General features: G+C 38.3%; 2 protein-coding genes across 3 annotated transcripts; one reads left to right on the top strand and one right to left on the bottom strand.

Annotated features, from left to right (window-relative positions):
* Positions 1-42,196: 42,196 nt before the first annotated feature.
* Positions 42,197-47,252, top strand: LOC131991360 (ALK and LTK ligand 2-like). Its single transcript, XM_059356747.1, has 6 exons — positions 42,197-42,469; positions 43,035-43,426; positions 44,058-44,111; positions 44,339-44,419; positions 44,511-44,585; positions 46,422-47,252. The coding sequence occupies exons 2-5, from the start codon at positions 43,120-43,122 to the stop codon at positions 44,573-44,575; spliced, it is 507 nt and encodes a 168-aa protein (XP_059212730.1). The 5' UTR covers positions 42,197-42,469; positions 43,035-43,119; the 3' UTR covers positions 44,576-44,585; positions 46,422-47,252.
* A 3,046-nt stretch (positions 47,253-50,298) lies between these two features.
* acp1 (acid phosphatase 1) lies at positions 50,299-64,661 on the bottom strand. Of its 2 annotated transcripts, none has more exons than XM_059356523.1 (6): positions 64,579-64,661; positions 63,386-63,459; positions 62,484-62,597; positions 57,352-57,413; positions 56,368-56,473; positions 50,299-50,618 (listed from the first exon to the last, which is right to left on the bottom strand). In XM_059356523.1, exons 1-6 carry the CDS (start codon positions 64,619-64,621, stop codon positions 50,541-50,543), a joined length of 477 nt encoding a protein of 158 aa, XP_059212506.1. In that variant the 5' UTR covers positions 64,622-64,661; the 3' UTR covers positions 50,299-50,540. The 2 variants fall into 2 exon arrangements, with proteins under 2 accessions (XP_059212506.1, XP_059212507.1); XM_059356524.1 differs by lacking the exon at positions 62,484-62,597 and adding an exon at positions 62,303-62,416 and having other exon boundaries at positions 64,579-64,659.
* Positions 64,662-68,104: the final 3,443 nt, after the last annotated feature.

The following is a 68,104-nucleotide window of genomic DNA, read 5'->3' as shown; positions in this document are numbered from 1 at the left end:
CTGTTTTAATTCAAATATCTACATGACTACACCACTGGCTGCTAGTTACAGTAGCCAACTTTATTTCTATTTCTTACCTAAACCATTCCCAGAGATCTTGTGACATGGCATTAAAAAACGTGGTTCATGGCTAAAAAACAGTTGTAGTATTAGTTTTTTTTCCAAATTGGATCGATAAATTGATCTACCCCATACACTGTCACTGTAAATAAAGATGGACAGCCTGACAGCTTTGATGGATGTTCAAGTGTTGATTTTTCTGATAAGTTTGGTTCTAGTTAGTTATTCGATGCTATTAAACAGGAGATGTAGCGTCATGAGTAACGGCCCACATTAATCTGATTGGGTCGGGGAGGTGCATAAGCAGGTCCTCAATACCGCTGCTCCACACTTTGTTACTAATGTGCAGACTCTGGCTCCAAATGATGTCACCAGAGCAAGATGGCAGCAGCCATGTGTGATATTTTGGCTTCACTGCTGTACAGTGGGTGAAAGTGGAGATGCATCATGCATCTTTACATATAGTGTATGAAACGGATGAAAAACTGCAAATCAGGCATTTGTGCAGTGCCAGTCATTGCCTAATATTGCTTTCTGGAAAGTTATGCATGACATCATAAGCAAAGAAGCTATTGGGACAACATTACAAGTTTATTACCAATAAATATTTTTGGATAAAACGAAGTGTTATAAATCATTTCCCTGTTTACACCAAATTTATCAACCAGAGTTCACCATCTTTTACGTGAGGGCTTGATGGTCTTGACAAAAGAGTTTGGTCCAACAGATCAATGCAGAACTGTAAATCTGAACCAGCCCTCTCCAAAAACAGGCCCCAACAGCAGAGGTGCTGAGGAGGGAAACTTGAGCGGGCCAAAAAAACACCAGAGGTGTTGAGGTGATGGAGATGGAGTGACAAAGAGCTGAAGAAAGCGGATGTTTAAAAAAAAAAAATCAATGTGGGAGAACATCTCTCCTCTGATAATGTAACCTCATGATCAATTTAACATGTAAGTTTAGATATTGAGTTCATAGAGCAAGAAAGTGTATTTGACACAAGTTTATCAAACAGGCAAATTGTTGTTTAGTTAAAAATCTTTCCAATGAGATTCTGCCAAGTGTGTTAGACTCCCAACATCATGTCATAAATCCATGGGTGGACACAAAGACCCTTACATAAACACATAAAAATATCTGAGGTCATTAACTGTACGGTATTTATCAAAGCAAAATCAAAGGCAGACATGCAGTTCTTCCAAGTCCTAAAGAGGGATTAAAGCAGAGTGCATAAAAATGGAGCCATTGCTGGAGGATCTGCTGAATGAAATAAGCTTATTAATTTCCATTCTCACACACATATCCGTCTGTCTGGACAACGTGTACACTCTAGGGACAGTGTCTCCATGGTCACTTATGCCAATTTGGTGCTTCTATCTGAAATGCATGAATCATAGCCCATTATTTTGATGAATTTTCGGACTTTGTCAATCGGACTGAGGTGTCTAATTTCCTCTGTGCGGCTTAGTTTGTCCTCTCAGACAGAAAGAGAAGACAGGTTGATTCCATCTCTTGCAAACGCCTTCCCTGTTAACTTTCAAATCCCGAGAGACATATTCCTCATGCATTGAGTGTTCTGCACACTTTCAATTTAATGACCCCTCGCTTCCTATTCATGCTATGACTCATCAGCCCTTATTGCAGAGAGCGGAGGTGGGTGTTGGCGGTTGGTGGTGTCGTCCCTGCATATCACAACATAAACACGCTGTAATGCAAATCGTCACCATGTGGCCCAATGGGAGGGCACAGTAGCACTGTGGGTGGCAAGTCATGTAGACCCTGAGGTGATGTGAACATGTAGTCTTGACTGTGAGAGCTACATGTAGCAGCCCCCATCCCTTCTTTGCATACATTTCAATTAGCAATGCTGACAAATGCTAACTGACAGGTTTGTTATTTTATTATTACATTTACTTGCTGATCTGTTTCCCGGAGTAAGCCCTTTGTTGGTTAAATCTATTTTCAAAATAAAACTAAACATTAAAAAAAACAATTCACCCAGACAGCATGGAGGACACTGCTGCAGAACAACATACTGTAGCCAAACATGGTTCCAAACATGTGCACGAGTATTCCTGTTATGTCATGCACATGGAAACATCAAAGCCCAGGATACTGATGCATGTGGACAAATAAATTCTGATTTCTGAATATTCTATGATGGTAAAGAACATAATGCCAGAGATGGAGAGAACTGAAGTAACAACCGCACACAGATGATCAGAAACGTGGATACTGTTATTAACCACTAGGGATTTGTATTGTATTATATTGTATGCAAAACATTATTCCCAATACGATTAAAACCATGATGGACTCAAAAATGGGTTACTACAGTAGTGCACATGTACTAGTTCATATGCACTCAATATGTATCAGTTAACTCTGAGTGGCGGTCAGTCATCCATAACCCCTTTTGCCTCACTTGTTGTTGTTGTGTTAATACATCTGGGCATAAATGTTGGCAAGGATGGCAAGTTTATTTTCCCCCTCAAAATTTAACCTCAGCTTGTATAATAAGTCTATAATAAACTGTGTAGCCAAAATGCAAACACTCAGACCCTGAAGGACAAAAATGTCTATTCAAATTGTAGTGGCATTATGTAAATAAATTCACATTTAAAAATGGTTCAAATTCTGAAAATTACTAAATATTTGCTTATGACATGTGATGACAGCGAAAAACATTAATATATAATATTTAATAGCAATTTTAGGAAGGGGACATCTTTGTCCTTTCAGGTAAGAAGTAATAGTATTTTTAAACTTTTTTTTTTTTAATCTTTGAGAGGTAACAGACCAGAAATTTAAATGCATCAAATTGAATGTTGCTGCTAATCCATGACAAATCCCAGACTGAAAAAAAAGCTTCCTCAAGGATGTAGTGTACAGATTATAATTTAATGTGTTTTTTCCCCCATTACAGTGGCATTATGTAAAAAAGAAAAACACCAGGGATTTAAAATTGAAAGGTTGAAAATCTGAAAATGAGTGGATATTTGGTAGTGATGGTGGGGGTTAGTTAAAAACTGTAGTGAAAGAGGAAAACTATGGTTTATATAAATTTATGGGGAGTTTTTTTACGCTGAGATTTGTGTCCATTAGTATTGAGAGTAACTTTTTTTAAAGGGAGGGAGAGGGTAACCTCTTGACCAGGAGAGAAATGTTTTGAATTGGTCAACTGAAAGCAATTTGAAAAGAATTGGGAATCCTCATTTAAATCAATCAGTTTCTCTTGGCAAGAGTTAGCTGAGAAGATTAACATGACTCCCAGGTGCATTACATATTAAGGCGGATACTGCAGATCATTGGCTTAGTTTAGCAGCTGCTTAGAGACATACACATAGTGATATTTCCGTTTGGATTTTCATGTAGATAAAGTAGATTTAGGCTGTATGCCAACTTTTGATACCGACTTTGTTGAATAAGATGTTGGGTTTTAGAGCGGGATTTAATGTTATGGTGGTAATGACATAAGATTAGTGAAAAAGAACACTAGTGTTTGACTAGGCATATTGTTTTCTTCTGTGAGTGTGTCTGAGTCCACCACTCTCCAAATGTTGGCCTTCAATTCTTCAATTACCAATAAATTACAATGATCCGGTTACACAAGCCAAAGAGCACAAGCTCTCACTAACATATTGGACGCTGTGAGGGATTAAAAGAAGTACTTTGGTTGACTGGATGTGATGGATAACATCTGGCTAAAGATGGAAGGAGAAGAAAGAGAGGGTGGTGCGGAAGATGATGGTGATGATGGCGCTGGGGAACCATGATGTTTCGGGGTTCCTGTTAAAATGTTAATTTTGTTCCAAATCTCTTTGTTGGTTTTTGCACAGAAATTAATAACACACACAGCTGGCAATAGTGTTAACAGTGTTCTGTGGTTATTTATGGCAAAACCCCATTCCAATTTAAACTCCCACCATCAACAGTTCTTCGTCTCTTCCCCCTTTCTGAGGTCTGCCTTTTTCCCAGCCCTCCTACACATTGCATTCACACAAAAAAGTAAAGTTAAAAGTAGACCTATTTTTTCATGTAAACTTGTTTGCCTTTGGCATATCACGGACACACCTGCCTGTCTGAAGCCAATGTGAAAGTGTGTGACCCTGCACTCGCATTTAGAGTAAAACAGACGTTAATGCAGAGTATGTCTTAGGGAGTGCAACCTTGTAATTGACGAATCGCTTCCACAGTAACTTGTGTACAATTTTCACGCTTCTTTTTGTCTTAGAACTTTGACCCTCTAACATTGCATTTTTAGTTCGAAGGTAATTGCAACATTTTGGTTGCCCAAAAATGTCTTGTTCAACATTCATTTTTACTTGAAGACACTTTACAGAGTCAGCTGTTCATTTTTTGGCAAGTACATTTTGTTTTAAGCATGTTTTTTGCTAGCCAAAATTAGCATCCCAGTTAATATCACAGTTAATGTGGATTGTACATTGCTAACCAAGCCAGCTAGCTCAGGCTAGTGTACGCTGGTAACTTAGCAAACTCCTTCCCAACTCCTCCCTCTTGTCCAAACATGTGCTGTGTTCCAATACCCATACTTCCATGAGTACACTTAAACGCAGTACACAATCCGCACTTACTAAGTACGCAGATTTCAGCAGGTGAGTGTTGTTCCAAATCTGATACTCCGTGGTGCACTTACCGGAAATGACGCTCGCGACAGCCGCCACGGCTCGTCACCCGCGAAAAACTTCCGGCTTTGAACGGCGAAAAAATTATCCTTTGTGTTGCTGAATCTTTTTTGACCATTATGAGTGCAACATCCGGGTCCTTTAGGTACACTTCTTTTCGCCGCGATCGGAATCGGAACACCCTGCGTACTCAAACTAAGTATAGTAAGTACGGGAAGTATGGGTATTGGAACACAGCAATGGTCACTTCTGGCTCCTCAAAACCAAGATGGCGACAGCCAAAATGCCAAACTAATAGGGCACCACAGGAATGAGTTCTTAAACCCGAAATATGTTAGCATTTTAGCACCATGGGGTTAACACAAGCTGAAGAGATGTTCACATTTTGTCGTACGAAAAAAAATGTGTTACTAAATACCCCAACTTGTGAATGTTTAAGTTTTTACGTGTTCCTAAAAAGGCGGTTGCTAACAAGTGGCTTAAGGAGACTACAGTGTTTACCAGGGACATTAAACATCATCACACCAGACACGGACGGGTACTACCTCACTAGTCCTCCTCACAGCCTCTAGTTGTGTTTTTGCTCTTGCAAACCTTGTAAATTGTAAATTATGTTAATAAACAATTTATTAGGCTACGTATTTCCTAGCTTCTTAAAACTGCTGGTTAGCTTCAGATCGTCTGAAGCATAACGGTGGTGACATTTAAGTCATGTGACCGTGGTGTAGTTAGCTATAGCATAATGTTAGGTGTTTTCTTTCACCGGCTGCATTAATGCTTCAAATGTCATAAAAATGGAGTTCATTTATGAAGATTATCCTGCCGATAGCATCAGAAACGTGTGTTTGCCACAGAGCTTATTTTCTGCAATGATCCAAAATCCAAAGCAAAAAACCCACGGGCGAATTCTCAATAGACCACATGGCGATGTTATATATGATTATGTGATCTGGTTTGTCCTACATAAATACGTCATTTCGTTTCATCTCTATAATTGCCTGGACACATTTGTTGGTATCCCTTAATAATATATATATATATATATATATATATATTAAAAAATGGATGATATCTATTAAATACAGTTAAGTTCTATAATAACATTTACCATTTACCATTTATAATTAGTTATATATCATTTACTATACTTGCTCTCTGCTTACTATGACAATTGATAGATAACATTCAAATTGTATATATTTTGATGCTGTAACTATTTCTTATATGTCACCTTGAAAATGCAACTTTCCTAGCCCCTGGAAGCTAAAAAGGCAATACTGCTTTGAAAATGATAAACTGCATTCTTTTAAATTTTAATTGTTGAAACAGACAAATTAACTAAACATGTGCACCACACTAAACATACACCATAGAAAGCAAAGGGGAGAATTGTCTGTCAACGAGAGTAAACAAGCATAGTAAAGTTGAAAGGACATCTGTAAGCAGCTTAACGCTCCTGTGACAACAGCTGCAAATATTATTATGAAGTTTAAAGTTCATGGAACTGGAGCCAAATTCTTTGGGCTGGGCAATGACATGAAAATCAACCCAAGATGAATAGACAGATAGCGTGAATAGTAGAAAAAAAACAAGGACAAGGTCAGGCTTGGTCAGTTTGATTGCTTACTTAGAAACTGCAACTTAGAAAGAAGGTTAACTCAATCGAAGAAGACCCAGGAGAATGTACACACTACAATTTAGTAAAAAATTAATATTGACAGGCCGCAGCCCTTCCAGGAAAATGTCCTTAGGACAGAGTACAAACTGAAGCTTTTTGGAAAGCAACATAAAACATTTTCGCACAGACAAATAAAATTAAGCTTTTATGGAAAACACCACCACCCCTACAGAGAAACATGGAGCCTGTTGTGTTGAGAGGCCTTCAGTCAGGCAGGGCACAATGGCATCTCATGACTATCAAGGCAACCTGGAGCAAAAACTGTGACATGCTTAGTGGCATTTTAAAATAAACTTCCTTGTTCACAGGTAACAGGTTTAGGCAATAGGACTTCTTGGTTAAGTTTATGCAACATTAGTACTTGGTCAACACCTTGAAGGGCATTAAACATCTTATACCATGGTCACTTGTCAAAGAGAAAAAAAGCAAAGCTATGGATTTATATTTTCATGCATTTTGCAATCAAAACAAAGTTTTTCACATGCCACAACTTCGTTTTCCTTGGCAAGGCCTGAAACTATAATTCCCAGAAGGTTCTTAAGATATTAAAGCAAGCTGTATGAGAGAAGTGGAACAAACCACCAACCATTGTCGTCCATCTGGACTCACTATAGGATTATTCGCCTGGTGCCTTAATAGTGTTCAATAAAATAAGTTCACTGATGTTACAGGCCAGTAGTATTAGCAGAAAATTGTCAATGGCAGGTCTCCTTTAGACTTGGGAAGTTGATGGATTATTCCCCTGACATGTGCTCTTTAGTTACACTGTGAAACAAAAATGACCAATGAATATTGGAATATAACACAAGGTCAACAGAAACTGAGGTAGTGCCACCATTTTTTCTATCACATTAGCATTTCCCAACAGAGAGGGAGGACCATCCAGTCTAAAGGAATCGACAGTTTTTTAATAATGGGTGGAAAGTTTGAGGAAAGAGCTCCGTAAATTATTGTATTATGAAAATTTCTTGGTGGTCCACCATGGTGAAAGCAATCATGTCAGCAGGATTTGAGATGACTCTACTATGGTAGTCACCAGAGAGAATATTGTGAATTAGTTTTAATATCAAGTAAAATCTATTGTGAATAAGTGAGGTGGACATGCGAGAGAAAAAGCAGACTCTAATGGAAGGGAGTTTAACTCTCTGTGGGTCTATCAATCCCAGCTTGTCTGTGAAATTTTAAAATGCTGGCTGGATTGGATATGGTAGCTTGCTTAGTGGATCACCAGTTGAGGTCTGTGCTCTGAACTTGATTAAAGACACTGCAAATACTGATATGGTGATTGTTAAGATTAGGTCAGGAGGAAAAGAATTCATCATCGTCCCAAGTTGGAGCACATATCAAGGCCATGACAGGAAGAACAAGAAGACCTTAACTTAATTGCATGTCTTTGTTCCGTGCCTTCGTTGCTGAGAAACTTCTCCTACTACCGTAAACATGTTTTAGACGGATGAATCATCATAATTATCGTCATCACATGTCCAGAATCCACATGGCCTCATCAGGAGGCAAACTCTCCCATCCCTAAGCTCCACAAATCTGTTCTCCATGCTCACCTCTGGTGAAATTTGCAGATGAACTCCATCCAATAATGTCATGTCGGGTATAGATGTCAAATACTCTTCCTTTTCACCAGATCGATGGTCTGTGCTCTTATATTGTGCAAAAATTCATTTGTGAATGAGAAACAGATGCAGGGATGGTGAATCAAAGCTGGCAAGCTGCTACGTTTTTTCCCTCACAGATGTGTGGATATTCCAACAGCTCAAGTCAGTGAAATACTGATATTATTCAATTTGTCAGTGTAACAGGATTAGTATCATCACGGCCATGACCATGTGTCCAGTTCCTCTGTCCCTGTGAGGGTGTCTGTCTGTAGCTGTATCCCAATGTCAAGGAAGGATGCTCAAATGGCTGGATTTGAAGGACACTACGTCATCGACATCCGCCGAAGGACTGTCCCAATGTCGAGGATGCTCCGGAGGACAGAGTCCTTCTTCTGCCCAAATTCCGAGGATGCATGTGTGTATCCTCCGTGCGCTCCGACTACCCATAAAGCATTGCGCACACCGGTCTACCGGGAGATTTAAAAATGGCGAGCGTAGAAACAGTGACGTCGGCGGCGCAATATGCATTTAAATATATAAGTATTTTCAGTTTACACTGAATGTTGTCACATAACTTACAAAACGTGTGTTTAAAGTCAAGCAAAACATATAGATAAACAAATGCCAGAATATTTAGCTAAAGATAATAAACGTCATCTTGATACGTTGCCGGTTAAGTTAATTAATGCCGTCTCAGTCGCTAAAGTTATTGTTAATTAATTTATATGCGTCCGATGATGTACTATGTGCAACTATGCCATTCAGAAAGTTATACATTTCTTTATTGTGTTTACAGGGACCGAAAGTCCGCTGTTATCCGTTATTGTTATTTAACTGTTATTGTACTGTACTGTAAAATAAAAAGAACACAGAACATATTTCCATGATGAATTATGCTCCGCTGCTTTTATGAAACTAAGTAGTGGCCAAGTTCAGCCAGGATCAGTTTTATATTCAGGTTTAATCCACTTTGTGGCTTTGACTTGCTAAATCGTGGAGATTCAACCTTAAAGCATCTTCTTCCATTTTTACAAATATGTGTCAGAGTGCTGATGCCAAAGTCACATCCATGTCGTGAACTGATTTTGAAATTGCGGCGCTGAATTTATTTATTTATCTATTTATTTCTTTTTATTAAACTGATAAGAACAGATACTACACTTGAGCCAAAAGGCTGAGAGCGGCGCTGAATTTAAGCAGGACGTCCAATTACGCAATGACGTACAGCTGCACACTCCGAAGGCTGTCCCATTTATGCGTTACACCAGTGAAAGGAAGGACTCTGGCCTCGCCTCCGGAGGACCCGACTCCGAAGGAAGGATCCTACCAAGGAAGGATCCTTGACTTTGGGATACAGCCTGTGTGTCCTCCCTCTCAGTATCCTGGCTCCTTGATTTCTGTTCATTTAAAACACCTGCTCGAAATTGCCCACCTGCAATCCATCTACTCTGCAGGAAATCAACCCCAGCTCTTCATCCACTCACTGCCAGATTGCAGTATCAATTGATCCTAAATTATTTTTACAGACACTGATCCGTTCCAAACAACTCGGGAGTCGAAAAAATTTCCGAACCCCCCAATAGAAAAATTACAATAGAATGCCATTTAAAGTCAGAGTTTCTACTTGTGAACTCAATGCAGGGCATTTTAAATGGTAAATCGTCAACTTAAAGGCAATGTTCTGCAGGAGTTTCAAATGTATAATGGCGTCTGGTAATGTTTTTCCTTAATTTCTTCCTTTGTACACGTTTATGCCAGGAGGCTGCACTGCTAATAGTCCAATTGTGTGTAGACCAATTATTTGTAAACAAACATTGACAATGTGCAGACATTCCAGTTGCAAAAAAATGGACCTCCTGCCAGTAACAACACTGTGATCCTTTATCCTTTATTCTACCTCCTTTATTTTACTGTTGAAATAGTGTCTTGATAATATTAAAAATTGTCACTCTGGGATAGGCAAATATAAGAATGTATAGATAAATGTATAAAATAATGTGATGTTTATGTATAAAATACTTTTATTAGCATCTTTTTTGGTTTTGGCAGCCCAACACACAACACAACATGTGATTAAAGTTTTCTGGTGTATTATTTATTTATGGTGTTTCTGATTCCTTCTGCAACCAACGTGTGCGCAATTATGTGTGGAGCTAGAGTGACTTGCTCTGGTAAGGGGTCTATACACTTGGCCAAAAAAATGTCATCCACGTTTTTCTGTTAGCGTTTGCTAACTTTTGGACTGGGCAATTCCGAAACAAACTTTGACTGGAACGCAGCATAAAGAAAGATTTTTCCATGTTACATTCATCAATTCTTTTGGAAATAGTGTCACTCTGTAATCAAAAATGATTTACACATATTCTTCCTAAAATCAGGTAGCCTAGCATGCATTTATGGTCCAGAGTATTATAAATCAGTTGGCCATGACATTGACTTGAATATGAAATGTGGTAAAATTCCTGCAAACCACAACCTTATAACATGTTATGTTTTTAAGCTTGGTCTTGACTTGGTCTGTTCAACACTGCTGATATAAGCTAAAACTTAGTATTTTCACATATTCTTCATTATGTCCCAGTGTCAGACTTAAATGCAGTTCTTGAAGGTAACTTTTAAATCTGCTGCATCGTTTAGCAGCTGTAAAATGTGCAGCTGTAACGTGAGGAATAAACGTCAGACAGTGGAAGCACTTGTGGCAAGATAAGTATTTTAATTCAGGATTTCACACATTCTATGCCAGCATTCCACTACTGCCCTCTCAGCAGCAACGGTGTTGGGTTTTGCTGAAATCTTTTTCATATTCTTCATAGAAGTGGACAGAACGGTAGTTGGAGTGTTAAATGACAGTCCCTTTTTAAGAAAAAGGCACACGGAGCATTAAGAAGAAAGCTTGGGTTAATAGAAACTTCATAGACTTCATTGGGCCAGCTCACACAAAGAAACCCAGCTGCACCCCCCTGGCTAACCCAGTCAATAAAATGTTTCCCATCCATTACAGTGTCTGTATCTTATATTTGAATTCCCCTGCTGATCGTGACAAATTCTGCTTTCAATTCTGTTTTTATTCAGTGCATCCTGGTTTAATAGAATAAGAGAGAACTTATCAGTGAGAATAGAGCAGCTGGCAGAAGAAAGGGTTTATTCAGGGTAGATCACAACATAAGCAAGGATCAAACAGAAGTGAACTGAAAACCAGGATTTAAATACAAACCAAACTAACAAGGAGATGCAGGTGGAGAAGAGACTCTCAGGTGAGGGGAATGAGGTGATGAGATGAGCTGATTGGCAGGGTGAATCTCAGGCAGCAGGGAGGGACTAATGGCACAGATACGGAGCAGGTGTGCAGATGGCCAAAAGGAGGGAAAGCAGACAAAGACAGGAAATAAAGAAAGAAATAATGTACAGAGAAAATAAAACAGGAAACACTAAATGGGATCCAACAACAAGAGAACAAAAGCCTCAAGATAAGTGAAACACAGACTTACAAACATGTGGCTTCAGAGAAGAACCATGACAGAACTAGCCAAATATGCCACAAACCCTTTTTTATGTAATCTATAATTTGGCTACTTTGTGATGTAGTTGTTAGCACTCTTGCCTCACAGCAAGAGGGTTCGACTCTGGCCTGCTGCTCCTCTGTGTGGTTTGCATGTTCTCCCGTGTCAGCGTGCGTTCTCACCGGGTTCTCCGGCTTCCTCCCAAAGTCCAAAAACATGCACTTAGGTTTAATTGGTGACTCTAAATTGCCCGTAGGAGTGAATGAGTGCTTGATTGTCTGTCTCTATGTGTCTGCCCTGTAATAATCTGGTAACCTGTCCAGGGTGTACCCCGCCTCTCGCCCAATGTCAGCTGGGATCGGCTCCAACCCCCGCGACCTGAGTGCAAATAAGCGGTTAAGGATAATGAATGATATATAAGTGCTTCACAAAATACATGAGAAAAAAAAGTCAAAACTGACAATGAAACGGAATCGAAAGTTACAAATCATGCACCAATAAAAAAAGTATTTCTTCTATAAATATGTTGGAAGCAATGCTTTATAAACAGGTTATGTAATGGCAAGACTATTCTCCTTAAGCAGAGAATTACAGGGACGAGGGGCCCTGCCGGCAAGAAGCCACGACACCCTTAGTCACCAGCCCTGACCTTGGCTCGGGACAATTAGCAAGAGGAGGCTGGAATATCTCAGGTCACCACTCGGAGCACAGGGAGTCAAAAGGTCAGTAATATAACTGGGGGCCAGACCATATGGGGCCTTTATAAGTTAATAAAAGGATCTAAAAATCAATCTGGAATCAATGTCCATATTGATTCTGCTTATCAGTCCGTTCTTTATTGATTCCTTTTTTCAGATTCAAGCAGCGCTGTTGTCATCGTTCTCCATGAAATGACGACACACTTTGGACCACTTCTTGCTCTCCGCCATGACTCCTTTTTATACTGCACGTTTCCAGCAGTGTATAAACATGAGGTTGACAACATCGTCTTGCAATATGCAACTGTCAGAAAAAAAAATCATGCTGGCTTTGGAAAAAGGAGTTGAAGAGCTTGGAGGCATATGATTCCAGTGGTCTGGACAATTTGGAACCAGTTCTCAATCCCTCAATTTCCATCCCTGCGGCTTTGTTATATTTACTTTAAATTCAGAGACACTGCAACTTTTATCTTAAATAAAAAATAAAAAAATCTCTGTTTTGAATTCTTTGAATCTGAGTTAAGCACAAGAACACTATGTGTTATTTGCAGTAACACATTACATTTTGAACCCAGCAGGATAATTGTAACATTAATGACACAGCAAGGACGGGCTAAAATCAGCAATTGCACTCAAGACCATGATGAAAAAAAATCATACTGCAGCAAACTTACTATGGAACACTTACATCAGTGCCTCCATCTGGTCATCACACCTTTTGTGCCAACATTTACAGTCACATAGCCAAGCTGTCCCCCATTAATACAGAAATATGATTTGCGTATATTAGCTTGACTTTAAATCCAACCTTCATGGGCCCCTGACAAAGGGAGAATTCATCATGTCAAACTCAAAGGCTTGTATGCTAAAACCCCTGATCACTATGATATCATAGCGTTCTCTGTGTGCAGCTGTGATAAAGTAATAAAAGTGGCTTTTCAATCATAACAGGACCTCTGAAGGGACAAAAATTAAAGGGTCTAAAAAACAAGCAGGAATGTCATCACACTAACACCAAACACCAATAAATCATTCATCACATAGTTTATAGTGTCTCGATGAAATGAGGGGAACAAATGTGTGACATTCTACACACATTTTAAATAGAAAACACTTACTTTTTAAAAAGTTTTTATTATGTAATATTCAGTGTTGACAGGGTTGTATTCCACAACAGATTAAAGAATGCATGCCCTGAAATGTCATGTATGTATGTACAGTAGTGTTCAATATAATAGCAGTCCAATGTGACTAGCCAGATTAATCCAGGTTTTTAGTATACTTTTTATTGCTACATGGCAAACAAGGTACCAGTAGGTGCAGTAGATTCTCACCAACAAGACCCAGCATTCATGATATGCACGCTCTTAAGGCTGTGCAATTGGGCAGTTAGTTGAAGGGGGTGTGTTAAAAAATATAGCTGTGTCTGCCATTGACTTTACAAACACAAAACTATTTTGTGCAAACTTTATATTTTCTAGGATTTAGCAATCCTGTAAATCACTAAACTAATATTTAGTTGTATGACCACAGTTTCTTATAACTGCTTCACATCTGTGTGGCATGGAGTCAACCAACTTGTGGCACCTTTCAGCTGTTATTCCACTCCAAGATTCTCTAACAACATTCCACAATTCATTTACATTTCTTGGTTTTGCTTCAGAAACAGCATTTTTGATGTCACCCCACAAGTTCTCAGTTGGATTAAGGTCCACTCCATAACATCAATGTTGTTGGTTTGGAACCAAGATTTTGTGTTTGGGGTCATTGTCTTGTTTAAACACCCATTTCAAGGGCATGTCCTCTTCAGCATAAGGCAACATGACCTCTTCAAGTATTCTGACATGCAAACTGATCCATGATCCCTGGTATGTGATAAATAGGCCCAACACCATAGTAGGAGAAACATGCCCATATCATGATGCTTCACTGTCCTCACTGTGTACTGTGGCTTGAATTCAGAGTTTGGGGCTCGTCTCACAAACTGTCTGCGGCCCTTGGACCCAAAAAGAAGAATTTTACTCTCATCAGTCCACAAAATGTTCCTCCGTTTCTCTTTAGGCCAGTTGATGTGTTCTTTGGCAAACTGTAACCTCTTCTGCACATGTCTTTTTTTAACAGAGGGACTTTGCGGGGGATTCTTGTAAATAGATTAGCTTCACACAGACGTCTTCTAACTGTCACTGCACTTCCAGGTAACTCCAGACTGTCTTTGATCATCCTGGAGCTGATCATTGGCTGAGCCTTTGCCATTCTGCTTATTCTTCCATCCATTTTGATGGTTGTCTTCCGTTTTCTGCCACATGTCTCTGGTTTTGCTCTCCATTTTAAAGCATTGAAGATCATTTTAGCTGAACAGCCTATAATTGTTTGCACCTCTTTATAAGTTTTCCCCTCCAATCAACTTTTTAATCAAAGTACGCTGTTCTTCTGAACAATGTCTTGAACGACCCATTTTCCTCAGGCTTTCAAAGAGAAATGCATGTTCAATAAGTGCTGGCTTCATCCTTAAATAGGGGCCAACCTGATTCACACCTGTTTTTTCACAAAATTGATGACCTCACTGATTGAATGCCACACTGCTAAACTGCTAAAAAAAATTTAACACACCCCTTTAAACTAATTGTCCAATTGCACAGCCTTAAGAGCGTGCATATCACGAATGCTGGGTCTTGTTGGTTTTCTGTGAATCTACTGCACCTACTGGTACATTGTTTACCATGTAGCAATAAAAAATATACTAAAAACCTGAATTAATCTGGTTAGTCACAATGGACTGCTATTATATTAAACACTACTGTATATATATATGTATATATATATATATATATATATGTGTGTGTGTGTGTGTGTATACTGCAGTAGTAAATTTAAAGCTACTAATTTCAAGTTTTATTTGCATTAAAACACCAATAAAAAGACTGTCTGTATCATATTATATTATTATCTGCGTACAGATGGCTAAAACAAGTGATAAAACTGGATGTTCAATCGTCGTTCTAATGTAAAACAGTTGCTTACGACTACATCCCGCCCTGTCTCTTCCATCATGATAGCACTCTCCTTCTACTTTCATATCTTACTACGCAAACTCCCAATATGATTTGCAGTTTGGAGCAAACAAGATCAAGGCAGGATGCCCTTTCACAGCGTGTCTTCTCTTCGACACCGCAGGCAGTGACTGCTGGATGCCTGTTCTTCTTCTGCCTATAAAAGAGTAATGCACAGTGCTGTCCCATCCACTTCTCTGTCAGTGTTGCACTGAATTAAAGCAGAACACTCCCCACTGATCACCAAGGATAGACGACACGAACACAATGTCACAATGTTTGATCTTCACATCCGGATCGGGATCACCCACTCAGAGCAGGCGGAACGGTCACAGTACATTGTAGGGAATCATGGACCTTTAATCAGTAAAGAAAACAACAACTTTTTACTGAGCCAGCCTCTAAAGATTTTTTTAGTGTGGCTGTGATTTAAGAAAGTTAATTCTACAAGGATTCTAAAAGGAGGAAAATGTTCAAACAGAGATAGAGATACTAATTTTCACTATTTAATATGTCCAATTTTACATGAAATGCTAAGTACTTTTAGTATTATAATATATATGTATTCTTCAGTTTTCAGGTTTCCTTTTTAGTTTTAATTTGGGGTTAAATGATCCTCCATAGATTTGGTCAAAAAGCTTTGTTAAATGGCAATGGTCAACTAGCAGCAAGTTAAGAAGATTATTTACAACCATTGAGACGTTTTGCTGTCTTCTCCAAAACGGAATTTTGGTTTGAAAAAGCTATTTAAATATATTTCAACCCTTATCTAACCATCTAAACCAGGAGATCTGGCCAGGAAAGACAAAGGAATCTGTTTCCTATAAAGACAAGATAAACACCTGATGTTGAATTATTTCTACAATTAGTTTTAGTTCCTTCTAAAAACTATTACAAGTGGCAGGAGTAGAAAACACAAAGGCTTCATCACCTGTCTTTGTTTCAGTTTTAGGACTAGACAGCTGGGAATTAACAAAGTAATCACTTCTGTTTTAACGTTATCGCATTATGCTTCTCTGTCGAACCAATGTCCCAATCAGTCTTTCTGTTTATTTTCTTTACTCACCAGGTTCACTCTGGAGCTAGCCATATTCAAGAATGAAGCCGGCTTACACTTTGGCCAGTTTGCCAGTCCATCACAAAAAGGAGACAGACATTATTTTCTTTTGTAGACAATCACGCCCACATGTCTAGGGAATGTCTGGGCACACGGTGGTAGGTGAAGGAAAATAAAAACATTAAGCCTATGTCAGAGCCTGATGGCAATCTCTATACATCTTATTGTTTGCATAGCGTCTGGTGGGACAGACCATACCACTACTATACACCCAGCACAACAAATCTTACCCTGTCGGAACTGTTGAAGTGGAGACGAGGAGCTGCAGCGCTGCCAGATGGTGTGAACGAGCTTTTAGCCCGTGGTGATGGTAGCTCCATGTTAGCTTCCACGCTGTCGACAGCAGCTAGCTCTTGAAACAACATAAGCAAGAGAGCAGGGCTTTAAAACACACTTGTCCACTATGGTTTATACAATGTTAGCCCTGTGTAGCAAACTGTTAAGTGATATTGGCAGGTAAGTAAATGGAAATGTTAGAAAGTAGCATGCTAACGTTAGCTATTGTTACAAAGGTAACTTGTTAGTTGGCTCACAGCTCATGATAATGTGAGTTAATTGTGAATTATTGTGCATAACTTTAGGTATGTGTAAATACAGACATTGAATGTCTGTTTTTCAGCCACATGTTCCCTCATTTCTATGATTTTTTCCCCCCATCAAAATAAGCCTCATTGTTTCCTCTGCCTGATGTAAGGGTTAGGGCAATGCCACTGGATTTTGTCACCTCTTATTTGGTGCAAGTGGAACCAGAAGTTCTGGACAACTAATATCTTTCCTCCACTGCTTCCAGGTGTAGCAGCCACTTTGGAAAGGAGGACTCGACAATTTTAAGGTGTTAATAGTAATAATAATACTTTTTCGAAGCTACTTTTTTTCATTTGGGAAAATGCATGAAAGACAGGTGAAATTAATTATTTTACTATTAACCTAAGGGAAACATAGGGTTGAAGAAACATTGACACGCTCCCTTTGTAGCCATCTTGTGCTGTATCATTCAGTGTTGCCAACTCCTCATTAGGGGAAGTAGCTAACGGTCATCCTAAAAGTCGCTACATGACGTCATTGCCTAATTCGCATAATTTACCATGTGCCTGTAATTGTAATGGACGCTGCAGGAGAGAGGAATAATGTTGTGGGAGAGACAAAAAGAGAGTAAAAACACCCTAAATTTGTTTAGAATTTCAAATGCACTGTTTTTTTCTGTCACAATTTCAACCCTCCTCCTTAATCCCGCCTCGGGACCGGCAAAAGTGACCCAAAAGAGTCACTGACTGTGAACCAGCCAGTGATGACTTTGCACATGCGCGATTAATTTGCTGAATGGACACTAAGGGGTTAACGTCTCCGGCTCTGACTCTGGCTCAGTTGGAAGCGACTGCTGCAGGAGGACTAGGGCGCTTGTGAGTGCTTTGGGGTGAGGGTGGGACCGCCGGCAGGACCCACTACTTGTTAAGAAGATTAAGAATGAGTCTCCAAAAGTCTCCAGTAAAACCAGAAAAAGTCGCTAGATAGGTCGCTACTCTCTTTTTTGAAAAAGAGACGCTAGAGGGGTCTGAAAAGTCGCTAAATATAGCGATAAAATCACTAAATTGGCAACACTGGTATCACTCTTGAATCTCCCTCAAATATAATCTGAATTTATGTCAGGGACCACAATGCCCGGAGACAGGTTGTGGTGTTTTAGTTGTTGGTCATGATAATCCCACCTACAGCTCCTGACGTAAACCATTTATAGTTCTAGACCAGTAAAGTGTTGGTATTACGTTGGAATCAGTTTTTCAGCCCAAGGGCCGTCTCTTTGGTTGTCAACATACCAGCTCCAAACCAGCCCTCGAACTGCCTTGGTGGAAAAAGGTTATAAGAGGTGACAGCAACCACTGAAACACTGCGCTTTGTCCCACTTCCATCTTTCTCATGAATTCAGACATGTTCCAATTTCCTCCGGTTAAATTTTAGTTACCAAATGATGAAGCATCAAGAGGCCTGACAAGTGGCTCTTTTAAACTTTCCGTCTCAAAATAACTGTGAAGCCTGTCTTTCCCTGTGCTGACGCTGTTTTGCGTCACCAGCCATGTTTGCTGAGATTTCCGTCTAAGTCGAGGAGACTTTCTCTTCTTGACGTTTCCCCCGCCAAGACATTTCTGTCACCGGGGTAATTTCCCACGACAAGACAGAGTGTTGTAAGTTACATTAACACCCATAACCTACATCACCTCCTGAAAGCACAAAGGGTGTTCACCTGCTGGAGACGGAGATGAAAGGGGAGATGAGAGGGGGATGTTGGGACCTAAAAGGCCAGAGAGAAAATACCAGAACCTATTGCAACAAGGAGTGATTGGTTGCAATATTTAATGATGAGTAAGGATGAGGTACCGTCTCCCCTTCTTAAAAAAATATATATTAAATCTGACACACACACTCATTCACTGATAAATTGCACCTGATGTTCTTTGTGATTGAAAAGAAAAATATTGGTTGTGTGCTTGCGCTTTAACCCATCCAGATACTATAATAGAATTTCCAAGATAATAGCATTTGTGAGAAAATGGAGACCTTAACTTTCTTTCCAAATTCGAATGAATGAACGCAGCAGGAATGATGTCATTGCTAATGTGATAAGCCAAAGCGATTTTGTTAATACTGCGAAACCTGTGACGGCATACAATGACTCAGACCAAGCAAAACAAACAGAAATCCTGATCGTAGAGAAAAAAAACATTGTCCTCATATCCTCAATATCAAAAACTGTGTTTAAGTAGTCCTGTTTGCCTGCCACGTCACTCTGCCTTCTATAAGCTGAAGAGCCTGCAGCTCTTTTAATTTAATTTAATGACTCTCCATACCGCAGCCTTTAAAGCATGCATTACAGTAGCCTATATGTGCACTTTGTTAACCTGTACTTTAAACTGTATGAATTATTGATAATTAACAGAGCTACTTTATATGCTGTGCTGAGTTCAAGCCGCAGAGCTCTTTATGGTACAATCTAGGTCCACATGGCCACATCTTCTGTTAATCAGCAAATGGTAGATTTTTAAATGTCAAATTTCAGGACTTATTACTATTAAAAGTATTATTTCATTTTATTTTACTGTACTGTTTGTTTTACTGTGTATGATTGTATAAGCTACAATAAAACTTGATTTTTTAATTTTCGATGGAAATTTGAACAACTACTATTAACTTCATGGTTAGATTCTATAGTCAGTGCAAATTACAAATTACTGATTAAGTCAATGCAGAAGTTCGAAAAACTGCAGTTTCTCGAATGCCCACTTGAGACTGGCTCCAAAAGCGAGTCAATCCCCATAGACCAATATTAAAATGACCAAATTTACAGCAGTATAAACATCTTTACAGCCTGATAAAACTTTTTTTTTTGTACAGTGTGAATTTTAACATAACTCACCCTTATAAATTACATTAACAAATAATTTCCTTGTAAATTAGTTCAATGAAGGAATCAGAAATGGTGTAATATTTGAGAGGTTTAGTTCCCTCAATCATATGACAGACTCCTCCATTAGTGGTGGTTCAGCTCCTGTCCTGTACTATCTCTCCCTTCACTTCATTCAGCTCCCCTTTATTTCTTTTAGTCTGAAAAATGAGAGCATACATCTTTCCAAGAAGGTAAATGATTATTGTTATGACTGTGAAACATGTGACTGCCGGCTTTGTAGCGTCAGACTGTCAGACAACTGTCTCGTCTGTGTTACAAGATGCTGTCTTTGTTCTCCCTGGGCAAAGTCTGCTCTCGTCTGGGCCTCTGATCTATGGGCACCAAATGATTCAGCTTATCTACAGGAGAGGCTTAGGATGGATGGACCTCCTGGAAAAAGATATCTAGAAGAGAAATTTTGCAAAAAGAGATGAAACTCGATATAAGTTAGATCACCAGTCTTTGAACTTTTGAAAGAGGAAATACCATTATGTTCTTGTTACAAATGAAAAGTTTAATTCATGAACAATAATTGATCTGATCTGTATTTATATTAATTTGTATTTGTATTTTTCAGTCAAATACTTACAATGTGCAATATTATTTATACGATGGCCACTTAACATTTTAGTACTCGTTTTTGCACTTGTTTATTTGTCTGTTTATTGCATATGTTTAAGGACTTTTCTGTTTCTTGTGTTTGCCTTTTTTAAATTTCTTGTATTTTTTTCTGTAATTTACATTCACGCCTTTTGCTTCTGTTTTTGCAGCTGTGACAAGTAAATTTTCCCCTTGTGGGATCAATAAAGTATAGCCTAATCTAATCTATAAAATCCCCCACTGCTTAGTTCAGTCCAGAATCGTTACAGTCTTCCAGTCCATGGCCAGTAACTAATGGTGACTAATGTTAGCTGAAGTTAGCAAACAAGCTGTTAGGTAAAGTTAGCGATTTCAGTGGACAACTTGTGAATAGCTAGCAGCCAGTTAGCTTGTCTTAGCATAAATATTTGAAATGGAAACAGCTACGTAAAGTCACTTCCGCCTTGGCGTCGTCCATAATTACTACGGCCACTAGAGGGTGCCATAAACAACACATGTTAATATGGCAGCCCATTCAGTTGGCTGATAACAACCAACTGTCCCACTGGCAAGCGGAGTAGGCCCTACTTATCCATACTTATGGACTTAATGCCCAATCAATCATCTGATAACATCCGAATCAGATGATGATTATGCACTTCATTATTTGAGACCTTTGCTTAGTTACAAAAAATATGTTTCACTTAGTGTTGAATGCAAACTGGTAACCTAACTGGTCATTCTATAAGCTTTTTTATGACTATGTAGTTTAATACAATATGAATAGTCAACATTCAACACAATGTACTGTATAGATAACAGTCTGTTACATATTTGTGTTTCAGGTAATGCATCTTTTATTCCTTTTTTATTGCATTGCATTATTTATCTTCTCATAACAGTTGCCATTTAACTGACTTCCTGAGTCGAAATGTTCTTCCCCTTTTTTTTCTCGACCTGTTTGTCAATAAATAATGAGGCATTTCTGGGCTTGCACTGGTGGGGATTACATGGCACATGGCAGTATTTTTTTCATAACTTCTCTGATGTTAACAAGTGAAATGACATAACAGACAATAAGGACAAAGACAAACAGAGCAACACTAGGCTCAAGATACATATAAAACAAATGTATATCTGTTATTGATATGCTCCTAAAATCAGTTACATGTCACTTGGAATAGCCCATTTTTACTCTATTTGGCACCATTAAGGGTCCAAATTATCAGTGTGAACTTTCTGTAAAGAACAACTGCTCCTTAGCAGTCACATCAAAATTACAGTCGACATTACAACTATTGGTGCTGACGGAAAATACTGGTTCTTCATGAAAACATCATTCTTAAGTGTCTTAAGTGTTTCCTATAAAGTAAATTATGCTGAACATGGTTGAATACCAATTTGTTTAGTAGCTATTAGATCTGTCTTTCCACTTCTCTACCACCTTCACTCCCTCTCCCCAGTCGGCCAGTTGGTGATGAGCCCTTGTTGACCCAATATTCAAAACAGGTCCAATAAAAACATTTTTTGAATAGCACACTGACAGACAAGCTCGCTAAGTTAAGTAATGGGATGAAAAGAGCAATAAAGCTCCAAAACCAAACTAAGAGGATGGGATTGCCTTTGAACATTTGGTAAATATTACTGTGCCTTCCAAAACAAATTAAAGCTCATAAAATCCCATCATTCTTAAGGTCCCTATTCACAATATTAAGACAAATCTGCTTGATGATCGTTTTGATCATTCTAAACCACTATAATAACAGATTGCATTCATTTTAAAAGAGGAGTATAGTTACAGAAAACGGCTGATTTGTTGAGCCTGCACAATCTGAGAGGAATAAAAGGTTAATGCATGCGTACCCATTCATGATGATGCCTGTGCATTGATTTATAATGTAAGGACAGACAAACGATCTGACTCAGCTATAAATGTCAATGTAAGGCAAGAACAATCAGTTTTATTAAAAGCAGCTCATAAAGCTGGACTTAGGCTTCATATGGAACATAAAATACAAGCATCAGATTTCATAGCAGCATGCTACAAGTAAGTGGGTCGTTTTTTTTGGCAGCTGCTTGTTTTCCCCATGCTGAAGGTGTTTGTGGCCCCATTATGATGTTGGTAAAAATCATGAATGATACGTTGCCATGTGGCCACGGCCGTCTGCCATCCTCTATTTGGCCATGGTGCCTTATAATTTTTGACATGTCTCCAGGCAGAAGTGTGTGTGTGTGTGTGTGTGTGTGTGTGTGTGTGTGTGTGTGTGTGTGTGTGTGTGTGTGTGTGTGTGTCAGTGTTATTCTTATTTTCACTGGCCACTGTCAAAAGGAAATCAACATCAAAAATGGCAAAAATACATCACTTGTATTTTTTATTGTCCAGCACTAAGCCAGTTACAGATCCCCGCTGCTTTCTTTATTGTCCAGTGCCACTGTGGTTTCTGTTGAATGTCTTAACTGAAGTTTATTTATGGCTGTGTTGCTGAAGAAGCCATTAGCTTAGACAGAGAGACAGACGGGGGTTGGTCAGTGTCAGACGAGGTCAGACATTCAGTCAGACATTCGGTCCAATACGCCAAAACACGTCACCGTCTTCAGCCAAAGACTCATAATGGTAATCCCTTTACGCCCATCGTCACACATCCCCGGAACCACGGTACAATGTGATTTTATCATTTGAAATAACATAAAAAGTTTTCAGTTTATTTCAGTTACTCATAACACATATGTATTAAGTAATAATTAATATACTATATATAATTAAGTGTCAACATTATATATATTCATATATATTATGTATGTATTGATATGACATTATTATTTTTTACATAAGCTAATTAAAAAAATATTTCCAGTGGTGCACCACCTTAGTTTAAAGTCATTTCTCATCAGTGTGAAAATCAGTGCAGGAACATGGAATATCTGCATGCAAAGTTTCCACACAGGTCTGCAGCGAATTATGAGATGCAATTACAGATATTGCAAAGAAAATAACTGAATAATAACAAATTCAATTTAAAAAAGTAACTGGGTGGCTTAATGTTTTTCTTAAATTAATTTAGTATATGAAGGTAATTTTAAAAAAAATGAAATATTTGTTGTTTTCTGCACTGTGAGACCTTTTGAGCACTTTGCATGCTTTTTAAAGCATACTGTACTTTCTTGGATGTGTGAATTGCTTGGACGTGCTTATTCTTTTGTTACGAAACCACTTTTGCAAAATGATGTGTTAGTTTCCCAGAGAAGTGATACATCAAAGACAGGCGTTACTGTACGAATGCTGGCCTGCATCAAAGCGTGACTGCTCACTGCGATGACAAGTTTGAAAGATTTAACATCAGACTGTGCAATATATCAGTTACATTTGCTGTTACATTCGTAATATAGCTATCTCACATTATTCTGTGGTGTGCAATGGAAGGCAAAGGTTTACATAGAATGTAAACAACTGCCATATTAATGTCAGTGTTAGTGATTTCAGTAAAAACAAATCTGGATTTAACTCGCAGATCTGATTTCAGTAAAGCTGAAGATGCCCAGACACCGATAACAGAACTGACCTCTGGCTTGAACCTTTTCAAATGATTATAGTGACAGCTACTATTACATATTAGCATGTAATTACTGCTAAAATATTGAAATTATTTTTCAGGGCAAGGGAAATATGTTGCATACTGGATAAAGATGTCTTGTTTCACAGCATATTACATCCTCTGCAACTTAAGCAAATAAAGACAAAAGGTCCTGTTACTCCCTAAAATTCCATCATGTCATTGCACATCTTTACTGAACTCCCTTGTACGATCATTTTGTTTTCAGCGCGTTTCAATTCAGCCTTCTAAGTGCAAAGTTGGAACCTACGCCACAGTGATGTCCTTTGATACTGATAAGTCGACAAGGCTGTGAGGAAATTTATGAGATGACTTGTATCTCATGAATCTTGTTAAAGGAGAGCAAGAAATCCTCCCACTCTTTACATCCTGTGCATCCCTCACACGACCACATTTATGACCATTATGGGTGTGCGTTTGTGTGTTTATATAAAGCGAAGTATGTTAGGTCACAAAATAAGATAATAAAATAAGCCTTATTGATCCAGAGTGGGGCAATCCAGCTGTTGCAGCAGCAGCATGAAGACGCAATTAAATACAGAAATATAGTAAAGTTAAACAAATAAAAAGACATAAAAGAAGAGGCTGTGTTATTCTCTACTTTCTACTCCTTAGCCTCATGGGATGGGATAGGAATGGTTGAGGAAAAAACAGAGAGAGAGAGAACTAATTTACATTGATTTTTTTATCTGTACCTCATTTTTAAATGTACACAATATTTTGTACCTTGCAAGAAAAAGGTTTACACAATAATTGACTGGACAACATTAATTGTGAATATTTTGTATAACACAAAAAGAGATGGTGGGAGACTTTCAGAGCAAATCGTGTTGTGTTGGTGCGTGTGGGTGATTCCTAATTTTTCTATCACTAGCGCCTTACCTGCTCGGTGCATGCCACTTTGGAATGGGCACCCCGTTATTGTTGCTGACAGCATTCTCAAGACCCTCTCATCTAATTGACTTAACACTCGACACCTTGAGTCCAGCACTGAGGGCAACCTCCAAGTCTGAGGCAAATGTGGAAGTGCCTTAAGCCTGCATCCTTTCAAAAGCTACTTGTCACTTGATTTACTACCTCAGTAAAAGTGCCTGGACAAGATTGTCAATCTCAAACACTAGTTTCAAATCTTCTCCAATACAATATGTTTATTGTGTAAATAGCCCATAGATCCCACCCCCGCTCCAATGGCATCAGACATAAAGCATGATGATGATACAGTGCATGGTTCATCAGACTCAAAACGTATCTGTCCATCAAATGTGGTTGCAATAGTATAAAGCGCTCAGGAGATATGATGTAATAAATCCCGTTCACAGTAACATTTGTAGGAGGAATAATATACAAAAAATAAAATAAAATAAGGTTTGAACATTTTTGGAAACAAAATCAAACCACCAACTCTCTGATCAGTGGGCAACAAATCAACCATCTGAGCTACACTCCAACATTTTGTTTCTGAGCCTCATGGTTAAAAAGTTACAGACCGTAGTGTAAAGTTTATTGTTATATCGAGATATATCGATATATTGATATTGAGTCCATTGGATGAACTGACACACACGCATGCACGCACACACACAAAGATTGCTTTCTTTGCAGTGAGATTTCTTTCTGTCAGTTTCCTGTACAGTACAGATTAAATATCTAAAATTTGTTTTACACATCAGGTTCTTTACACATCAGATTTAAGACATCTGGACTATTTACGGCTTCCACAATTTGCTTGTGTGCCAAAATTCATAAAATTCCTCAAAAGTTCATGCCCACACAGTTAACAGGTGGAAATAATTATCAGCCCAGTAATTTTTTACATGAAACCACAGAACTGGTGGTGTACTTGCTTTTGTACTACATGTGTTACTGGAGGATGCCACTAAAGGGCACACCAGTGCATATATAACTATTGGACTTGTGTGACTTAATTACAAAGATGGCAACACAAAAAGGTAATATGGATATAGGATATATGAGGAAGCCGTCATGCGCATTTGAAGTTAAATCGAAGTTAACCAAGTACATCTTCGGCCTAATTCGTAGAGCCAGGAGGTGCATTTAATGGCTGTGTTAGATGGTGTCGTGGCAATTTTAACAACTGCACTAAGTTAATGGGTGAGCTGGCCAAACACAAAGCACTCAATACTCTGTTCAGCAGGTTTTATTAGCACATTCGTATTCCGTACACCACATAATTCCAAATGGCTATTTTACAATACAACAAAGTCCCGTACACCGCTCGACTTATGACTGTTGCACTTTTCAGCATTGGCTTTTCAACAAGACTCAATGCGGCCATATCTTCCTGCCCTAAACATCACATCAGGACAGAGTCAGTTCCCACAATGCCTTGTGTCTTGAATACCAAGTAGGTCAACGCCTACTTCCCACCATGTGGGAACTGTCCCACCATGCAGGAAACACCAAATTTCCTTCACAATGGCGACTGAGTAGTCAGCAGTAATTAAAGGGACATAATGGGTGAAATCGGGAAAAGGAAGTGATGCAGTATAAGGAGCAATAAAAGCCATTTATGTCATTTTGTGACATTATTATTATGAGATTTTGCTAATATTTGAAGTATTACATTATCTGGGGGTGGTTTTTGAGTCTAACATTGTCAGACGTTCATTCATTGTCAGAATGAAAGTGAGAAGAGTTTGTCTGAAGAAGTTTTGCAAAGATTGTGTAAACGATTTTTCGTGGATTTTTTTCTTTTAAACATCTTCTTTTCTCATCAGTGGTCTTTTTCCATTGATGAGTCTCTAGACGAATTTCTCTGGCTTCTGTAATCACACATTGGACACGATAATGCCCTTTAACCAACTGTCCTCATTCCTCGTTTCCCTTATCTTGTTTTCTATCAGTGCTTTTAATTTTGTATCCGTCTCTCTCAACATTTTCCTTCTCCCATTTGTTGTTTTATGGTCTCACTCTAGATATTTGTTCACTTAACTTGGCTATTTCTTTATTTCCTTTTCTTTAGCAATTTCAAAGGGAGTCAGTTTTGATCTGGACAACCCAGCAACAGACGGATGTCAGTGCAAAGGCCTTAAATATCTGAAAAACAGCCATATTGGATGGAAATATGTTGTATTTAGGTGCATGATTATGTTACTGTGTGTGTTTTGCTGTATTTGTTTGCACATACATTGTGAGTATGCAGCAGGGCACAGACAATATCCTGTTTCATGCACGAGGTCAGGTTATCCTGCTCTGTCATCAGTGCGCCGAGTGACTAAGGAGAATGTTAACAAAGGAAGAAAAGGAGGATGATGGGAATTGTGTGCGTCACATACCATAGCCAGATCATATACTTAGTGTGACTGGTACACCACAGAGATCCATGAATAAACTTTCAAATGAAAAGCATCAGTTACCTCTCAAGAATGAGGGCTTATATAACAGGTTTTTTTCCTGACAGACAGATTAATAAATGAAAGTCATCCTGCAAACTCTTGAGGATGGAGAGAAGCCAAAAATCTTCTGCTTCAATCAATCGGCCCATGTTTTAGTTGATTAATCAACCTTTAATAAAAAAAAAAGATGTTGCTTTATATAGAAACTGCATGAGGCTATCTTGCATTGAGCAAGAACTGACATGGGTAACCTGAAACATCCCAGTTCAACTTTACCAATAAAGTTTAAGAATATACAAAGATTGTTTGATGCATATCTCAGGTTAAATGCAAGTGGGTTAAAGGAGCTCTATCAGAGTCATTTTCAGTCATTATATATAATTTTACAATGTCAGATTTCCATATTAAACATGGCCAAAGTTTCAAATAATGTAAATATAAAGGTATATAAAAGTTATCCAGCTGTGAACAAAATTCGCCCCTTGCAATAAATTGTTTGGCATCGACAGGAACAATGTTATCTTTTAATAAAAAATGTGTTTTCTTAAAATATGTTGTGGCATAAGCCTCAAATATTTTTCTTCTCTATGTCTCTGACTGTTTTTCGCTCCAATTTTTCACCTTTTCAGTCCTTATAAACCGTGTTGTATTTTCAATAAACTCTGCTCTTTCTGACTTGATATCATTTGATTATTTGCCGCTGACCTCTGACATTACATGGGAGTAGCCTGTTTACAGTTTGGGACAAAGTAATTCCTAATTAGATTAACTGTTCCATCATCAAGTGGGCTGCAGATTGACAGTTTGAGCCTTCGTGCAAGCAAAAAACTCAAAAAAGTTTCAGACTATTCTGAACAACTATTCTGTAATCTTGTTTGCCAATACTGTTACTTTCTCTCCAATTTTGGATCACATTCCAGCTGGAACATGTCGGTTTGTGTATTTTCATTTGTTAAGATGCTTTAATCATTCATTGATTTAATCAAAACTGCTGCTATGCTTCATTTCAGTCATTCCCCCGGCTGCAATATTGGACCTTGCAGAGACCTGAAAAAACTTACCAATCAGAGCAGACTGGGCTTTCTGGGTAGGCGTGAAGACAGGTGCAAAAAAAAAAAAAAAAAAAAAAGAGCGTCTTGGGATAAATAGAGATACAGCAGTGCTGTGTTTTTTAAACATTATAGGGTTAGTTGGAATTTTTGTGTTGTGTTTATACCAAGGTTATAATAGTTTGGGATTTTTCATTACTTTATGAACTTTTGTTTTCAAATTCAGTTAGTTTTAATTAATTTTTAAAGTGAGTTTGCTAGTTTTAATTAGTTTTTATTTTTTTTGAAAATGCTAAGTTTTAGTTTAGTTTTTATTAGTTTTAGTGTTAATTTTAGTTTTTTGTAATGGGGTATGTGTTGGGTGCCTTTATTTCCTTTGCCTATCCATCATAGCCCCACTAAGTTTATTAACTCTTAAAAGCAGATAGATTTAATTGATTTCGTATCAATCAGAAAGGTTTATGTATGAATAAAGTTGACAAAGACAAAAACGAAGGACATTTTCACTATAACTTCTATACCTGTAGAGCATGCTAACATGTTCTAGGGTGTCGACCTGAGTGACATTCAAACAGGACAACTTACAAATCCGTAGTGCTGTTGAAATTTAAGCTACCATCCCGTTATTCAAAGTAACCACACTCTTGGAGTAGCTGAGTGTACTCTGGGCACTCTATCTGAGGAGAAGGTGCAGCAGAGCGCCAAGCACTGTGAATGTTTTAACTTAACTGTTCATTAATTTATACAGAATTGAATGCTCCATTTCCCTGAATAACAATGCTCTCATTTTAGTGTAACGCGTCAGACCAGACATTCAAACTCACACATTATGGAAACCCAAAATACAAGTCTGAACCTGAAAAAATGCTCGTAATCTGTCCCCTTTATTAACTTTGCTCCTTTAATCCTCCTGTTATGTTTGTTTTTTCAGGAACAGCAATAACCCGGGGCATGTTAAATGATCCAAAAGTGTCAGAAACTAAAAAATCCCAATAAACATTTGGTCACGTTTCATTAATAACTCCATTACTAACATTTCAATCAATATTTAGTGTGATGGTGTTCTTTACCTCTCACAGGTCATGATTAAATGTGGATAATACTGTCTTTTCATAAAAAATGCATGTTAGAACTTGTTTTATGTACATTGGAAAGACCTACATATAAAATGCAATGGTAATTTATTTTATTTTTTTATTTAATCATTTCATTTAAAAACATTTTTTATGAAAAAATACTTTAAACTATATTAATTTTTTTTTTATTTTTAAACTTTGAAATGGGTCAATTTGACCCGCAACATAAGAAGAGGGTTAATTAAATGGATAAGAGACCATTCATAACAGAGAGATAGTCTAGACAGAGTTGATAAATTAGTCAAATATAAACAAACATTTGAACATGCATTGTTCAACAACAAAAATCCTTTCTGGAAGTGGCTGCTTACAAATAACTTGCTGCTTTTTATAATCCCTCCTTCAGGGTCACATGCAGGCCCGACTGTATAGGCTGTCAGAGGATTATTACATCAACCTGATCTGCTGAAAAATGTGTGGACTGTTTGTGAATTTCTTCAGTTATTTTCTCAATAGTTCAGACAGGGACAAAGACTGGCCTCTGATCATCAGAGCACAAAGTTGTGGATTAGCTTTCTTGATAGGATTTTAATAAAACCTTTGTGTATGTGTGAAGTACAGATGTCATCTGGGAGCCGTGGCGTCATACATTAGGATAGAAGTACTACAGTTCTTCCACAGAACTGGCTCTTAGACGATGGCTGCAGCCACAGTAACTGATCCGTCTCTGAGTGCAATTTCCGTGCAGCGATGGTGAGGCCTTTTCTAGAGAATACACACACACACACAAACACACATATATACACATCTTCTAGGAATTAATTAACATCTCTGATCTGATATTAAAATGAAATGTATTTCTTGGAAGGTATTTCAGTTTACTTTCTCTTTGGAAACTGTTCCTGTACTTCTTGTTTTGCACATTTCATGTCATTTTGCATGCTCAACATATGGATGCATGCTGGCACCAGCAAGCACACTTTCCATAGTAATCGAATACAAAACCATACCATTTATTCTCCCAGGGGAAATTCCATTTACAAAGCTCTCGCTCTCTCAAACATTTACAAACACTGAGCTGAGGCAACCTCATTTTTCTCCCTCTCTGTCTCTCTGTCTCTCTCTCTCTCTCTCTCAAGCTTTTAGATCCCATGTTAGCAATGTTGACATGGGATCTAAAAGCCCTGCAAAAGTGTGTTAGTATCAATCGCTCCCAGGAAGGACAACATCTGGGAAGAGCTCCTGCAAACACACAGTGCGACTCGATACAGAACTGCAATATAGATTTTTCAGGCATGCTTCAGCACATTATTAGAGGCCAGTTAGTTATCAAGACCCTCAGGAGACATCGGATCAGATACAATGAGGCATGACTAATCATGTGTGGATACCAAAGAAGAGAGTGATACTGTATGAGGTCAGGGGCTGCTGTCAGGATGCTCTGAGTGGCATGGGATTCATTTGACTTCCAAAGTACTGGGTATTGCCTCAGCGCAGTTTTCTTGTCTTTCTGTCATCTCTTCAGCTCTCTAAAATAAGTAAACATGGTAAATCTGCTGTCCCGGAAATTTGAAATCGAGATACATTGGATCATCTTGCCTAAACAAACAAATTCCACAGTGTTGTCGCATTTGTTTTGTGAGACTCTGATACTAAACTAACAAACAGAGAGAGAAGAAGTAGTCGGAGCTTAAGTAAAAGTTGCAAGTGTAAAAATACTGAACTACTAGTAAAACATTGCATTAAAATCTTTACTTAAAACTGGAAGTATAAAAGTGGCATCATCAATGTGTACTTAAAGTACTTTTTTTCTTTATTTAGAATTACATATATTATGGATTTTTCAAAGTGGTGTGTTTTCAGAGGAAATGTATGACTAATGATATATATATATATATATATATATATATATATATATATATATATATATATATATATATATATATATATTATAATTCAGTAGCTTAACCTATAATAATATATAGCTTGTTTTAGTTGATTTGATAACAAAATAAACACTCTCAATCTGCAAAGTATAGCATCAAATGTTAATACTCAAGTAAAGCTTGGTTCTATTCAACCACTGCCAGCAAACTATCGACCCCAGCTTTCAATCATCACGCCCTTAATGTTTAGCATATTAGCATTTCATACAGATGTGGGAGACACTTCAAAGTTAGCTGAATATGCGGAGCAACACTAATCTGGCCATTTGTACTAATAGCGTGCAGCGAACATGTGCTCTGTCTGTGTCGGCCAACGACACAATCCCAATCATGTCTGCAGCCTTAAGGAGAGCTCAACCAAATAGTGTTCAGCCAAAGGATCCCACACAGGCGCTCAGTGGGACAGTAATCAAATAATAGCAAACACACATTAGTAGCCTAGTAATTATGCATAGACAGGCACATGCACCAAAAACCCAGAGATGATCAAAAGATAAAGTCGGCCAACAGAATTGGCTCAGACGAGTTTTATTTTCCTTTTCCTAATGTTTTTGTTTTGAGCTGACTGAGAGAACATGAGATCCAGACTTTACTCATACAGAATTTTATAACAGGAGTAGGGTAAACTTTAATTTATTGCTGGAATCATTACACTGCGACTGAATGTCTACAGCATCTGTATTGTGTGTTAAACCGATTGAAAGGTCATGATGCCTGCAGAAAGAAAGTGAAACGTCCAAGACACATTTAAACCAAAGCAAAGTATTGTTCCATGTGCTGAGGGCCGTGACAAAGCATCAATATCTGACGGGTTGGGATTAGAATGCCTTAAATCATAAACACTGGAGAGAAAACAATCAACACCATATCAATCACCAATCACCAATCATTTGTTTTCTCATTTGTCTCCCAGGACTGCCGTGATAATTAAATGATTGTAACAGCAGATGTGATCACTCTCTATTGCATAAACAGTGAGAACTGGCGTGGCGCTGCCATTTTTTTTTGGGAGGATAGCTTATGACTGTCAATTAGATTTTGGGTACATCCCTAGAGAAAATACCATCAAACGTCCATAATTACATATTGCATAAAGACACACAGATTAATTACGAGCGTCCAGGTGTTTATTGTTCCATTTTAAAAGTTTGACCTTATTCTCAGCTGTGTCTATCTAATTTTCTCCTTCACCAGCTTCTCTGCACATGTTTAAAGGTAGCTGTTCTATGAAAAAAAAAAGTGCATATAACTTCAACAGAATGGATCATGTATTGTCCAACCTTCTGAAATTCATAAACCAGGCTTGTTAACAACGGCCAAAATATTTTTGGGATGAGAGGGATGAGTGTGGTCTCATTTTATTATCATGCCTCAGTGGGAGCACAGCAAAATTGTTATTAATGACTCACAAATGATTTCAGTGATTTTGAAAAATTGTTTGGGAAATTGTTTTTTTTGTTTTGCAAGCCATCACGCCAGTGTAAACACTTTGTTTCTCAACTTTACAGACTTGAGTGCACATGTGAATCAAGTACACATCATTTTATAATATATGCTCACATAATCATAATTTAAATGTTATTTCCACTATAACAAGAACCATTCAGATCTTGAAATGTTGTGTTGTGTACTTCAATGCATACCTGCAGTGATTATAGTTATACAATAAAATGTATATCTTTTATTTTGATAAGTCCCACCCACCAATCGAAGAGGAGGATATTGAGCTCTCACAGAAAGTGTCACGTCAAGATAAAAACAGATGTATGAAATGTGATCCTTGGAAGGTATTTCAGCTATTTTTTTCTCGTCAGAAACTGTTCCTGTACTTCCTGTTCCTGTACTGCAATTTTACACGCTCAACATATGGATGCATGTTGGCACAGACAAGCATTCTTTCTATTCAGCCTTCTAGTAATCCAATACAGGAAACAGAGATATGTACGGACGGACAGACAGACAGACAGACAGACAGACATTGTCAACCCATACATAGAAGAATATAATCGGCTCCATAACATAACTAATACAGAAGAGCGATCTTTGAATTCCAGTGAGTCATTAAACTAAAACACAAGACTGAACCCAAATGACTCAAATCCCTGAATAATAATAGGGTGGGGGAGCTGACGCTGCGTGTGTGTGTGTGTGTGTGTGTGTGAGAGAGAGAGAGAGAGAGAGAGAGAGAGAGAGAGAGAGAGAGAGAGAGAGAGAGAGAGAGAGAGAGAGATAATTCACAATCAGAGTTATTGCCAAGAGCATTTTCATACATACAAGAAATGTTTCTTGTTGTAATATATACAATACAAGATAACTGTTTTAGAAAGAGAGAGCCAAACAGTATTGATCAGAGGATATGCAAAAGGTCACAGTACAGAGAGAATGGGCAATGTAACAGTCTAAAATGTGCATTAATGTAATGCATAGAGACAGCTGTCAGTGGGGGTCCCGGGCCGTGGTCGTGATGTCAGTGCATCAACAAGGCCAAATGGGAAGAAAGTGTTATTGTGGCGTGAGGTCCTAATTGACCACAGCCTCCTGTCAGTGGGGAGTGATTAGAAAGTGTTTGTGTTTAGGGTGGGTTTCTTTGTGTATTATTCAGTAATATATAATTCAGCGTTGGCAATTATGTAGCCTTAACAGTCATGCCAATGCATTCACACGGATTCTGGCGGCCAGTAGTCGGCTGATGGACAACACCTTTTGAACCAAACAGTCCCTCAGAGTTCCCTTACAAGAAGGGAATAAAATATATGTTAAATAACATAGTTTTGTCTCTGTTTATGTTATTAGTGTCATAACCCATAGAGCTTCTTGTAATATCTCGGTAGGATTTTACAAGCTCTCAACATGATGTTCATTCATTCATTATTAGGGAAGTAAAGATACACTCAACTCACGTTTCCATACGATTTCCAATACAGGGTTAATAATACGATTTTCTCACAATTTTTTTTTTTTTAACAGAATGATTTTACAGACAAATTATGACTGAAAAAGATTCCTTAATTATTTCTCAGACAACATTCCTGAGGCAGGGTGCAACTTCAAAATACAAACTAAGCACTTAATGCATATTTAAAAAATATATATATACACTAAACTATGAAATATATTTTCTCTTTTCTCTTTCTTTTCTTTAACAAATTAGGGTAGGGTAAACTGTGCAAAATGACAGATATGTTCTCTTGAATTGGCAACTGAAATTATATTTAATGTTCAATAAAAAATTTTTTTTGACTTTTTGAAATTGCTGAACAGTCGGAGCTATCATCAGACATGAATAAAATGGGCTCTTTGAATCCACAGCAGTCTCTTTACAGTCATACCCAATTTTTTGCAATTCCTGTTTATGATGACTGTCTGGGACCCCAGTATGCAGAAAAATATTCAAATATAATATGCGAAAATAACAAATTTGTGCTGCTTGAGAAACTGCTTTTTCTGAATGTTATTAGCAAGTGGGCATGTCTGTAAACGGGAGACTACTGGGTACTCATAGAAGCCATTGTCATTCAGATATCTTGAGGTCAGAAGTCAAGGGTAATTTGTCAGTTTTTCCCTCACTTAATCTGCTGCTTTATTTCACCCAGTTCCCAACAAGATATTACAACATCAATGCATTCCTTAGATCTAACACCTTAATTTGATACTAGTTTGTTAGTTTTAAAAGCCCACTACAACCTCTGTACGTGTTGTGGATGCACCTTTACAACACAGTATCTGATTAGATGGTTTGATTCAATGGGCTTTCGGTCTGCTTTAAATTCCTTTTTGGAGGCATTCACCCTTGCACTACTTGTGCCAGTTGCACTTCTGTTTTTCTTCACGTTACACTGACATAACCGTCATATGTGCTGTCAACCACAATTTTCCTATCTACATATCTTGCTTGTATATAATTATCTCTCCCATTGATCTAAATCAGATGTCTCGTAAGTAACTGTTTCAAACACTATATGAGCAAATGAGCTGTTTGCGTTCTTGTTCCTGCTCTCCATGCCCCATTAATATGCCTGTAATAGCAGGAAGAATGCATTTGTCTTTACTAACATGAACAACAGCTGCACTCTGTTTCTGTGTACCAGTGGCAGGTCTTTCTGGCACTGTTTTAATGAGTGGCCAAGATAGAATGGAACCATGGCTGATGATATTTATCCGCACCTGTTGTTCCTGCTCTGACAGGTAAATATGCTGTTTCCTGTCACTAATAGGGCTTTTCGACCAGAGCCAGTTCCTGGCCGGTGCAAAATTGCCAACGATTCTTTGGTTTTCCACCGCCGAAAAGCTGGGTCCCAGACGGGAAAACTCTGGGGTTGGGAACAGGGTTATCTGACCAACAGAACCAACTTGGTGCCCTTGAGAGAGACCAACTAAAAGTGTATGATTCATTTATTTGATTTGTTTAACTGCAATGTGATTGTGTGATTGAGGCGATCGAAAGCACGCTAATGTTAGCGGGCTATCACAAGCGTGCTAACGTTAGTGGGCTAGGAAGACCAAGACCAACTCAGTGCCATTGAGCGAGACCAACTTAAACGTGTATCACTCATTTATTTGATTTGTTTAATTGCAATGTGATTGATTTGGGCGAGCTAGCATGCTAACGTTAGCAGGTGATGGATAACGTGCTAACGTTAGAGGGCTAGTGTTGCAGCACAGATGAGTTGTAGAGACATGTAGTCTGTTGTTACTTGTTATTACAGTGACGTAATGATGTCGCTCTAGAGCCTGTGGAAAAGCAAACAGGTTCAGAGCTGGTTGTGGCTCTGGTCAAAAAAAGGTTAAAGTATTAGTCCATACACCTCCATTGGTGCCGAGATGCCCTACGGAGGAAGACTTTCTGACCTCAGTGCATCCTGGATCGCAGTTGTTTCTCTATAATCATGTATAGCTGCAACGGTAAGAAAACTGAATTTTTCTTTTCATCACATAAAGAGTCCGTCATACTAATTGACTAAACAACAGTGAGCCCCCACACTCCTTGTTGGACAATAAAAATGTCAAATCAACCAAAAGAGTTGTCTCCAACTAGTGGCTGCTTTCCCAAAGGTCTAACAGTCATTGCTCACTACTCAGACCCCAATTACACTGACAGCTAAAGTGTCATTCCTGAGTCGTGAGCTAGTACATTATGATGCAGAGGAAAGAACATTTTAATATAATCATCAATCATGCGGCATGGATTCAATTATTGTTTGTGTGTTTTAGCATAATTCGCATGTTTCCAGCTTTGATTATGCTCACAGAATGAGCTGCTTACAATGACAAAAACAATAAAGCATTTGCAGGGTTTCACCTTAGTTGCCCTTCCACTCGCACAGAGGGTGTGATTTTATCCTTGCAGTGAGTACAGTAAGGAATACAACGTTGGCAGCCAGATGGAGATTGCACAAGTTGCGCCAACCACAGCCCGCTCACCTTCAACTCTCAAACAGATTCCTCTGAAGACACAAAGTGCTAAAGAAACATTACTTTCACTCTCACTGCACCTTCTTGACTCCAACCGCTAATGACGAACATGTGTATCTTACTTATCTATCTGGACTTTCTCAAACCAGAAGGGGATTAGATTGCAACAATAAAACTAAATAATAATTATGATACCAAGAGGTATTGCATTGAAAAGGCGCAGAACAACCTTGGTGGGTTATTTTTGTTTCATTTGTCTTTTTGTCTCAAGATAATTGACTTTTACCCAGAGAAATTAAAAGGCCATTTCCTCTTATTATAATGTTTATCAAATGAAAAACAGTTTGCAGGGGTGTCCCGGTGACTAAACCGGTAGAGTGCATACCACTAAGGCTTAGTCCTTGCAACACAGTGGGCCGGAGTTTACCTTAAAAAAAAGAAAAACAGATGGGAAATGAATCTGGATTTAGCTAGTATAATTTTACGACAGTTTGGATATGGTGGTTTTTAATAAGGGCTATTTAAGAGTTTGCACTGGGAAAGCCAATGTACCTCAAAATGATCAACTAAAGTCTCTTTCACAGTCTAAGTCAAGGGGATAAAGTTAGGAATGTCAAAGTCAAATAAATAATAACTTTAACACAAATTAATTTTAAGGCAACTAATTGTTTTGATGCATTTCTGCAGGTTGTGTCAGGGAGCAAGCAGTTGACAAGGCAAAGTGTGTTTTGAATGCCAAGTTCAGCTACGAAGCCCTGCCAGATGTGTCTGTCGACAAGATCCAAGTATTTAGTACTTTAGTCATCAGGTAGCCCATTCATAACCTCCATATTTAATAGCTGAATGACATGTTTGAAGGATGAAAAATTTAAACTGGGAGCTGCAGTTCCTATGAGATCGCAAATTCCACATCATAATAAAAACGCTATTAAAATCTAATCATTATCAGTCATTAGGAAGATGTGCAGGTTGTCCACTTGACCCTTTTTAAATGCAGAGAATGGTTTATAATGATCGGACTGCTGAAAGATATCTCTTTTCCTAAAGTTTATCCAGGAGAGCTGCCGCTTCTGGGAGTTTCTCCTCTTCTCATTCTGGTGTGAAGTGTTTTCACATTGCCTCCATTCAGAAGCGTTAGATGAGGAACACATTTCTTGTTGGCTCAGCTGTATCAGCGTCATTGATAGCAATTTTGCAATCAGGAAACAAGAACTCATTTTTCATTTTGACAACACAAGACAATGACGATGACATTGGCAGATCAACACACATTTTAATGGCTCGAGAGGGCTTCAGATATTTACAGTATTGGTCATGAGGGATGACCTATTAAACTTTTTATGGCTGCACTGAGTAAGATGTTACAATGGGTCAACACAGGAGGTGTTTCATCCATGTTTTTCAGTCACGTGTCTCACTGACCGCCAACTGGATTGCTAGCGGTTAAATGGCAATGTAAGACTGGTCTCTCCTAAAAAAGGGCAATAAAGGGCATTTGTACAGGCAGGAAAATACAAATCACATTTACATTTCAGACTGTCCTCCGCCGTCATCTTGCTGACATAGTAATAATGATAGACAGCAATGCAGAGTTTAAATGGCGGATGTCAAACTCCAGGTGGGAGGAAGGGGAGGTGAATGGGTCAAACAAACGGCGGACTTTCAACCAGAAGGACAGGGTTCATGTCCCGTGTGGAAACAAAAGTAAATTACCTTTTACGTAACTTCGGAGGCTCACGCTTTGTGGATTACGTTTTTTTTATTTTTTTAGTTTTTGCCTAACTTACTTCTTTTATAACGCCTTACCATTTTGACAAGAAAGTAGATAGTCAAGTCTGAACAATGACTCAGAAGTCAGTGAAAATGTTGGTACACAACTTGCTAAGTTGACATCATATTATGTAGAAACATGGTGGACGATAACCTAATTACAAGTCAGGTAAAGCAAAATTAGAGTGTTTTTATGGAAAGAAAATGTGTTTGGCTTCGAGCTATCAAATGCAACTCTTTATAATTTTTGGTAATTCCCAACACTGGGACATCTGAGGAAAACACAAATGCACCATTAGTCCTGAGAGACCACAGAGGAGTGACTCAAAAAGTTTATGAGCAGGGTGAGACGGATTAGTCACAATCACCTCTGGGTCCTCAGGGCGAACAGGTCCTCTAGTAGCACTATGAAGCTGTTTTCTATTAGTTTTGTACGAGGAAACACAAGAAACAAAAGCTGAATGTCAACCGTGCTTGATTTACAATTCGTTATTTAAAAATTCAGCTTTGCAAATGTTTTACAGTGAAGAAAATGGTCTGTTAGAGGCAGACTATACACAATTTCTTTTGTTGAGTAACAGTGACACATCGTTTTTGTTTATTATTAGGAAAACAAGTGCACCTTGAAGCTATCTAATGCACTTCCTTTTCTCTGCAGGTGCTTGCCAACTACACATATCATATCCCCACTTTACAGATGTATCCAACTATCAACTCTGCTTCTTCATAGGTGTCTAAAGTGTCTATATCCAGTACATGAGCTAACCAAGTGCACTGATGCACAACTTATAATTTAACAACAACTTAAGTTAGAGCAAAGTAAAAGTCAAACATCTGCTGAAAATATGAGGAGAAATACAGAGAAGCGGTGAAAGGTAAAATGAAGAGATCAAGAATCTAGAGTCTTATGAGGCATGAAGTATCTTTTTTTTTTTATCTAAAAGGAGGATGTTTTATGACCAAAAACACATGGAGAGGAGGTCTGACAGGACAGTGATAAGTCTAAGTGATAAGTTTTGGGGAGGGAATAAGTGTATTCATAAAAATAAAGAGAGAGAAACAGGTTACTTAGCTGGGCCTTTACTACATTTTTGTGAAAAACAAATTCCTTTCAGCAAATTAGAGTAAATACTTTCCACTTTCAAATAATTAAAAACATGTTGGATTTGAAATCATATTAAATTAAACTGTTTTCAACACCCTTGATTATTGAAGCAGGTTCCTTTGCTGTGGCCAACATCACAGAAAAAGTGAAGTGAAATTTATAACTTGGACACGAAATTCAGGAAGCAAGAGGCACGTTTATGGGAAGAGGACCACATCCTCCTCTGATGGATTAATTAAAACATCTTGCGAAGGAATAAAATCACCGGGAGTTCACGAGGGAAAGTAGAAATAGACCATCATCGTGTTGAAACCAGTGACCGCCATCTGTGAGGTTTACCACATGAATGTGACTCATTGACTTACACATACTGGGCAACGCAGGTTTACATGTGACATGGTCATGCAACTGTATGAGAGTGAGAACCGGGTTAAACAAGGTTATCCGCCTGTTAATAATTTCTGCTGTTGTCTTCAAGATGTCAAACTTTTCAGTGTACATGAGACATGCTGAGCTCCAAGATATTAAAGCATCAATCAAAGGTATGAAGGGAACTCACTGAACATTGCCAAAGTACACATTTACAATAGATATTCTCCAAAATCCGGACCATTATGAAAACATTAATCTTACTTTGTCTTTAGAGGCCATTTGAACTCAGAAATGATCTTTTCTTTCCCCCATGCATTTTATTTCATAGTGTAAATTGAGCATGCTGTTTTAATGCACTTTACATTTAAATATATAAGAAATATTCACAAGAGGTATGAGGCAGAAAAAAATGAACATTTGGAGGATTTGAATGTGAAGTGATTGCATAATGGCGCCCTCTGCTGAAACTGCTGCCTTTCATTGCAGTATATTCAGTGAATGTGAAGAAATGTTGATTTATTCTGATATTAAATGGATGAATGCATATATGTGGAATATTTGCAGTCTAGAATGACCAAAATACATAAAACATGCCTTTAGAGAGGGAAATTCATATATCAAAGCCACTGATGGTTAAATACACTTCTAATATTGCATTGAATGAAGAGGATATTACAAGTTTTACAACATTTAATGTGTTGAATGGGGGTTGCACTCTATCTTTAATCCTAATGTTCATGATAAACACTGTTGAGTATAATAAAAAAAATGGACACACAATGGCAGGAGTTAAGTCCCGGGCTCCATCCCATTGATCAACAAAAAGTGTCACATGGGTATCTGTATAGGTATGTAAATCATGTAGTTTGTGGTATGTAACATACTCATGTATCTATGCATGTATGAGGCTATGTTTGGACAAATTTCCTTGAAAGGACCCTTAAGAATCCTTCTATCTAGTCTTGTACTGGCAGGTCAGAGGCCAGGCTCTGCACACTTCAGCAGCGGATGTGTGTTACTACCTTTTCCTAAACTGACCAATTATCTTCACTAGGTTTACAATAATCAGCAAAAATCTGAATTCACTTAAATCTTCAAGGCACATTTGCTGCCCAAACAAACAAAAAGTCTTTGGAATAACCCCTTTTTCAAACCCCACTGATGATTGATGTTATTGGATTTCTCATTTCACCTCCAAAATGTTTGAATCATTCTGTCTCATCTGCAACAAAAAAAATACAGGATAAGTCACGCTGGTGTGAATCACCAAGGAAACTAAATATCCATACTTTGGGTCAATAGAAATCCTGCCGCTACAGAGCATTGCCGCTTTCGAGCTGGGTGACAGAGCGCGCTGTCCTTTCAGCACCAAGGTTTTACGCACGGCTACAAGACTCCCGTGGAGATTGTCACAAAGTTTAAAATCATGTTCTAAATGTATACATGTTGCTGTTTTTACTGTGTGGCGCTGCACTGACATACATCTGAAACATGCGAATTTCCCTCGCCCTGTTTTCACAGCAGATTATACCACTCAAGCCTTACTGGTCAGTCAGATTTGAGGGGGGAAACATGGGAGCCAATTGCACGCCCTGACTTAAAGAAAGCTGCCCCAGGAGGCTAAACTAATCTGAGGGGAAAGCTTCTGTCGGCTAAACCACAACTATGCTGAGTAGTCGAGTTGTTCTGACCAGATACTACAATGGAATAAGTTTTGGAAAAGCGTGCGTAATTAATTTTCAAAGAATCATCCTTAAGCGGTGCGTGATTGTGTTTCAATCCCCATGACGGATGTAAAGTGCGCAATGGCTCTTAATGAAGTTAAGAGAGTCACAAGAAGGATATGGAGGCTGTTCAACCACGATGCCGGTATCTGTGCTGTGTGCTGGGCTGATTGAATATTTCATTGGAAGTATTACTGGGAAAAACGCTTCCTGTAACTGCGTATCGCACAGATAAATGGAGTAACGGAAAGGAGGGGGCCGCAGAGAACTTCACACGGCGTCCAAGTGATGGTCAGTCAACTCAAGTGGACTTTCCGCTTCAGGAGTGCCAATAATGCGTCTTATTATTATCACAGACGCGGCGGAGTAAACCCACAAGGGACAGGTCACCGCGTCTGCGAGACAGAATAAAAGTGAGCTGATCCGCTGCCTCAGCCAGGACGAACACGAGATCTTGGAGCTGTTTGTCCACTCTCGGTGATCAGAGGATGACCACGGATGCTCAGCGAATACTCGTATGACTTCCGAAGATTTCTCCTACAGAAGAGCTGACTCTAAGTGGACATACAGTCTTTCGGACCGGGCAGGAGCAGGAAAGTTGCGCACAGTTGTTTATTTTCATTTTTATCCTTGTTGGACGCACAGACCGGTAGTTTTTGAACAGCCTACATCAGGTAATTTATTTTTTATTACTATCTCAACACTTCGGATAAAAAACAATTTGTTCTTATGTCTTGCTGCTCTTGCTCGTGTGATCTTATATTTTTGCAGCTTGTTCTTTAGTCCAAAAAAGAAAAAAGAAAATCCACAATAGTGTCACTAAAACAGACTACAATCACACATGTAGCCTATTAAATAGTATTCAGTGGGAAAGAAAAAGCGGGGAAAACACATTTTTTATATAGGCTATAAAAGCAAAGTTGGGTTAACTACAATCTGGAAAACTGGAAAATATCATGTGTAACATTAAGATGGAATGAGTAAAGCCAAAGTGGTTACACAAAGTGGTCCTAGTGGCTCCATGCTGTTAATTTGCTTGTCAACTTCGATTTTCTTTAATCGAGAAATAAAGCATAATAGCTTTAGAACAGATTTGAGGCTCATAGTAAAAGTGTGGTCTGTCAGTCAGCAGTTAAACTATCCCTTCAGCGTGTTCACAGCGGGTGTAATGGGGATCTGGGTCATTAAATGACATGAAATACACTTTGATTTGAGATTTATGCTCGATCTCTCCTTCAGGTCTCCGGTTCAACTTTTTTTTCCCCAGAGACGTCGGAAAAGGAGTTCACTTTTTTCACCCCCTCTTTCTCTCTCCACGGGAGCTATGAGCGGACTGCGTAAGCACGTCACTATGGGACTGGTGCTACTGATGTGCACGCTGACCAGCCACTCCAGCGAGAGCGCGCCCTCGGCGGCCCCGGTGAGTGCTGCAGCTGCTGCAGGCGGCAGGGACGCGCAGCAGGACTGGAGGCGGATGGTGGAGGTCGTGAGGCACGTGGAGGAGAACCGGGGTCGCCACAGCTTGAAAACGGAAGCCCCGTTTACATCCGTAACAAATCGGGAGAGGAGCTCTCAGGTGGAACCAAAGGATTTACGCAACTTGAAAACAGACAGAGGGGAGCAGGCTGTCGGTGAGTGACGGCTTGTCGCTGGGGCGGGACCCTTATTTTGGATAATAAGAGAATGCTTTAGCTTATAAAGAAGGATAGCCTGTTAAAACAATTTTCAAATGTCATTATAGACCCGTGTTGTCAAAAATAGCGATTAATCGCGATAACGAATATTTAAAACTGTTTAAATTGTCATTTTACGCATTATCGATAACCTCTCACACACGGCCACTGTCATTCTGCTGCTTTAATGTAATGCTCTTAATGTGGTGTCATTTTTTCCCGATAGTAACAAATTCTAACAAGTTAGAAATTCCAGATAATGGAACCAACACAGGATGAAGTAGTAAAAAAAGTAGTTTTTTGGTAAATGGTTTCTAGTTGTGCAGATATTCGTGAGGCTGCAGAAATGTCTGGAAAGTATCTGTGCGGCTACTAGCCACCAGATGTGAAACAAAGTCGTTATACTAATCCCCTGTTTCCTTGTATTTGTCATTTGATACAAAAGTTTACCCATATCATTTCTAAAAACATCCATGCCATGGGTGTAATGATGGACGCCCTCCTGAGATTCCTGATGGAATTGAAATATATGTGCTATTTGAAGGCAGATGTAGGTTAAATCTGACATCCGTCTTTACTCCTTCCACAGTTGTATTCCCCAGAGATCCGAAAAAGAAGGAGAAATTCATAAAACATATGACAGGTAAGAACGCTTCTGTGTGACTTATGCTTGCATCAAGAAAGTCAGAGAAGCATGCCAGGAAAGACACAGAGTGTTGTTGAATGAGCAGAGGACTGCTGAGGCAAAAAAAAGAAAGAAAGAGGAAGGTGAAAGATAGCTTCACATGGTGTAATGGGTGTAAAACAGATGTCAGCGCAGGTGGCTGGTGATCTGGAAATGTTCTGACATCCTGCTGTCTACCCTTTCAGGTCCACTTTACTTCAGTCCCAAGTGCAGGAAGCATGTGTACAGACTCTACCACCACACCAGAGACTGCACGATACCTGCATGTAAGCTCTTACCAATGAGGAATGCCTGTCCAGTGTCAACACGCTTTATTTAAAGCATCCACTCATAATCTGTTTCATCTTCTCTCCTCAGACTTCAAAAGATGTGCGCGGCTTCTCACGAGGCTAGCCGGCAGCCCACAGTGCACAGAGGGGTAGCAGACACATGGTAAGGCTATAAACTCACCTCTTGTTCAAACAAATGATTTATGCTATTAAAAGATATATAGGCTAGAGCACATGTTTCGAAAGGTGGTATTTAGATCATCTACCCAAGTAAAAAAATAACAAAACAATGTAAAAAAAAGTAAATATCTGGCATTTTAAAAGTTTATTAAAGTAACTATAGGAAACTTTCTTTTGTGTCGATTTTGGCGACCCCTGTGGTCAAAAGCGGTAATGTTTTCACGAGGCATTTGTTTTGGAAGACAGTGAAAAAAAGATGTATTTTTAATCCTATTTTTTGTCTCAAACCGCTGTTTGCATAGCAATGAAGTATCTATTTGTGGCATTGTGAGATTAATAACTGATATAACGAAGGTGAAACAAAGTTAGCTTTGTTTTAGCCATCAATGTAAATTCATTTATTAATAAAACAATGTCTCACAACGTATTACATATATAAAATAGATAAATTACAAACCTGTCTCGGAGGGAGACAGACATTTCAATTTAATTCCTTTCAAATCCTGAAAATCTCTCCATCCGTTGAATGAGAAACCATGGTTGACTCGTGTTTTGTCAACATCACTTTAAGGTTTCTGTAGTCAAATCTTTTCTTTTTCTCTTTGCTGATCCTGCCCCAGTATAAGCCATAACATAATATAATTTCACAAACAAAATGATATACTTCTATGTACTACTCACTGGCACTTTCACTTTTCCGGTCTGCGTGCCTTAAATCGTTTTTGTGTAAATTTAGGGGTAATCAGACCTCGGGACAGGCCCTAAGACTAACTATATAGAAAGACTGTTTCACAACTGTTAAAAAAAGCCCCTCCTTGTAATATGTTTAAGCAAAAGAACATAAGTATTACCAGTAAAATATACAAAAACTATAACCAAGTAGTCTATGAGTGTTTTTATATATTTTATTGGTGTATTATTATTACTGATGTGCTGCTGACTAGCATTTTCTGTTGTAGCTGGTGATAATTTGAAGTACTTCATGGAGTGCTAATAATAAAGTGTTATATTTATTAGCTCATCAAAAACTAAATTAAATATTGGATCAATCAGACCTGTAACAGGCATAAAAAGGTCCAAATAAAGTACAAGAAAAAAGTGGGATTAAGATACATTACGCATAATTAGTATTTCTATTTCACTGATGTATTTTAGATCTCTTCTATATTTTTAGGGAATGTTACTAGTTAGTTGTTACAGATGGATATCTTGCATACTAAACACTGCTATTTTAATAAAATTATTGTTTTTGTTTAACATTAAACCACCCAACAGTAGAACTGGGCGATATGGCTAATATGTTCTGTCCTGATAAATACCATTTCATATCTTGAACATGATATAAATTACGATAAAACAGGTTTTCTGTTAATTCAATAAACAGTTTATATGCAGAACAAAAAACATATGGAAAAGCCCATTTTTGTATATTCCTGTGTGGATTTAATGGTTAAAAATAAAACTAATGGCTATTTAACAAAAAGCTTTATAAGTGCAAAATGAATATAAACTAGACTGAGAAATTTGAGTTTGTATGTTATCATTTTAGATGACATGTCTGTACTTTCATGTGAGTAAAAGTCTGAATGCAGGACTGTAATTTGTAATGGAGTTGTTGGGGGTTTTTTTTTACATTGCGGTACGATACAACAGAATACTACTAAGTAAGGGCTGAAGATCAGGTTGTCCACACTGGTGATATGTGTGCATCTAAGCAGCAGCCCAGAAAGTGTTTCTTGATTTACTGTGATCCTTTTTCGAAGCAAATCATTTTGTCAGGTGGGAGACAGCGCTGAATTTTGTTTCCTCTTCATTGCAGGTTGAAAGCAAACACAAGTTCTTCATGAGGAAAAAGAAACTTGGGAAAAAGTGCCTTGGACAGTAAGAGGGAAGCCTAAAATACTCTGACCAACCCCAACTGACTTTAGGCACAGCACTGCCCTTCAGTGAGGCCTGCTCTGCTACGGCGTGGATTACTGCCTCCCACCACTTGGGGCCTTGATGGTTGGCTGTCACCACGGGCAAAAAAATACAGCCCAAGATAAAAAAGATGGCGTAACTGAAGACTGGAGAAAGAAACAAGTGGCTGAGAGAAACAAACACGGGGCCTAATTTCGTGCTGGCATCCAAAAAGATGTTGCCAAAACCAAAAAAAAGGGATTGCATATTTTTATTTTGTGCATTTCTTTAAGAAATTGTTGTTGTTTTTTTGGATTGGTTTGCTGTGTTTAAGTGTTGTGGGTTGAGCACATTACTTCGACCGCACGACCTGTTACGCAGACAACCAGCTCTCACAGACCCCTGCCATCAGTCACGGCAGAGTTTCACCCACTTGTGCTCACACTGAGAGAGAACTGTGATTAAATTATTAATTGCATGAACATTTCTTTGCGTCTCTGCAAGAAAACATATTTAAAAAAGGAAGTGGCGGTTGTAAGCCACAGCCCTCCCGTGGATCTTGCGTGGTAAAGTATATATTTATATATTTGAGTTGTCACAGGGTTCCACTGTACAGACTATAGATCATATGAAACAAGAGAAATGTGTACATACTGTAAGCATAAGAGGAATCCACCTATCTACCATAAATTAAAGCACTGGCATTTATCAAATGGCTGTTAAATGCATACATATATAGATATATCTAAAAATGAAATATATTTAAATAAATTATAAGATTGGTACAAATATGAATGGTGTGTTCTTGTGCTGTATTTCTTCTTTTGTTGCCGTCACGAAATGTGGAATGCTCCCAATCCAAATGACCACATGACTGGACCGAGTCCTGCGACTACAGATGTGTTCTCACTACATATTTTAGTCATTAAAACATTCATGATTACCCTGGGAAAAAGGTTCCTCTTTGAAGGGTCAATAACCAAATTACAGAAGAACTTTTCTTACTATAACCCAGTGAAAGTTTTTAGTTTTATATTTAGGTTTTAAGATATGCATCATTGTAAAAAAAAAACAAAAAAAGAGCGACTTTCCCTTTTTTTGTCCTTTATCAACGATCAAACTAGCATAAAAAGGCAGAAACGACATGTTTTTTTATTCAACAAAAGAGAACATTTATAAAACTCAATGTCTCTTACCAAAAACAATGTCCTGACTTATCCATAGTCCTCATACTAGAATGCTTTTAACTGGAACTTTTTTTATACTAAAAAGTAGTTTATATGGACATTGTTACAGGGTGTTCTGTGGATTATCCAGTGTAATGTCTGGGACTTAAACCCCTGTGAGAAAAAGTGTAGTTTTTAGATTAGTTTATGTATGGATTAAACAAACTAACACGCAAATAAGTAAGCTTAAGAAGTTCTGGTTGGCCTGCCAGACACAGCCTGGCTTTCTCTCTGGTTTCTGTCTAGTTTCAACACAAACCCTTGTGTTTTGGAAATTTTCGCCTTTTTGGCAAACCAAAAGGAAATGTTTAAAACAGAACAACTGTAATGACAAAGTGTTTGTATGTGGGCTTGTTTAGAATGCGGTAAGAACAACCTCAAAAACAGGTTCAAACAGGATTTAGTACTGTTTGTTCTCAGCCAAGTCAAGAGGCTAATGACAATAAGCAGAACTTCTTCTTGCCAAAACTACGCAAATTATCACATGCCTTTTACATCTTGTCAACCATGCTTGTATAAAATTCCCCACCTCTATACTGAACCTTATGGGAGTCAAAGAGTTTGTTTAACTGGACTTTGTAGCCTATATTTGCTTGAGTGGATTTTGAATTTCTGAAATATTAACTTCTTGCAATGCTTGTGATTCCTCTTACTACTTTGCCTCACATGCTTTATTTGACTACTAGATAAAGCACAGAACGGTTCACAGTCATGCAGCAGTCATTACTGGTTTACTATTGCTGGTCATTACTAATACTCTTTTCACAGGCAGCACATTAAAATAATCTGTGGTCAGGTCAGGCACATTGTTGATGCATTACTATTCTGAGGCATGACATGCCATTTACCAACAAAAACGTGGTCTGAACTAGGGATGGGAATCATTAATCAATGATCGATTAATAGTCGTTAAGAATTTGATCAATCAGTGGAATTTTTCAATATGTGTATTTTTTTATTTTATCTGTGACTGTTTATCAGTACTCACTGAACTGAAACACGGCTGAGCGCTCAGTTCTGTGGCCGTACGTCAATAAGCCAATGAGCTGAGAATTAAGTTGGATAAAGTTACAGTTTGCAAACTGAAAGTTGCAATAACAATTATAGAACACACAGAAATAGTATTAATTTGAGCAAAACTAGCTTACTGTATCAAACCTTGCTAACATGAATTACTAGGTTTAATTTAATCAAAAACTCATTTAAACACAAAACACATTTAAATATGCAAGATTATTGTGAAAACTAACCTCATGCCTCTTTGGGGGCTAAAACCTAAAACACTGAACTCCTAAACATTATCTTTACAGTATCACCTCACTTGATTTAGTTTTACCATTGACAGGAAGTCTCTTTGTCCTTTCAAAATAAACGTGTCCATTATCAAAACAGGCTTTTGCATAGTATTGTACATATATATTTTATTTTGCCCATGTATACATGTTTTAGACAATATAAAAACATAGCGATTAATCAATTAATTGATCGTTAACGTTATAGATGCTCGAGTTGGCAGATTTCTTCCAAGAGCCCATCCCTAGTCTGAAGTCAATGGTGCAGTATTTTCCTGCTATTGATATAGAGAGCATTATTCAGATAGTAAGATGCACCTACAGATTCATAACATGCTACATGTGCGCAGCAGTGCTTCTCCTCAGTTAATTAGAATATGGGGGGGCTTATGTTCATATGCAGTCAAATGGAGTTGTTGAAGGGAAAGAGGATTGGGGGACAGAGGGTCAGCTCGTAGCTCCAGTTTACAAAACAGTCCATTCAAAAAGCAATGCACCAGTTGCTGGCTCACCTGGCTTTCAAAGGGAGTGTTAGATGACATGGATTTATTTAATTTTTGTGGTGCCAAAAAAACCCAAAAATAAATCACCAAGACTAAAATACTGATCCATCTGCTGCTTTGGAAACCCCTTTCTATTAATCTCTGCAAGAAATTTCATCACAGAAATCAGCAACTTGAAAAGGACTCCGCCCGAAAAAGAAATTCTTCAAGAACTGGAAACCATTCAGTCAGAAGGTGGTTGACTTAATCTTTGAAACCACCCTCATTTTAATGATTTACAGCTATTTCTCAATATTGAACCACAACTCTGTGTTGAGATAAATCACACTGAATGGCTGAATACACTGAATTTGTATTGGCAATGATGACTCTTCCCTCGTGGGATTAAAGTGGTTAGTTGCAGTTGGCGCACGGCGGGATAACTTTTGTGTTTATAAAGAGGAACATTCAAGGGAATTGAGTTAGAACAGCATGTATTCTCAATTTTTTGGTTCTGGAATATTTATGAGGTACACTAATCTAATATGTGTAAGAATGTGTTTTGTTAAGAGATCAGATAGAAGGATCAGGCAATACGAAGCAAATTAAACCAAGCTTCCAACAAAATATCCAAGAAGATTGGCATTCAAGTCAGCTTTAACTTTGACCCCAATGTTGACCTTTGACCTCAGAGATGTCCAGTCATGCAGTATCATCTGCAGGCTATCTTAATTTATCAAACATTCAAAATATAGAGATGAATAACTTGTACATAAAAAAAGAGTCTCTGATATTCATTCTCATTTATCCATTTTATTAATCACCTGAATTTACAGTCTACAATCTCGTCCATACAGCATCTTTCTGAATGTACACAACGTGTGGTTTGTATAACATTTACAACACGGAAACAAATGTGTTCTTCCAGTGACAACCCGAAAAAGAGTTATAAGGTTGAGTGCTTGTGAGACACAGTAGAAGCATATTTGATTAGTTTTTACCGACAGATTCAGCAGAGATCATCTAAGGTTGGATGTTGTTAGGAGTTCATCTCTAGGAATGCTTTGCAGCAACGTACACACTGTTCGTAGACCTTTTCAAAGTCTTCGGCGCTCCCCTGGAATAAAATGGAAAAAAAAAAGAAATTAAAATTGTGTTTCCGCCAAGAAACTGAGAGATTAATCACATACATGCGTTATTATAGTAGCAAATAAACACATATCCAATGCACCTGTACATGTAGAGGGCCAATTCTGATGAGAATTGAAAACAGAAAAAAGTGAGTTTCTTATACAATCACTAAATGATTTACAGATCTCCTTCTGATTGCCAAATCATTGTTGGTGAAAGAAAACAGACCCCAGACTGATGCCATCTGGCTTCAACTGGATACTTTGAGCTTGAGCAGAACACCCAAGTTGGAAAAAAAATAGTATTTGTTGGGAGACAAATGCAATGCAAATACAACTACAACTGCCAAATGGAGCAAGAGAACTTTTGAAGTTCAAAATGGTAGGCTTCAGCTGGCATCTTGCTTGATTTTTCAGGAAACACTTTCTCAACCATGCTGGATATCCGACAGTATTCTCGCTAGCTACATTCCAGTCACAAACACTGATCTACAGTGTGATAATGCCTTCAATAATCTCTGTTTTAGGTTTTAACTTACCACTGGAGACCATGACAACAAAATGGTTTTGCCAGGGATTTTTAAGACCGGAGAAAAGTAAAAAAAATCAACCACTTTTATTTTTATGTCATTCTTTAAAATGGGCTGGAACATCATGATTGACAGCTGTAATTGTCTCGGAGATTAGTCTGTCAGGTGTTTGGAGAACATACATTTCAAAATATTCAAACTAACGGTCCAACGGTTTAAAGTTTATGAGTAACAACTAAAATAAAAATCAACTTCACGGTGTCGCCACTGGAAAACTCACAAAATCACCAAAGTCAATAGGATTTATCTTCCAGGCAACATTAATATATGGATAAAGTTCATGGCGATCCATCAAATATGTGAATAAAAACAAATTGAGACAAACAGATCTGCACACTAAGTAGGTCTCCTTTAACCGGGTTAAAGGTGCAATTTTTAAGATTTGGTCAGATTTTGAATTGAATTGTGAAGAAGTGACAGTGTTGACAAATGTTTCTATGAATTGTCCTCAGAGAGACTGCTGCAGTAGTTCAGCTGCTTCTCAGCTAACCAGGATAACCATGGCACGAGCATGGCAACAAAAAAAATACACACAATGGAGCTATCACAACAGGAAAAAAGAAACTGTTGACACTGTCAAAAAGTCAAGTCTGTACACTCCGAGATTGAAGTTGCTCTCATTAGGATCTAATCACCTCGACCACATGATGAGACCAGGCTCACATAGAGCTCAGATCTCAGTGAGGTGTGCACAGCATGTGGACACAATTTAGTTTATTAAATGGTTGGTCTTGTATCTTCTTCCAACCACAAGAGACTGTCTGGAAAAGCAGGGCTGGAGCACAGATGAGATCCGCTTTTTTATTGTACTATGGTCCAACACCACCTGTGTGTGCAGGATAAACTTCACAGCAGTTACAGCAATTTATCACTTTTGTCTTGGGCCCAAAAGGTAAACAAAAGTGTACAGAAAAGAAGAATGTTCCCTCTTCTACAAAGTGCCGTTCTTGAGTTCCGATCGGGAGCATCCCATCACAGAAAAAAAAAAAAAAACATGTAACCACAGCCTAAATGGCAGCTGTGGTAAGTAATTATGTTAAATTAGGTTTTCAGGACATTTAAAACTTGAGTGTTTGATTATCAATTACATGTAGTTATAACAGGAAAAAATGACAACAAAAAGGCAAGCTGTCTGTTTATAATCACACGAAACAGACAAGAAACCTTCTGTCTTCATTTACACTGACACATTAAGAGTGACTGTTTGGCTCCTCTTTGCTCACGTTGCCGTCATGCCATGTGGTTACTGGCGAGGGAAGCTGTCAAGTATCCAAACCGCACAGACTGCAACGAGCGTTCATTCACCCTTTGCTTTTGGCAAAAAGCTACGAGTAGTCTCTCTCGTGCTGACTGCCACACGAAGAGAAGTGGTGCTCAAAGCCAAAATCTGAGACAAAATACTACAGTCACATCAACTGTGGTCGACCACAACTTCCTCTTCTGGCCACATCACTGATAATTTGATTATCGTTTATGGATTCATAAAATGGAATATTGCACTGCAGTTGTGGATGAATGCACAACTATTAGGCCAACTATTAGTCCACAGCTATTATTAGACCAACAGAGGCTAAGCTACACATACTCCATCAAAACCACACAGGAAATTACTATATAACTGCAGCTCTATGGTCTTCATTATACTCATTAATTTTTTTTCTTCTTCCTTATGTTTCTTGGACCATGCTTCATTATACACAAATAAACACATCTTTCCAATATTCACATATAAAGCATGTGTCTCATGTCTTATCACACTTAGTTATTTAGATGATACTTTTTTCGAATCTCTTCGAAGGGAGTGTGCATATATATTCTACAAAATCGCAAAAATATACATGGTGAAGTTATTATATCTGGTACAAAGTATCCCAATGGAGATATGCCCAACATATTAGAGCTTGTATTCACTAGCGACACTATGAGGTCAGTTATTACGTGTTTCAGTGTTTTGGCTAACAAATCATGAACAACTATTTTTGTACAGTGTGTTCTTTGGATTCTACTAATATCTTCACCAGATAAAAGCAGTATTTGGTTGAACCAGAACCAAACTTTTAAGAGTTTTCTGGGGTCTCAGTTACTGTTCTGTGTGATCGGATGCCAGATATTTGATGACACGGCCCGATGCACTACAACAGGCCATAAATCTTCAATATTTAATTAGAGGGGAATCAAACCTGATTCGTGAATCCTTAAATCTGAAATATTTCACCATGAGATCCAACTACGAAAACAGAAATCACAAAAGACCCACTAGAGAGAGAGAGACAGCGAAAATTCAAGTGGCGACATGTTCGTGGAGTGAGGAATTCCCCTCAAAAACAGCCTAAACTGTTGCCGCCTGATGGAAAAGCCCTCGATCTGCAGGGTAATAGCTGTGACAGACAGTTCCGGAAGACCACCCTCCCCTGGGAGAAAACCAGCTTGCACACATGTTACACAGGAAAAAGGCAGAGACACACTCGTCTTTCACCAACCACAGCGTGAGATGCACACCCGTTCTGACACTGTGGGATGAGGGATACAAGGCGAGTGAGATCATGGTAATACGCGTCCATAGCTGAGATACTTTATATAAACATAGAGACTCAGGTGTGAATTATCATTTCTGAGTCACAGAAAACAAAACAATTATATATATATATATATATATATATATATATTTTAATTTGTTTGTCTTAAATGCCTTAATGCTTGTCTAAAAGTTACTGGAACCCAATGCATGGAGAGCTAATACTATCTAATCAAGCTGTTCACACATCAAAGGGACTGTCAACAGACTGAACAGAAACAAACAGACAAATGTAGATTCTATGAACGACCAACCTGCCAACTTGGGCCCACTAATCAGTTCTGTTTACAAAACATCAAATTTACACCATCAAAAAAGAAAGAAATCATGCAAATAACAGACTTTTGCCATGATAAATCCTTGCGAAATGGATGTGTTGCCAGTTAACTGTTGTTTGTCTGTTTAAAATAAGTGAGATAGTTAATTGGGGTTGACAGAAACAAGAAATGTTTACAGGAAATGCAGTGATAGGTAAGAGTTGTAAGAACTGACCAAATGATGTGTGGTAGAAACCAATTGTTACAAATATGTTTTTTTGTTGTTGTTTTTTTCTTTTGGCGCAATATCACAGCTTGTGTGGGTGAGAATACAAAGTTAAGCACTTTCCCATATTATATACAGAAGGCCTGTTTAGTTGTTGCTTTTGTTTATGATCAGGCTACTTTTGCAATTTAAAGCAAATTAAGTTTTGAAAAGGTGATGCGATGTGTAACAGGATTAATAGTTTACCCCTAGATTTCTAAAGTGTGGCCCCATGAACAATATAGTTAAAAAGCCCTGGTTAGGCCTCCAAACTATAGTGAGCCAGTATGAAGGGAAACTTCTATGTGCTAATTGACAACAGCGTGCTCCTAGACCAAGTGCAGAACTATTTGTGTTGGCGCAGCGAAATACATGATTAAATAAACAATTATTACTGATCACTGTAAAGTAATAAATGTCGCTTGTAGCACTTACAGTAATATCACACTCAAGAACGTGCTGGTGGCTTGAATAGACACACGGCTGTGTTATCTTGGGAACTCGGCCGGCAGCTGTATGCCTGCGACCAAATCACAGCCGTGCCGTTATTGAGTACAACAGCACGACCTCAAGTGTGATATTGCTTAATTATAGATGTATATTGACAGCACATCATCACAAATTAAACTTATTCAAACATTTACTTCCTCCACTTCTCATACTTTTACTTCCTTCGCTCATAACCTAAAATAACATGAAAACAGCCAAGGACCCATGTCCAAATCATTTGGCATGATGTTCAGGCAGAGCATGAGAGGAAGAAAAGAGATTTGTGAGCCATGGAGCGTGAAAAGACAAACCAATCTGAACCAGAAAAGACTTCTTATAGTGATGTCCAAGGGAGTCAAATAACAGTTGTGTAAACGTAATTTATTGTAGTGTGCACTCAGCTGGAAGAGTTCAACAGCATATTTCTAACCACTACATGTCAGCAGCATTTTCAAATCTAGTGATCAAAGAACTGCCAGTTTTGTTTTGGTGCTGTTACATGAAACCTGCCTGGACATCATCCAATTTCTCCCAGTTGTAGAGCAAAGTGTCCCCAGAGCTACTACATGCACCTGAAACAGACTGTGGGCTTTAACAGGTGCACAGCCACTGCAAAAACAGACCGACTCTTATTTATTTGTTATTTCCAGACACAATTGACCATAAAAGAGTTTTAGGATTAGTGTTAAAGCCCAGAAAACTTTCCAGAAAAGATTCTTACTATAAGCAGTGGAACCGTACAATCTGTTTGAATCGAGCAAAAATTTTCTTCCAGATTTCAAACCATCTGGGTTAGTTTGCAAGTGAAAAAAACTCTCTTTAGCGCTATTTTCTTTCATTCTTGGTGCAACCTTTTCTGTCACTTTTTACGCAGACAACAGAGTGCAGCGCTGTGAATGTCTTCCAGGAGGGGCTGCCGGAAAATGTGCTTCACGTTTAAGAATTTACCGTGTCTCTTCTGTCTTTAATGACCTGCTTTTCACCCTGCCCTCCAGCGAAGCTGTTCGGGGCACCTTTAAACACTTTCCAAAATGGTCAGACTACACAGAACTAGCACTGGTTGACGATACACCACCGCCTAGGCTTTGTTCACTCTGCCAGCAAAAATCCAAGATTGGATCCAGATTAATTTCAGAGAGTCTGGACAGCAAAAAACCCCATATGAAATCCACAGCAGCCCATGCAGATAGGGTTTTTTGAGGTCTTAATACACACATGATCACTTTCAAATAACAGTGAGGACGCAGTTTGTTCCAAAGATCTGATCTGAGGAGCAAATCAGATTTCCCTGCAGACTGAATTTAGCACAACACTGACATGGTACATACACAGCTGCACTTTTGGCAAATAAATGTGCACTTGATTAAATCAAATTTAATAATTTGTCAAAAAGAGGTTGAATTTTATGTTTCCAATTTCGTCTCCCTTTTATTTAGACTATTACCTTGGCTTCCCCGGTAACATGTCCTCTATATAAGGGGATCATGAAGATCAAACATTTAGGAATCGTCTTAATTATGCTTGAAAATACTCAACATGAGAATTTTCTTTAATACTTACATAATACGGGTCTTTGATGATGAGCTGCTTCTCTGGGTCATATGAACCAAGAAGCTCAATCTTTGCTTTGTAGTTTTTCACAAGTTTCGCTTTCCTGTTCAGCTCACTGTGAAGACAAGAGAAAGCCGTAACTCCGGGGGAACAGAAGGAAAAACGCGAAAAAAGTACTGAGAAGTTTTAATATGTGGCCTCAGGACATAAAAAAAAATCAAGTAATGTTAGACGGTATTTTGTTGTCTTCCATTTAAACATGAGGCGAAACATGTTATCCCATATGCAGGGCTGTCATTTCATTTTTTGCATATTTACTTCCTCCCAAAGGAGGAAACCGTATAAGTTGGATTCTGGCAATGACTTAAGAGGAGATAAATAAAACACAGAACACAGAACAGAACTCACAACAAAAAAAAATTGAAGCAACAGCAATAAGGTGTGTCCTGTTAAATTAATAACACACACACGGACAGAGTACCTTTTGTCTAAGACAGGGTCTCATTTTCTCAGTCTGGTCAGCTTAACATTAGTGGAGGAAAAAAAAACATAATGTGGGAGAGAAAGGGGGGAAAAAAACCTGCCCAAAGAGCAAAGACGAGGCATCCAAAGAACTCAGTAAGCTGCTTACAGATCAGATCTGCCATAGGCATGTGATCTCAAAATGATCCTTAAACGTTCAAAGTATCAAAAAATATCCCTCCCCCTGACCTTTGGAAAGAGCTTAAGAAAGGATATTGCTCATTAAAAAGGAGGCATTCATTGAAACGCTAGTTATAGCTCAAAGCTACCACCGTTTTGATCTGCATGTGAAGGACCACAGATCACTATCAAGACAGTAGCACAACCTAGTTTGACCCCTTTTAAAGGCAAATGTGTTTTTGATCCTAGGCAACATTAATAAGCGAGACGACACAGTTAACACATGACAGCAGTTCTTTCAGCAACTGGGTCCAAATGGGAGCCTGCTGCTGCGGGGTGAAACAATCATACCTCAAATTGTTTTCATCCATGCAGAGAATGTAGTCGAAACTCAAGAAATCGTCCTTGGTCACCTGGAGTGAGGGAGAAAAGCAGGACAAAATAAATATTACTTCTGGCTTAGTGTGGGAAAACAATATGACCTGCAGAGCCTCTGTATTGTCCTCCAGTGAAGCTGCAATATCACGCTGTAAAAATCAATTGTTTTCATTCAACAATAAAGACAGCCTGATCATTTGAATACACATAATTCCAAATGTTTTCATGAAATCACACTTGTTTTTTTTTTTTATTCACATTTATGATCAGCATTTTCAGGGATCAACAATATATTTACATTTCTGAATAGAATTTTTCAATGAGCGTTTTTGGACCAAATAGTTACGTGGACTACCTTAACTAAAGAGGAAGTGCTGTGCATTAGGTGGCGCTAATGTGCTTTTGAGCTTGTTTGCCAACCGCCATTAAAACAACAAATAGTGGAGTTATCTATCCGTTACAAGATGTTGTGTTGTTGTCGTTCCAAAAGAAAACAAGTTATAATAAAATGGTTGGTTGCCGGTGCTGCAGTGGTTCGTGTCAATGATAAATCTCCATATAATTACATAATTCAAGGTTTCTCTTTTGTGCTGCTAGTGAAAGTGCTCTATAAAAATGTTGTTTTGAAGAACCATATTTGTTCTGGGTTTTTGAAGTGTGGACACAATTAATGTTCGGTGCTATGAAATGAGTTCTTGGAACAATTAACGAGTTTATGAGTGTAAAGAGAAATTTCCCCAGGGAACTTATAAATGACTGCTAATGCAAACTGAACAGCTTTCAACTAGTGAAACAATCACTTGCTTTTATTGTGGAGAAGTCACAGGAAGTGTAATGTATTTGTGCACAAACACAGCTCTAATGGTGTTTTGTTTTTTTTTGTTTTTTTGCAATTATTAGATGACGAGTTGCTTGCAAAAGGATGCACACCAACTTTTCAGCAAGGCAAGCAACTGTACTGTGACCTGCTTTTATGTGGCAAACTTCTCTCACCATGTGCAACATGAAATCAGATTATTGTTGACAGACTTCTTTGTGAAAGCCCCCAAGGTTTGTTTAGCTGCTCTTTTAAGAGCTGCACCGCATTGTTTGTAGTTGTTGTGTTTATAACAAAAAAGCTGCTCAAGTAGATTGTGTTAAAGTTTTAAACCACATTTGCTTTTACCACTGTGAGCACAGGTGTTGCCAAATCAACCACGGCTGAAATCTTGAGGATAACGATTTGATTCTGAACTCGCAGAAAACTGGGATATGAAAGGCATCTACGCCGCACAGGTGTAAGCCGTATGTGGAGTGGGGTTAAGCAAAGTGTTCGCTCTATTTTATCATGATAAAATAAAAAAATAAACAGGCAGCACCGTGAACCGTTTTAAGGCTTTGAGAGTTAGTTTATAGGAAGGAGGATCGAGAAGGAGGCAGCAGAACAAAAATGAAATAAGAGAATAAACACATTCAGGAAACAGCAGAATAGTAAAGAGATGGTTGAATGTGTGGAAAGAAAGTCTCTCTTATCTCCTATCTTATCTCATCTTTCTCATATCTAAAATATCTCGCCCACTGGGAGGATGTTACCATCAATAAGGAATGAGCAGGGAGACACACTGCAGGTTGAGTAGGTTCAAAAACGATAAAAGACCCAAGGAGATTATACCATAAAACTGTGGGGAAAATTAGGCGTTTTTCAATGAAGAAATTTGGCGCGTCTCTGTTGACGAAGCACAGGTGTAAATAGTTAAATTAATGACGGCTGAATTCCATTTAGCTTCATCAGTTTCAGAGTCCTGGTATTTTGCATGATGACGCACGGCCCCCCACACCGATTGTTAATATTATTAGTAACACCTGTGCTTTTCCTAGAATGACAAGCAAACTGTCCATGACGGGTAACAGCTAGTAATTGACATAATGATCAAATTACACGGTGCTGATGTATATACTTATCCATGTTTTCCTATTTTATGTCAATCTCTAAAACAATAGGTCAGTTTTTTTCATCACCTGTACTACATCTATCCACCATGTCTGCGTGGGTCCACTTCAAGCCAGTTTCTTGTAGTGGTCTTCCTGCCAGCTGTGAGTAGACTTTGACCAATTAGTTATCTACCTTGGAACACTACTTGGAGATACCCCAAAACCTCATTCAACACTGGGTTTACTTTATCCCAAAAAAGGCTAATTCAAATAAAAATTTTAACAGATGCATGATTTGCGTCACACATCGTCTCCAGCAGGTTTTTTGCCTCAGAAGTCGTCTGATTGTTATGTTATGTTGGAGTTATAAAGAAACTCATTGGATTTTTTCAATTAAATTCTCTCCCATTTATGTGAATTTCTGGATGTCTGTAGTATTACACACATTCCATTAAACTATGATAACGTTTAGAAGTAATCCTCAGTGTGTGTGTATATATATATATATATATATATATAAATTACACATACTATTACATAAAAATATTTGATGCCTCTATAACCTTTGACACTGTATGACAATGTGAAAGACAGCAGACATAGCAACGCTTGACTGTTTCTGGTTTGTATCACTGTTTTAAAAACACAGGCAACAACTCAACGATAACACACTGATGAGTGTGAAATCTGCGCTGTATTAAATCTGATGTCGGCTTGTCGATTCCTGATAAGGCATCAAACATTCCAAATATTTTTTGAGGGATCACTTTTGAGCATGTTTGCTTTATTAAACAAACATGTTTATTTATGTGGTTTCCAAAGCATGTCTCAGTCCGCTTGGATACTGGCAGCGGTACAAGTTCAGCGAGGTTCAGCGAAAAACAGGGAGGAAAGGAGGGAAATAGAGGGTGGACACAGGAGCTAGTGATAGAAATGAAAAAAGGGTGACAGTGAAGGAAAAGAGGAAAGAGTAATAGCTTGTCAAAGCTCATTGTGTGGATTTGACTGGGTTTAAGCCAAGATTTGAGCCTCCCCATCCCCGCTTTGAGGAGATTAGACGAGGGTCCGACTGAATGGTTTGCAGAGAGACAAACCAACGAGACGGAAGATCTCAAGCACAGGCTGAACCCTCCCCCTGCCCCCGCCCCAGAGGTCTCTCATGGAAACATAAAAAGAGTGTTTTAAGGGCATCAAGGATAAGCCAGCACAGCATAAAGGCTGAAGGCCCTACATGGACAAACATCTTGGTGTAATTTCAGACCTGTTTCAGGATTCGAAACACATGTGATACTACAATAGTAGATTTGTTCCATTAATATTTCATACACACAGGTGCCAGCATTTTACATAGCAGTATGGACATAGGCGTTTCCATACACAATTAAATACAGATACCAGATCCTTTCAAAATAAGAACACTTGAACAAAATGCATATCAGAAAAACCTGTAAAATTATTAAAATTGCCATTTAAAGAATGTTTAATTGCCAGAGATGATTACTCCGAATATGATTTAAACAGGACTAAATAAACAGTAGAAATTGAATATTAAGGGATACTTTTAAATTCAATACATGCAAAAAAAACCACTATAAAAACAAAAATAAGTGGGTTTCCACCATTTTCCCCCAAAACTATCCTGCAGGAATATCTTGCTTTAAGTAAAAATGCTGAAATGTGGAGGCCGGTTGCTCTGTCATTTGATTAGCTGCAGTTGATATTTTAGGAAAAGTTTAAAGCTGTGTTGTCTGGAACAAGTCATGTGATCTTTTAAACCCGACTGTTTTGTCCTCAGAAGTTTAACCACCTGCTGTGTCTTGTAGGTTTCCCCAGCCTGTCACAAGAGGTCAGTGTGTCTGAGAACTTGCTGCACATGAGAGAAGAATGAGAGTATAACTTAATTTAAACAGCATCTCGACTGTGCACATCATTTTAAGTTTAAAGATACATTTTCATGTCTTTCACCGCTATTGCCATTATGAAGCCATATCCCATATCAATGTAATATTGTATAGGAACATTTGAAATATGGCTTTTTTTAAATCCGAATGGAGAGTGACATATTATCTTACAAATTAAAGATGCAAATTGGTGGCAACTAGGTAAATTCACTTAATATTTACCTAAACTTTGCTATAAAAAGGAGAACAAGGGAAACGTGTACAGAACATAAGTGATGCATTTACTGCAATATTAACTCCCACTGCAGATTTATGGAGGCTAATACGTAAGGGATAATGTAGAGCAAGCAGGTCATTATCGTGAAATACACCCCAACAGGGAGATGCAGGACGCTATGCAGAAAAACACTTTTTTTGTTGTTGTTGACCTGTTCTCTGTACATTATTTCAACTATTATCAAGCTACTTACTAAATAAATCAGAAATTTGATGCAAAATAACGATCTAGAATTGTTTTGATTTGATGAAAATGTATTGTATTGCTTCCACTCAGAACTGCATCCACATCGACAGTCTGTTATTGATAACAGCAGTCTACTATTCAGAAATGACCATTGAATAGCATAATTGACAAATCAAGTATTTAACAAAGCTGTGTAATAAATCTCGACAGATACTGACGCTGGGATTGAAGTGTAAGTGCAAAGAGAGAAATTTATTGTGGTGAAAAGTTGATCCACAATAAGTTTAAGTTTTAATTTTTAATGAAACAAAAGGCTAAATCTGAAAATCAAAAACTGAAAATTTTAAACTAATTCTACCATTTACAAAGGAAGACAAGGAAATGTATCATGATTTTTACCCAGATTTATGGTATTTGACTGTGGTTAAAAAGAACCAGTGTCTGTTTCGACAGAGCACTTTGTGGAGCTTAGTGTGCAGCTGCAGGTTAATTCCCTGAAAGTAAATTTAATTGTATTAAATTGGAAAAAGATTAAGCTATGTGCCAAGTAACTGAGCAACAGCACCTGGGTGTCTAGGAGGCATCATCATTACACTCATACACACAAACATGAATGAGGCGAGAGGAGCCGCGGGACATCTGGCTGTACCTGTCGGGCCCTGTGGCTCGTCTCAATGCCATGCTTCCTTAGGCAGGCCAGACCGCGTTCATCCGGTGAGCTGCCTATATTCCAGTCAGATGTGGCACCACTGTCTATGACCCACTGCAACAACAGAGAACAAAAAAGGGGGCGCTAACTACTGCTAAGAGATGTAGAAGTGTTGTCGTACCTGCCTGGCCACATGCGACATGGCCACGCCATGATTCTTCATGCAGGCTTGACCGCGGTGGTCTGGAGAACTTCCTATCTCATAGTTGGAGGTTGCAGCACTGTCTATCCTCCACTGGGCAAAGCAGAGCACGGGAACAATGACACAAAAATGATTTATACTACTATACGACTTACAGATGTGTGGTATGTGATACAAAATTTGCAGGACGATGTGTACTCTTGAGGACAGGACTCTCAGCTGGATTTTCAGACAAAATGTTCTGAAAAACATCCTGCCCTCAACTGTGATCTTTAGAGGTTGCAGCTGGGTCGTCATTATTTATTATTCTTTGGCATGACAATAATTGACTATTAAATTTTAGTTGTTTTATTCTAGTTTAGAAGCCCTAAAGGGACAGTTCAGTTAGTTCTATTTAATTTATTGTTTTGGTGCAAGTTGCAGAGTACTGGTGATATCAGCTACAGACACTTCTACCTTCTCTTGAATAATAGTTAAAAAATTATATTTGATTTTGAGTTGATCAGTCCCTTTAAATCAATATATTCTATTCAATAAAATCTACATCATCATTTCACCACCCAGCACGTCAGCCATATAGTTTAACACAAGGTGCTGTTTCAAAATATCTTTGAATGTTTGTGATGATTATCTAACTCAATCCCTATGTAGGTTTGTTTTTTTTTTTTATCTACCATCCATAGTTTCTCATTAACCTACAGTAGACTAATTGTTATTTCTACTGTAGTTTCTATGTGCCTGAAAACATTTATAAATGCATCAACCAAAAACAGTTACGTTCACACAGTAACATTATGTTATGTAATAAAATAATGTAATGTCAATAGCAGTGCCCTTTCGTATAAATACTGTTGTATAATGTAGTAATGACTAAACATTACCTTATCAACAACACCAGCATCCGTTGCCATCTTCCTGAAGACTGCTTCAGCAATGGGGGATCTGCAGATGTTTCCTATTTAAAACCACAATGAAACACATTAATGCCATGTTTTAAAAAAAAATTCTAACATTCATTCATTCATTCAATTCAGGTTGCGGGGCCTTGAGCCAATCTTGGCTGACACTGGCCAATTGACCTTACTATAACTGTCAAATTATTTACCAAAAATGGTGCACACAAATTGACACACAAATTCTCAAACAGAGTTCTATTGGCCAGTTACCTATGACATGGACAGGCCATGAGCTGTCCAAGTCTCATTCAAAGATTGTGATACACAATGTATGTGTGTTGTTCTTACAGGCGCATATCTATGAGCTACAAAGCCTAAACATGATAACTTCTGTGGGAAACAAACCAAACTGCGCTGTCTCAGGTCTGTCTGTGGGACAGACGAAAGCTACAGTGGAGAAAAACACATTGGCTATCTGCCTTCCTATAATTATTCAAGTATACCACCACAGATCTCCCCTTTAGAGGCATACACACCTTATGATAGTCCCATACAGTTTGGGGCAAAAACCATGTGGGTCTGCATGTTATTTTCACCTGGTATGTTTGGATATTTTTTCATACTGAGGTGCTCTGCGCTCTCTGTCAACGCAAACCCTGTTTATTATACATCTGGTAAAATACAGACATCCACAAACTTCTTGCAACATTATAGTGTTTATAGTATTGCCAAAGACTACAAACACTGTCCTCGTAGTGAGAGATGACCGAGCAGTTTTAATGGTGGACTCTGAACTGTCAAGACTTGCCGGAAGTCTGTAACTTCCGGCAAGCTGTCACCAAAACTTCTCGCTAATATGGGTCAATGTAACGTTACTCAGCGTTTCTACAAGACACGCGGAGCTGTGTCACATCAACACATCTGGCTGAACACACAGTTCAGTCACACTCTGCATACGTGTGTTAAAAGACAAGCAAATTAATTAAAGTGTTTTGAATGGAAAGTTTGTTGGCTGACTGAAGCAGTTTAGCTAGCGCTCTTAAGTAAATATAACTACATCTAAATAAGCTCCAAAATGCTATAAACTCGTACACAGTTCGTGTGTGATGTTTGTTTCATATTGCCACACTCTGTGAGGATTAAATGAGCTTCTCTGTGGGTAAAATGACGCCTCTTACCCAAACATACGAACACAACCGACTTCGTACCAGCGGCCGCCATGATGTTGTGTAGGGTCCTAAATGACGCTGACGGTGGTGGCCAAGTAGTGCCTGAAGAAAAACTCTGACGCTAATACAACCAGAGGATCTTTGGTACAGTTGGTACAACTAAGAATACAGATGGTAATGAAATGATAATGATGATACTACATACAATAATATACCCATAGTATAATTAAATGTGTTTTACTTCAAATTCTTGTCACAGTGACTGTTTCTCAACTTATCACTTGCGTGTCTTGACCATAGATTTTGGTTTTGACAGGAAAGCCCACTTGTGTGATGATATAAAACACATGTGAATCTGGCTCACCAACCCTTGGCACTTACAAATACTTTATTGCTTGTTGAGGCAATTGCAGCTTTGAAGTGCTGATAATAAATATAACAGAGAAAAACATAACCCTTTATCACCTTATAAAGGAAGATCCCCCTTGATGTTAATTAGAGACAGTGGAAATCCAATCATTTACCTTTATGTTGTGCTGTAACCTTAGGAAAGAAGAATCCCCATGCCAAGTTTTTGTTAACATTTTCATTGGAGCAATAGAAAGCATGATTACAAATTGGTATGGATTTTTGCACGTTCTGTAGTGTTAGTTTTACCTAAACTTTCTTATTTGAACGGATGTAGGGTGTGTTTTAGCCAAATATCTAATAATAATAAATATAAATGAGGTTAAACAGGCACATTTTCAGGAACCAAAACACACCTTTCAAATGAACCCTCATACACTCATTTTAGCATAAGGGCACTTTCATAACCCAGGTCTGTTTGGTTAGTCCACATCAGAGTGAAATTGATACGTTTGTTTTGTTTTGTATTTAGTCTGATTCGCCTTCACAGTGTAGCCTTGGTATACCCATACTGCCTTGCGCGCTCACAGTGCAGAAATGTAAGCAGACCAAATAAGGCTTTGTGGAGGGGCATGTAAGAATTCAGAGCAGAGGGCTGGAAATATACTCACAGTATTTTTATTTATTGGTTGGTAAAGTTGGCAGTGGAAATTGTAAGCACGGAAAGAAACAAAGCAACATGGAGCTGAGCAAACCATGAAATATTGCTGTCGAAGTTTATTTTACCTTGACTCTGCGCTGATCTATCGTGTGCACAAATTCTCCTCCAGTTGATCTGGAATGATTTTTATAACTTCATTGTTTTTGTGGACTTTATTCAGCATCTCCTGGATGTGTTCTTCGGCCAAGATGTCAAGCAAACATCGGACTTGAGCAGAAGTCTGTCTGTCTGTCGCCTTTGTGCACATCTCAGGTAGCCCACAATTCGCTGTGTTTTGGATCATTTCCTATAATGGGTTGGATTATGTTTACAGTGCTATAAAACTGCACTAGGGTTAGCTTGGGAGCGGTCCTAGACCCCTTCTCCCAAGTCTTCTCAGACTGGTTGTTTTGGTTCATACCAGAGTACAATTGGAGCGTTCACAATCATCCAAAGGAACTGTAACATGGACTTACCAGAGTTCGATTGAAATGGACTAAACTTTTGGTTGTAAAAGTACCATTACAGACCTTCTGTAATAAGCTTTGGCTCAAAAATATGTTTTTCGTTCTAACCCTAATCCTACCCTGGCAGGTCGATTCTAAAAGATTAAATTCATGGTCTCTCTTTCTCTTTCTCAACCAATTATGAATAAAATAAAAAAATTGGCTCAACTGCATGCTTGAAATCATCAATGTGATGAAATATGTTGTTGAATCCCTAAACAAAAGACTGATGCACTGGCAGAGGGACTGAAGATAAACACCAGGGGAGGAAGAGGTCAACGAAAAGCAGCATTGAATTTGAAGACACTGTTCCTGTGCTGTTATGCATTAACCATCGCCTGTATAAAGAATATTTATTTGAAGTCCATGAGATCAACCAAAATGTGAGACCAAACAAGGTCGTAGATGTAAACAGCCACCTTTCTTTTTGCTTCCTGTAAACAATTCAATCATTATCCCTGGTGTGTTTTCCCTTCTTAGCCAGTGATGGGGACTACCAATGAAGAAGAGATTGTATTTGGTTTGGAGTGGACATGCAGACTGTGGAGAAATGCTCAGTTTTGAAAAGTCCACACCAAAGTTTGTAGGCTAATTGAGTGCCTAAAATACTTCCTAAAAGCAGGGAAATAAATGTAACATGTAAATCATGAGTTAACTTTCTGTTTGACTCTTTTTTTCCTAAACATGTTGCTTAATTAACTAATCTTCAGTGTTTAGTGGTTTAGTGAGATACTTCACCTCTGAGCAATGTCCAAGGATGTTTAGTTCTGTATAAATTAGCCATGAGAAAAAAACAGAGTACAATGTCACATATTTAACAATGGGATGCAGATGTAGAAGATACAGAAGGAATATGGTGCCAAGAAAAAGAAAGCTAAATGCCAACATTTATTCACAATTCATATGATCTCAATCAAAGACACCATAATAAACAAACTATTATTTATTTATAAGACTATTTATACTGACTTTCATATCTTCCCAAGATAATGTAAACCATCTGTGTGTTCCAGGACTTGACTGGCCATCTGGCATTACGGGCAAATGCCCCGTGGGCCGGCAGGTCTTTCGGGCCGAACGACTTTAAATAAAAAATAAAAGCAAAAATATTTTCTTTTAGTTTAACAGTTATGAACACGCTGACTACTTAATTGGTTGATTGACTTCATTTCACTGCAACACGCTAGGTTTCCTCTTCAGTTATATTACCAGTTCATCACACACTCTAGTGCCTTCTCATAATTACATGTTGGTCAGTCCTCTTAGTGATGTGAAGCTGATTTCCTGTCATCTGTGCTAGCGTGATCAGTTGTTAATAGATCTGGAGGTGATAAACAGACTAGCAGTTAGACAGTGAAGGTTATGATATTAGTGTTACAATGTTAAATGTGCTATGTTTTATGACATTTTCTGTCTTTGTCATCTCCAACCCTAACCCAAAGGGATCTTTTGGAGGCAGCAATGGAGTTTCCACTGTACTGTTATTGTGTGTTCTTCCATATTTTCCTGCAGGCCCCTATGGGCTTGCTTTGTTGTGCTGGAGGTTATTGCATTTAAATAGTGAAATAGTGAAAGGTATAAAAGTGTCTGCTAAATGACATGTAATGTAAAAAATGTAATGTATACATTCTGATTTCCTGTGTTTTGACTGACACTCTGGGATGAGAGCTGTCTTATGTGGTGTAGTGTGGAGTGATACGGTTAGTAAATCTACATGTTTAGGAGAGCGCTAAGTTGGTGTGTAATCAGTTGTGGCCAGGACTGAATTTTTGTCCCAGTCAAGCCCTTCTGCTCTTCTGCACATATGTCATGGCAGGTGTATTACTCAGCACCAAAGGAAGCGCAGTGTCAAGTGTGAATGTGTTTGGATGTTCTCAAGAAGGCTGCATGTGCAGTCCACCCATTCAGAACAGGCACATTTTAAAAGTGCATTGAAGTAGTTCGCCACTTTATTGCTAAATTGTGGAAACTTTAAGAGACA

This window comes from Centropristis striata, chromosome 18 (assembly GCF_030273125.1).
Source record: "Centropristis striata isolate RG_2023a ecotype Rhode Island chromosome 18, C.striata_1.0, whole genome shotgun sequence".
Lineage (NCBI taxonomy): Eukaryota > Metazoa > Chordata > Actinopteri > Perciformes > Serranidae > Centropristis > Centropristis striata.
This window is presented reverse-complemented; position numbering and strand designations above follow the sequence as displayed.

Coding starts and splice junctions, on each gene's coding strand:
- LOC131991360 (XM_059356747.1), top strand. CDS start 43,120: ATGAGCGGACTGCGTAAGCACGTCACTATGGGACTGGTGCTACTGATG. Junction 44,112..44,338: donor ATTCATAAAACATATGACAG/GTAAGAACGCTT, acceptor CTACCCTTTCAG/GTCCACTTTACTTCAGTCCC. Junction 44,420..44,510: donor AGACTGCACGATACCTGCAT/GTAAGCTCTTAC, acceptor TTCTCTCCTCAG/ACTTCAAAAGATGTGCGCGG.
- acp1 (XM_059356523.1), bottom strand. CDS start 64,621: ATGGCGGCCGCTGGTACGAAGTCGGTTGTGTTCGTATGTTTGG. Junction 62,598..63,385: donor ATGCTGGTGTTGTTGATAAG/GTAATGTTTAGT, acceptor TGCTTTGCCCAG/TGGAGGATAGACAGTGCTGC. Junction 57,414..62,483: donor TGTCGCATGTGGCCAGGCAG/GTACGACAACAC, acceptor CCCTCACTCCAG/GTGACCAAGGACGATTTCTT.